General features: G+C 39.4%; 3 protein-coding genes across 4 annotated transcripts in view; 1 reads left to right on the forward strand and 2 right to left on the reverse strand.

Annotated features, from left to right (window-relative positions):
- Positions 1–1,741: 1,741 nt before the first annotated feature.
- psme1 (proteasome activator subunit 1) lies at positions 1,742–24,328 on the forward strand. The gene is made up of 12 exons (XM_033985734.2): positions 1,742–1,831; positions 1,954–1,999; positions 2,261–2,293; positions 3,735–3,797; positions 4,367–4,465; positions 9,545–9,617; positions 12,331–12,428; positions 16,354–16,422; positions 16,537–16,604; positions 17,783–17,837; positions 17,940–18,026; positions 24,104–24,328. The coding sequence occupies exons 2-12, from the start codon at positions 1,961–1,963 to the stop codon at positions 24,182–24,184; spliced, it is 765 nt and encodes a 254-aa protein (XP_033841625.1). The 5' UTR covers positions 1,742–1,831; positions 1,954–1,960; the 3' UTR covers positions 24,185–24,328.
- On the reverse strand, positions 24,090–29,169 carry LOC117388135 (fat storage-inducing transmembrane protein 1). The gene is made up of 2 exons (XM_033985609.2): positions 28,674–29,169; positions 24,090–26,950 (listed from the first exon to the last, which is right to left on the reverse strand). The coding sequence occupies exons 1-2, from the start codon at positions 28,940–28,942 to the stop codon at positions 26,290–26,292; spliced, it is 930 nt and encodes a 309-aa protein (XP_033841500.1). The 5' UTR covers positions 28,943–29,169; the 3' UTR covers positions 24,090–26,289.
- Positions 29,170–34,156: 4,987 nt separating this feature from the next.
- The window catches only part of dcaf11 (ddb1 and cul4 associated factor 11), a 39,470-nt gene continuing 1,537 nt past the window's right edge, over positions 34,157–72,089 (reverse strand). The window contains exons 2-15 of one of the 2 annotated variants that reach the window (XM_033985723.2): positions 70,770–70,962; positions 62,807–62,934; positions 60,147–60,265; positions 58,780–58,844; positions 54,362–54,462; positions 53,207–53,353; positions 52,388–52,442; positions 50,383–50,451; positions 49,020–49,077; positions 42,855–43,040; positions 42,045–42,198; positions 40,082–40,234; positions 38,172–38,278; positions 34,157–36,407 (exon numbers count right to left, since the gene is read on the reverse strand). In XM_033985723.2, the coding sequence (XP_033841614.1) occupies positions 36,297–36,407; positions 38,172–38,278; positions 40,082–40,234; positions 42,045–42,198; positions 42,855–43,040; positions 49,020–49,077; positions 50,383–50,451; positions 52,388–52,442; positions 53,207–53,353; positions 54,362–54,462; positions 58,780–58,844; positions 60,147–60,265; positions 62,807–62,934; positions 70,770–70,948 (1,632 nt within the window). In that variant the 5' untranslated portion in view covers positions 70,949–70,962 and the 3' untranslated portion in view covers positions 34,157–36,296. Of the gene's footprint in view, positions 36,408–38,171; positions 38,279–40,081; positions 40,235–42,044; positions 42,199–42,854; positions 43,041–49,019; positions 49,078–50,382; positions 50,452–52,387; positions 52,443–53,206; positions 53,354–54,361; positions 54,463–58,779; positions 58,845–60,146; positions 60,266–62,806; positions 62,950–70,769; positions 70,963–72,089 lie in introns of both variants that reach the window. The other variant, XM_033985722.2, reaches the window with a different exon arrangement.

Consider the following 72,089-nt stretch of genomic DNA (forward strand, 5'->3'; position numbering starts at 1 on the left):
GCTTTGAAATCTTTGAAACTCATGACCCTTTAGGTTTGTAGCATCCAAAGTTCAACCCGACTGCCCCATTTTGTTTCAGGCTAAAGTTCACGTGGCTGTTTATTTACCGCGGGTCTGACGTCTTTTCTGTTCTTTTTGACCCCACTGTTGGTCCAGTCTCTCGGGTCGACTCTGACACACAGCTCTTACATCATCGTGAGATAACGGCAGCAGAAACCCCCGATACCAGACACACGCTTTGACCTGAGCATTATCGGCGGACCAGTCAACGACAAGATAAAAGCTACTCATCACACGACTTAAAATGGAGGAAAATGTCAAGAAAATCTGGCAACTTTTTACACAGATTCTCCATAACCTGCTCTACATGATCCTGGGGTTTTTATTTCACTATTGTGTCTGTAAATCAAGATATGAACATTAATAACAGACAAATCAGGCGACGTCTTTCCCCGAGGTCGCTCCTGCTAGCGTTAGCAACAGGTTTGATTGACAGCGTTGCTAAGCCCCCGCTCTCTGCTAAACCAACGGTGCAGACAGGAAGAGGCGTTACCTTCAACAGCCTCGGTCCTGATTGGCTCTTTGGTTGCTATGATACTCTTGGTTGGAATTACAAGTATGTGACTCGGCACCAAATTAGCCGCTATAACCGCTAGCCTCGATGAGCTTAATTTGGAGCTGAACGCTGTGGGTTACGTCACATTCACTTCTCCACTTTTTTCTGTAAATAATCCATTTATCTTTCCCATAGAGATTTGGAAAAATTCAAATATTAAAAGTTCAAAGGCATCGCAGAGTCTAACTAGCTGCCTGCTACCCAGCTACATGCTAACTAATATTTTTATTTGTATATTTTTGTTTTGCTCAAATTATGAATGTGTTAAAAATAAATCCACAGCCTTTTCAGCAGCTCTCACACAATAATAAAAATGTAGTGGAGTAGAAAGTTCAAATACTGCTCTCAAATGTACTGTAAAAGTCAAAAGTACACACAGTAAAATGTACTTAAGTACAGATGCCTCAAATGTATACTTAAGTACAGTATCTGCACATGTAACATAGATGTGCTAAAGTGACTGTACTGTTCATAAGGTCTGTATAAAATAACATTGTTGAGGTTAGTAGTACAAAAAATTGTGCCTGTGAATTAAGACGAGACCTGAGGGACAACATAAAATTGGTCTGAACTGGCTCTGGGAGTATGACATCATCACATTCTAGGATCTGAAAAACATAAATATATAGAATAGATAATAAAGATAAAGAATAGGTCAGGAAATAAAAATCTAGCCAAAATAAATTCAAAAGACTGTGTGAGTGACCAGTGGACTTCATTATACCACAGTAACACTGCACCACACGAAGAGGAACAGCGCCATCTCGTGGACAAAATTGATAAAAGCGGCGGAACTTTGATAATGGGAGTTTTGAATAGGAAAAGTGAACATTAAATATACACTGAACAAATAGTGAAGCAATAATAGACCTACGTACAACAACGCCCGCATATAAGCAGGCTATAGTCAAAATGAGAACAAAAATATCATTAGATAGTATTAGATTATTGAATTCACTCATCTCTATTTATTTATTTATATATTTATTTTATTTCATGTTTTTATTTTTTACTAAATATAATAAATCAACTCTATAAAAAACAAACACACGTCTAATTGTTATTTAATAAAAAATTAAATTAAATAAAATAATAAAAAACACGCGTCTTTCTAAAACTACACCTCCCATGATGCACCACGGCGCAAAATTCCAAACAGGAAAGTACGGAACTGATGCGTTTACTTTCATTTTCTGTATGTTTTGCTGACTAACAGTGAGTACATTTCTTTCGCACTTTCTGAGCGTTGAATTACAAGCTTGAGTTACAAATCTCACAAATATTTTCTTTAGTTGTTGCATTTTAACTCTTAATCTTTGGTTTATTTCGTTTCGCAGATTCGTCATGACGTCTCTAAACATTCGTCCCGAGACAAAGCAACAGGTGAGAGATATTTATGCAGCTAATGCGCAAAATAAACATAATAAATCGTGTGTTTTTCTGAGGATTTCTTACGTTAATTGTGTCAGTGGTTTAGTAGTTAGCTTAGAGGGGAGTTAGCTGAGTCACAGAGTCAAGCACGAGATGGGGCTGTCAATCAAACTCCCCTGGCCCCTCTCTTATCAATACTATTTGTTTTCTTGACTTTTGTGCACAAAGCTTTGAGTATTCTTGTAAATAAACGTGTGTATTTCTGTGTTTCAGGTGGATAGCTTCTGCCAAAATCTTAATAAGGAGGTATTTGCACAGTTTCCCTTTCACTTCCTTGTTTTTGACTGGTATAGTATGTTTTTGTATAAGAATCAGAATCAAAATCAGACTTTTATTGCCGTTGTCAGTGAGCAAAACTCACAAACTAGGAACTTTCTTCAGTGATAAAGTGCAACATAAAGCACTGAATGATAATGATATTAAAAAAGTAGAAATATAGCTATTATAAATACAAATAAGGGCATGCATAAAGTTAAAAAAGATTTTAAAAAGATATAAAAGAGATATACATGTCTGTGTGATCCTGCAGTCCTCCAGGCCTGATCCATAGTAAAAGCTGAAGGTAAATCTATCAACTCGAGCTCCTCTGGACCCCAGTCTTCTGTTCATCTCCATCTCAAAGACACTAACCACTCATTTGAAGATAGTGAGGTTCAGATCTGAGCCAGAGAAAATAAACTGTTTGAGAGGAGGAGTTAAAGAAGCATTTTTGTTTGGAAAGACAATCCTTCCTTTAACAGAAATGGGGGCCTGAGACATCATTTCTCCCCCATCTATGACCCCATCCTCAGACCCAAAGCAAACAAAAGGAACAAAAGGGTAGGTTGAATAGGGGCGATTAAGACTGAAACTGGAGACAAAAGCTGTTTACAGTTTCAGTTTCAGCCCTTCCTTTGAGACAGATATAAAGCAGTGTCCAGCAGTAATCTGACCAGAACTGAAGAAGCAGTTAGGGCGAGCAGCAAAACGTCTTCACTCCTACAACGTTTTGTCCAGTTGATAGATTTAACTTCGGCTTCTGCTTTGGTATAACATCTGTAATTACATCTGAAATCAAATCTAGTTTTTAAAGTTCATATTTCAAGTTTATTTTCTTGAATTTTTACCATTATGCATGTTATAAATGTTCTCTTGTTTCCTGTGGTTGATGGTAACACAGTACAGTAGTAAAGTACTGTACTTAAGTGGAATTTTTAGGTATCTGTACTTTTACTTAAGTACATTTTACAGTGTGTACGTTTTACGCTTTGAGAACAATATCTGTACTTTCTACTCCACTACATTTTTGAACAGGACTAAAAACTAAAAAGTACTTTTTATATGATTTGAGGTTTTTTTTTGCCGTGTTTGTGGAAACATCCTGACTAAAGTTTTTGAGTTTAAGCTTCGGCTTCAAGCAAAAACAAAAATAAATACATAAAATTCATAAGAAACATTAAGAAACTGATTTGTATTGTTACTGTTAAACAAAATATGTGTAATTTTGAATCTATATCACTACATTTACACTTAAACAAATCAATAACACAACTTTTAAAGCGCATTTTTAAGCAGGTACTTTACTTTAATACTTTTGCTTAAGTCGTTTTTTTCCTGTGATACTTTTACTTTTACATGAGTAACCGTTTACCTCTGTATTTGTACTTTTACTTCAGTAACAAACCCACCTCTGCTTGTGTCTCTTTAGGCTGAGGAGTTGGTGAAAACATTTTTTCCACAGAAGATTGAGGAGATGCAGCTGATGTTAACGGTAAGAACGACGTTTTGATCCATTTGACTCATAAGTGAATAATATTTTGTATATTAGTTTAAAGCCGAGACACTGACAAACTGTGGTACTCAATGCAGTCAAATGCCACCTCCATAAAGACAAAAATCACCTTTAATATTTGATTTATTGAGACCAGATCCAGGCGTAGCAGTGATGGGAAGAATACTTTTATGTATTTATAACATATTTGGATACATGGGCCAATCAGAGTACTGTATTCTGAATACTTGGCCATACTTTTATTTGGATTCTCACATAAATTATAGTGTAAAGGCGCAACACAGGATTAAAAACAGCTTTATGTTTGTTTCACTGTTTGTTCTGCGGTCTCTATCATTAATTATAAAAGTTAAACTCTCACCTGCCTCACCACAAAAGCAGAGTTTTATATTTTTCTGAATAATATCGTGCAGTGAGTATTGTCCATTGAGGCTTAAGATACAAACGTTATGATTTTCTGCCATGTTTCCCTACACAAACCTGTTTATTTGTTGGTTATTTCTGATGTTTTCTGCAGTATTTAATTCCATGTTTTGTATATTCTTCAGACCTCATTCATTTGCAAAGACCTGGAGACTCTGAAGGTGCTGCTGGACATCCCGATGCCTGATCCCGCCAAAGAGGAGGCCAAACGCAAAAAGAAAGAGGTGAGTTTCAGCAACATGAGGCCTGCCGTTTTTAATGAAGCGGAGGACAAAGTTATAATCTGACACTGTGGATCATTCTGTTATAATTTACACATTTTAAATCACAATATTTATCTAAAACCACTTAATAAAAAAAACACACCAGCTGATTTCAAGTTAGAAAACTGTAGTGTCCAATGGAGCTGACGTCGCCGTAAATGTCGTCACAACAAAGCTCCGTTTAGCCGTCGGCGCCCCCTATGGACAGATGCACATCACACTAGAGCAGCACTTTTTAAAAACATTGTACTAAAATGACGACGCGACGCTGCAGAATCCTACGAGTATCAACGATTAAGAAAATGAAACTGGAGAAGGAAGTGCGGACGTCACAGTGGGCGTGTCATGGTGGAGGTTAAACGGGGGCAGATCGATTAAAAAGGTCGTCTAAAGATTAAACTCAAACATGAATCACTCCAAATACAACTTCAGAGGCTCAACGAGAAGAAACGACTAGAACATGGAGAAACATCTGAACAGAACAGTTTACAGAACAGGTCTGATTTAACCTCCCAGGACGTGACGTCAACACATTTTGGGTTGACGAGACCACAGTGCAAATATTTAGAAGAAGAAGCATACAAGAACAGCAACAATGCAAAAATGTTCAGTTTAGAATATTTGTAAGAGTTTAGAATGTTCAGAATTTTTTTTTATAAAATTTTTTTTGTAAGTGCCCATGTCTCCTGCTCCTGTCTGCAGCTCTTCACATGAGCCACATTGTTCCAAGAGGCACAATTGTTGTTTCTCATTTTGTTTTTACTCAGGAGAAATGTTGCTGTTTCGGGCACTTAATTAATAGTTTTTGCAAATCATTATTCAAATTTCCAAACGTCCACATATGAGGACAAGCGTTTTACATCACTTTTCTCAGAAACTACATAATGTAAAAAAAAAAATTCTGTGTTTTTACATCATCAGGCCCAATCAGCCCAAATAACAAAGAGAAATTAATAAAACATGTCATGCAAGAGCTCGGGTCTGAGGAGGTTAAGATCTGAAAAGTCCAGTTTGCAGAATAGGTCTGATTTAAATATGTCACAGCAGGACGATGGCCCGTGTTCAAGTTCAATACTTGTGGATATTTCTTCTTGTAAATCCCATTCTGTCGAACACTGGACTTCTGTCTCTCATCTGATACGACGAGTGATTTGATAATGTTGAATACTTCAGTCACAAGGAACAGTGCAGGTTTTCACAAAGATAGTCAAAGAAAAAATTAAATTCTGTCACTGGACAAAAAGTTTTAGAGTGAAGACATTTGTCCGCTTCTTCAGTTCTGGTCAGATTTCTGCTGGACACTGCCTTATATCTGTCTGAAGGAGGCGCTAACAACACTGAAACTCAAAACACCTATTGTTTACTGTTTCTGTTTGTGCTCTGTGCCTGAGTCCTACTTAGCAGAGTCATTCAAGCCCCTAGTGAGCGATTTCACACCTGTTAGCGTCCTGGCTAGCCCTTTACTTTTACACACCTGTTTATTAGCTATGGACGTGTTTAGATCGAACCTGAACGACTGAGGGATTACACAAACATCTTCAAAAGTACTATACACTCTGATGGAGGGTCAGCCACCTGCTCGTCTCCATGGCGATATTATTTTCACCTGGATTGTTCAAACAGTACGGCATTAATTTTATCTCTTGCTACGGAAACCAGAAGATAAAAGTACCGTAAATTTTGGACCATAGAGCGCACCTGAATATAAGCCGCAGGTTTTCATATTGTAACATGAGATATTTACACAGAAAGACGCTACACGGAGACGCTTTTTGTTAAACTGTGCCTGAAAATTGGCCTTCAACACGGGATGGTTTAGAAAATAAAGCTGTACCAACACGTGCCGTCTGCTTTTATTTCCTTTTATCGTCTTTTTACATTGACAAAGTTGGATTCATTGATGCCGAGCTCTCGTGCAGTGGCTCTATTTCCTTCTTTATCTTAAAAACTGCGTCATATCCATTTCTTTGTTTTCGTGTCTTCGTGTTTTCCATGATGCGCAAAATGACTATTCAAAATCAACTAGTGAATTCTTCAGAGCATAATCTCCCCCCGCGTCTGTCTCACTTTTATGTTTTACAGCTAGAGAGCGCCCCCCGGTGGCTGTTATCCTGTAAAATTCTATAAATAAGCCGCAGTGTTGTACAGGCCGCAGGGTTCAAAGCGTGGGAAAAATAGTCCGAAATTTACGGTACATGTTTTTCAAGGTAGTTTCATCTGTATTTCGAGGCGCCGTTTGTTCTAAGCTCTGACAGATACTCAAACTATATATATATATTCCGTGTATGCAGTACCGGATGTACATTTAACTCTTATGTGAATCACTGCGTCACTTTGATTTGCCTCTAAAGTACAAGAAAATACAGTTCTGTTTGAAATGCCAATTATATAACTGGGTTTGTAGTGACATAGATCTGCGCGCTCTTTGTTCATTTGATATAACAGACTAATTAGGTAATATTCACCAAGTGCCAATTATGAAAATAAAGAGTAGAGCAGCTTAAGAGGTTGGGGGCAAAATAAACATACTTGTTCTTGATTATATTATAAATGTGAAAGGGCTCATTAAAAGAAGTGCCTGTCGTTCAGCTATGGCGCGCCTCTTAGTGTGTGTTCCAAGGGTTTAATTTAACTGCGTTTCATAAAAAGACTGCGAGAGGAAAAATCTGGGGTTGCCGTGGAAACTGATCGCTCTGTAAATTGCCAAGGTCTGGGTTTTTATAAATTGGCAATGAGTGGCCTTTTATTTTTGTCTGATTTGACATCTCGAGCTGCTGTCAGTTATGTGTGCAGTTGGCGTCGGATTCTTTTTTTTTTTTTTTCGCCCGCTTATGTTACTTGTTCAGACGGAGATGCTCAGATGCCCTGGTCTGTCCGTGTTTTATTTCACAAAGGAGCTATGGTTTATTTTTATATTCCCTTTTGCGTAATTATGTTGTTTGTAAAGTTGTTTATAAGACGTTTCTATCGTTGGGCGTCACACAGCAGAACGATTTGTAAGTGTAAAGTGTTTAACTGAGACTAAGACAGGCTAATTATTAAAAATCGTTAAAGCTGCTGTTGTTAAATCAGCCCTGTTAGCTTGTGTCTCTATGGTTCTCGTCTCTGTGGATCATTTTGTTATAATTTGCACATTTTGAATCACAATATTCATCTAAAACGACTTAATAAAAGAAGCACGCGAGCTGATTTCAATTTCGAAAACTTCGGTGTGTCCAGTGGGAGCTGACGTCGAAGTAAATGTCGTCACAATAAAGAGTCGTGTAGCTGCGGCGCCCCCTATGGACAGATGCACGTCACACTAGAGCAGCACGTTTTTAAAAATTTGGACCAAAATGACGACGCGACGCTGCAGAATCCTACGAGTATCAATGATTAAGAAGATAAAACTGGAGAAAGAAAGTGCGCAGAGAAGTGGGCGTGTACAGGAGGAGGTGAAAACGGCGGTGGATCGGCAAAATGGCGTCTTAAAAATAAGCGATTAAAGTTTGCTTAAAGATGCACGAATCTCTCCAAACACAACTTCAGCGGCTCAGTGAGAAGGAAACAACTAGACCATGAAAAGTCCATTTTGCCTGATCGGTCTGCTTTAAAGTTGCACAATGTTTTCCACGGAGATGTTGTTTCTTTACCTGGAATGTTCCACAGTTTGACTTTAAACTTTTATATCTCCACGGAGACGAGAAAGTGACACACCAGGGCGAGTTACGGGTCAAATCTGTGAAGAAGTGACCCCGTTCAGAGACGTCAAAATGTTTTGTCATAGGATTTTGAGCGATAAAGACGCCTGTAATGGAATCATTGATAGATTCATTCATGGATACATTTAATGCCATACCGTGGGACATTCCAGGTGGAGCAAATGCGTTTCTATGGAGACAAGCAGGTGGTCAGACCCTCCACCAAAAAAAGTCCAGTGAGGTTCATCTGGTCCTCGGATTATTTATTTCAATAGATTTTTTTTTTCCAGACCAAGGTTTCGTTTGTTTTCATCCCTGACAGTTTGTTCTGCTCAGTAGCGCCTCACAGTGGTCACGTGATGTTACTGCGACGTGTCCGTTCAGCTGATTTAAACCGGTTTTGGCGCCGTTTTCCTACTGGTGCAGGCAGGACGACGGCGCCATCTGCATTCCAACTTCAGGACAGTATCGCAGGCGTGTCAGAGTAAAAGTCACTGAAACTGATTTACGGCACCGACACGAAAACCCGAGAGCAGATTTAAACCACAGGAACTATTCTAAATCAACAAGAAATAAACAGCAGAATGAAACACTTAAGTCATTATTTTGCATCTGTAATGAGTCATTGCAGTTATAAATTCAACCCTTTACAGCTTAAATCTTATTAAACAGCCAAAAAATAACCAAAAAACTCCCAGTAATGCAAAGAAAAGTACAGTCTATAAATAATAAACCCAATATTAGAGTCAGGACACCTTTAATTATTCAGATTCTGGGTGTGGCTGCATCAACATAATGGGATAATTAAATACAGGACACTCCCCTTTTTGAAAAGATGACATCACCAGTTCAAAACGAGTGTAAGCTAAAATATAACGAGCAATAATTATATTCATTAACTTTTTATAGTCCGTAAAATGTCCTTTTAGATGTTGACCTGGACTCGCCCGATCAAAAGCACAATCTGTAACGTAATGCGACTTTTATTTAACTTACAAGAAGGCAAAATAATAGACATGACCTTTGAATTAGTCTTATACATTTCACTGTGTTTATATCCGTTTGATACAAGTGGATTTACTGAAGGAAAAAGAGTCGGTCCTGCCAAAGCCTTTATGAGGGGAAAATGGGTTGGGAGGACGCTCATTTGAGACTTAAGACCGTGGGTTTTATGTTAAAGGCCTTGAGCGAAAAGCAGAAACTAGGTTGGATTTCATATGCATAAAAATGAAGAAAAAAAAAAGAACGAGCTCTTGAAGCGTTCGTTTTGGGCAGTAGTGAAGCACGTGGGCGAGCTGTCGTAGAGATTAATCGTCAGAGAAAAGCGCGTGACCCGGTGCCGTCTGCTCTTTTGTTTTAGGAGGAGAAGAAGAAAGCGGGAAAAGACAAGGACGACAAGGGCGACAAGGACTCGGACAAAGAGGACGACGCAGGTACTGTATCCGTAACGCTTCAGTTTACAGTTACAGGGGAGCCATTTTGAGGACTTTTGACCATTCAGAAGATGTAATGTTTAGGTTCGGATTGTTAATCGCTACTCTCTGTGTCCGAGTGTCCACGCTATTCCCTGCAGAGGGCGCTGTTTTAGGTTAGAGATCACGCTATTTTTAGTTGCGTCCCAGTGTGTGTAGTGCGCTCAAAGTTTCCCACAATGCACCTTGAAAAGTAGCGAGCCTCAGTGGTCACTAGAGCGGTCAAAAGCGGGAAAACAACAGCGCGGCGACAGGTGTTTAACTGGACACAACACGACTGAAAGAAGCAGATAAAACGTTTGTTATGGTGTAAAGGTGCTAGCGTTAGCCGTTAGCCTTAGCTCCAGCTGATAATTTCCACATTTCAGATAAAAACGTGAATAATCCAGTCGAAAAATGTGTGAATTATGTGAAAAAACCTGTATGATTATTATTATTATTATTCTATAAAGACTTCAGTCCAGTCTGATTATCATTTATGAGCCGTTAGCATTTACACTTTTTACGATCTGTGAGTCTGAATCTATAGCACGTGTCAAACTCAAGGCCCCGGGGTCCAAATGTAGCCCGCCACGTCATCTTATGTGGCCCGCGACAAGGTAAATTCAAATGTGTAACAGTCTTAAAATGTCAGTTTATCAGGAGAGACGCAGTTACAGTCATATTTTTTTACATTTATCCAAATTTGAGGGCAACCATTTTGCTGATGTGGCCCTCGGTGAGATTGAGTTTGACGCCCGCGCTCTAGAGGCTTTGTAGTGAGTGAGGGGTCAGGGGCGAGGGTGGACATTCGGACACAGCATGTTTAAATTAGCATTAGCGCAAAAACTTTAGCTGTGAATGCTAATAATATGGAGAATCTTACGCACACACAATCAGACACTACAGTGGGTGACGTGTCTTGCTCAAGTGCACAACTCTATCCCGCACGATAGCCTCGCGGTCGTGGACTTTCCATTACCGTAACTCCGCAACCGATTGTGCTTCATGTAAATTCAAACGGCGTCGCAAAGCAGAGGCATCTTTAATTATGTTGCTGTCATTACGGTCATGCGCTTATGATGTCACTCGAAGACGACCAATCAGAGCGCAGAGGAGTCTCCCAGTCAGTTATTTGATGCGTTTAAAGGGAAAATAAGGATGGATAGAGGTGTAAAATAGAGGAAGTTGTGTGAAAAGGCAAAAGTACATGCTGATAATGATCTGCACATTTTTAAACGAGTATTTAAGCGCTCGTTTAAAAATGTACTGTACAAAATCTGTGTGAAATACTTTTACTTTTTACTCTTAAAGTGTTGAATGTAGTTATATAGATTAAAAATGACACATATTTTGGTCACAGGAGCAAACAAATCTGAGCAAAACAAAAATAAATACACAAAATTCATGAGAAAAGTTCAAAGTCGAAGCTCAAACTCGAAAACTTTAGTCAGGATTTTTCCACAAACATGGTAAAAATAATCCCTCAAATCAGATGAAAAGTACTTTTTACTTTTCAGACCTGTTTAAAAATATAGTGGAGTAGAAAGTACAGATACTGCTCTCAAATGTACGCAGGTAAAAGTAAAAAGTACACACTAAAAATGTACTAGAATTTAGAATTTTTGTAGAATTTTTAAAGTATCTGTACTTCACTGAACTGCATATGTCGTAATTACACAAATATTCTTGAATCAATAACAAAAACAAATGGATTGACTTGATTTTTAAATATATTTTTTTGTGTTTTTTTAATAAAATAACTAGTAATTTAGCAGCGTCTCTACCCCGTACCACATTAATCTATATTTGACAGGATTTAAAGAAACAGTTCGCAACATTTACCACATGTTTGTCTCTATAAAGATGGAACTACTTTGCTCACTCAGTCCTGGGATCAATTGCTGTTGTTGTGTCCTTAGGCGAGACACTTGGTTTGAATGTGGCGTGTGAGTGAGGGGAGGTGTCAGAGGGGCTAACGGGGCAGCTAGCGTGGCACCACCAAGTCGAAGTGCAGTCGTTGAGTCCTTGAGCAAGACACTTTACCTGCGTCGTGTCTCCAATTCTACGTAACATCTCATCTCCTTTTTTCTGGTTTAGATTAAAGTTCCCACATGACGCTGTTTTCTGATCTGTTTCTTTGTCCCAAACAGACCTGGAGTTGTGTTTTTTTGTTTCACTCACACACGTTTAACACACCAACCCTGCAGAAAACACTCCGTTCCACCTTGTGATGTCATCGTGTGGCGATACAGGAAGTGCTCCGCTGTGTTTTTAAACTCCACACGCCTTCATTTATAGAATCATTTGGATCATTTCAGCTCCTGGAGTTGCCACTTATCTCGACTGAACTAAAGGTAAAAAAAAAGGAGCTGTTAACGTAACTAAACTACCACTTGATGACATCACGAGGTGGAACGGAGCATTTTGAGCTTTGGAGACGCTCAGACATGTGTGAATGAGACAAAATACAACTCCAGGTCTGTTTTTTGTGTAATTTGGACCATTAATATGTAGATTTGTTCGTTCTGTTCAGATAATTCTTTTCTTTTTGTACACGCCGCACATCTGCAGTACAATCCCTCCCTTTACGCCGTGACTTTAACTTAACTTCTCTAAAGACGCTTCATGTTTTTGCTGCGGGGCTACTCTTGTGATGTATTGTGATAAATGGGAGTCGTGCGGTGTCCTTCAGGGCCCCCGTGCGGTCCCATCTGCGTGAACGAGACCGTGGACGCTCTGCTAAAAGACACCAAGAGGCAGATCAGCACTCTGAAGGAGAAGCTCAACACGGTGAGTCCACACACCCACAACAACAACGCACAATTTATACAACTCTACAACAACGACAACCAGAAGAAGTACTCAGGTTTGGTACTAGGGCTGTCATGATAATCACTATATCAACTCCAATATAAGATGGAACTAGAACTGTAAATACAACTTTTTGGGGCTCAGTTTTTATCATTTGCACAGTTTCGTTATTATTTTATCTGTAATATTTTCAGATTTGAGCTGCAGACGGTAGAATAAGTCACGTCTTTGCCTAATTACTGATTGTGTCTAGTTTAAAATATTTCCCTGGGATTATCTTGCGTTATTTCTTTTGTGTCAGCGCCAAAAATAGTTTAAATATTATCATTTATTGTCACGATATACATGTGACAGATTTATTTGTTTCTTAAGTAAAAGTACAGATACTGGAGCAAAACAAATATTCAAGTAAAAGTATCACATGAAAAAAAATAAGTAAAAGTATTAAAGTACCTGTTTAAAATGTGCTTAAAGAGTCAAAAGTAAAAGTATTTCTCACAGATTTTATAAGTTAAAGTATTGGAGAAAAAGTAAAAGCAAAAAAAATAAAAAATAAAAATATTTAAGTAAAAGTAAAAGAAAAATCTCCTTAAATAAAAGTATTGGAAAAGTAAAAGCAAAAAACGTTTACTTTTACTTAAGTAGATTTTTCATGTGATAATACTTAAGTAAAAGTATTAAAGTACCTGTTTAAAAATGTACTTAAAGAGTAAAAAGTAAAAGTATTTCTCACAGATTTTGAGTCTTTAAATCTTCAAATGTGGTGATTTTGATAAAGATTTGAGCTGAATTTTGTTCAACAGAAACAAATGAATCGCTTGTTTTTTTAAAATCTTTTTTTATTTGTATATTTTTGTTTTGTAGTGGAGTAGAAAGTACAGATTCTGCTCTCAAATGTACTCGAGTAAAAGTAAAAAGTGCACACTGTAAAACGTACTTAAGTAAAGTACAGATACCTAAGATTTTTATTAAGTGCAGTACTTTTACTTCGTTACGTTCCATTATTTAACCATGTCAGGCTGGACAATGTTTCCCTTGTGTGAAAAACAAACTTTGAAGCTTTTATTTTAATGATTTTTATAAAAACCTCAGCTGATTGTGTCTAGTAAAAATATTTCCCTGGGATTATGTTGCGTTATTGCTTTTGTGTCAGTGCCAAAAATAGTTTAAATATTATCATTTATTGTCACGATATACATGTTATCGTGACAGATTTATTTGTTTCTTAAGTAAAAGGACAGAAACAGAGGTAAAAAGTTGCTAAAGTAAAAGTATCACATTTTTAAACGAGTATTCAAGCGCTCATTTAAAAATGTACTGTACAAAATCTGTGTGAAATACTTTTACTTTTTACTCTTAAAGTGTTAAATGTAGTTATATAGATTAAAAATGACACATATTTTGGTCACAGGAGCAAACAAATCTGAGCAAAACAAAATAAATACACAAAATTCATAAGAAAAGTTCAAAGTCGAAGCTCAAACTCGAAAACTTTAGTCAGGATTTTTCCACAAACATGGTAAAAATAATCCCTCAAATCAGATGAAAAGTACTTTTTACTTTTCAGACCTGTTTAAAAATGTAGTGGAGTAGAAAGTACAGATACTGCTCTCAAATGTACTCAAGTAAAAGTAAAAAGTACACACTAAAAATGTACTAGAATTTAGAATTTTTGTAGAATTTTTAAAGTATCTGTACTTCACTGAACTGCATATGTCGTAATTACACAAATATTCTTGAATCAATAACAAAAACAAATGGATTGACTTGTTTTTTTAATTTTTTTTGTGTTTTTTAAATAAAATAACTAGTAATTTAGCAGCGTCTCCACCCCGTACCACATTAATCTATTTGACAGGATTTAAAGAAACAGTTCGCAACCTTTCTGGAGGAGGATTTACCACATGTTTGTCTCTATAAAGATGATACTACTTTGCCTGGAATGTCCCATAATATGGCATTAAACATTCCTATTTTGTTTTTATTCAATTACACATGTTTTACTGAAAAAACAAAAACAAAAAACACTTTTGAAACAACACAAAAGACAAAGACAAATCCACCCTGAAAAACATGCACTCCCCTCTCCACAGATCTGACCTGTAACTTAGTCTGATACCGTGACCACGCTTATGTTTTTAATGCCACACTGCGGAACATTTTAGACAAACCGATAACGTGTGTGTGAGTAAAAGTCGGTGACAGGGCTTCCACCAGAACCGTTAGCATTATTAGCGTTTGCGATGCTACATGCTCGAACGGCGCCGCTAATTTTATAAAAACATCTACGTTAAAGCGTTTAAATTTGAGGTTAGCATTTAGCTGACGTGGCTAAAGCTAAACCTCGTGTCCAGATAAAAAACAGTGACAGTTAAACCAAAACTAGCGAGGTCAACGACGCTCCTCCTCCTTATCGTCTGCACACAGCGTCCCACCTCCCCCCGCGCAGGGCCCCACGCGGATATTTATAGAATTAAGGGAAATTAACTTTGAAATCTACACAAAAAAAAACTAAATCCCTCCCAACACTCATTAGCAAAATGTGTAACTCTGGTGAAAAACGGCGACGATTCACCCAGAAATGACCCGCCTTCATATGGACGAGGCCTAAATCCTATAAATCTGAGAATATAAGCTCTTTATGAGGCAGATGTCGACGTTAACCTCATTATGACCAGCAGAAAACCAAGGACGCCATTTTGTCACTTAAGTAAAAGGAGCAATAAAACACTTAAATAAAAGTATCACATGAAAAAAAACTACTTAAGTGAAAATATTAAAAGGTTCCTGTTTAAAAATGTACTTAAAGAGTAAAAAGTAAGTGTAAGAAGTAAAAACAGCATTAGTAAAAGTAGTTGATGTATTCATTTTGTTGCTTAAGTAAAAGTACAGATACTGGAGCAAAACAAATATTCAAGTACAAGTATCACATGAAAAAAACTAAAAGTTTTAAAGTACCTGTTTAAAAATGTGCTTAAAGAGTAAAAAGTAAGTAAGTATTTCTCACAGATTTTGTAAGTAAAAGTATTGGAGAAAAAATAAAAGCAAAAAAAAAAAAAAAAAAAAAAAAAACCTAAGTAAAAGTATCACTTGAAAAATTCTACTTAAGTAAAAGTATTGAAGAAAAAGTAGAACCAAAAAAAAATACTTCAGTAAAAGTATCATAAGGAAAAATCGCCTTAAATAAAAGTATTGAAAAAAAAAAGTAAAGGTAAAAAACTTTTACTTTTACTTAAGTATTATCACATGAAAAATCTACTTAAGTAAAAGTATTAAAGTACCAGTTTAAAAATGTACTTAAAGAATAAAAAGTAAAAGTATTTCACAGATTTTGAGTCTTTAAATCTTCAAATGTGGTGATTTTGATAAAGATTTGACCTGAATTTTGTTCAACAGAAACAAAAAAAACCCCAACCGATTCAGTTATCTGTTTTTATTTGTATATTTTTGTTTTGTAGTGGAGTAGAAAGTACAGACTCTGCTCTCAAATGTACTCGAGTAAAAGTAAAAAGTGCACACTGTAAAACATACTTAATAAACATCTTGGGTATCTGTACTTTACTTAAGTGCAGTACTTTTACTTCGTTACGTTCCATTATTTAACCATGTCGGGCTGGACAGTGTTTCCCTTGTGTGAAAAACAAACTTTGAAGCTTTTATTTTAATGATTTTTATAAAAACCTCAGTGTTTTTCAACCCAAAAACAAGTCAAATGCCTCTGAACTGCTCCAAACGACGTGCCGTTACTTTGAAAGAATCATCTGTCGTCCTGTTTATTACACACAACCCGAGCTAATAATTTGAGACGACAGGATCTTGATTTTGTTATTAAATTAGATTATTAAATGAGCTTATAACCATCGTCATAATCCTCCTAAAATGTCCTCCCTCTGTTATGTTTCAGGTGTCTTTGTGGATGCAGCTGCAAGTCCCAAAAGTGGAAGACGGGAACAACTTTGGCGTCGCCGTTCAGGTCCGTCGCCATCTTAAGTCCAGCCATTGGTCCCAGTAGCATCAGTATTTCAAAATGCCAGATTGAATTAGTTGAATCAAACATTTTTAAAGTATTTTTGTTTTTATCCAACAGGAAAAAGTGTTTGAACTTCTGACCAACACACGCACCAAGATCGAGGCTTTCCAAACGCTCCTGGGAAAGTAAGGAACGGCACAAAGACACTTAAATACATTCTAGTTTTGATTTATTCCAAAAAAAAAAGCCCATGTCTTAAGTCGAAAGTGCACAAACATGATTCTTTCAGGTCTTATCTTAAAGCTGCAGTCGTCCAGTTGTGGGTTTAGAAATTTGCGGACGTCATCTCAACTGTAAGAAGTTACGCAACTGAAAACATTAGTGTCATGTGCGGAGAGTAGACTGTTTATATAAATGGACATAGCTAACATGCTAGCCGCCGCTGCGCTCCGAATGGGAAGTGATCATGGATGTGCTTCCAGCTTCATCGACTCTGGCGCCAATTCACTTTACGTTGAAAAATTGTCACCCACTCTCTCTGTACCTGCTCACTCGTCATTTTGGTCTTAAATGTGCGTATTAAACCGCTCTACATGATCCCGGCCTTCATTATTTTGAATTATTTTGAGTTTATTTTTCATTTTTTATTTATGTTTATTTATTTAGATTTTTTGTGTTTTTTGTTTTTTAATTTTGAGTTTTGTTTTTTTTGTTATTTTGAGGGGTTTTTTTTGTTTATTTTCTTTATTTTTGTAGTTATTTTGAGTTTTTTTTAAATATATTTTTTATTTTTAATTATAATTTTTTTGTTATTATTTTGAGGGTTTTTTTTTCTTATTTTATTTATTGTTTTTTTTTTTAAACATGTCCCCTCTCTCTCTGTACCTGCTGTTTTTTGTTTGTTTTGTTTTTTTATTTCACTATTGTGTCTGTAAATCAAGATCTGAACATTAATAACAGACAAATCAGGTCCTTCTTTACCCGAGGTCGCTCCTGTTAGCGTTAGCAACAGGTTTGATTGACAGCGTTGCTAAGCAGCCACTCTCTGCTAAACCAGCGGTGTGGGCGGGAAAGGGGCGTTACTTTCATCAGCCTCGCTCTGGATTGGCTCTTTGGTTGCTATGATACTCGCGGTTGAAATTCGCGCTCAAATTAGCCACTATATGTGCTTTAGCCTCAATGAGCTTCATTTTGATCCAAACGCTGTGGGTGACATCACACTCACAAGCCATGATTCCGAGATAGAAAAAAAAAAAAAATGCATTTTGTAATTTTTTCTGATAATGATTGTAATATTTTAACTCTTAATGATTATAATAAAAATACATGTGTTTTTTTTAATCTTGCATTTGTGATTTCTTAGGTATTCTAATGAAAGAGGCGACGCTGTGGCCAAAGCCGCCAAAAGCCCTCACGTGGTAAGTTCATCGAGTTATATCTTAATTATGTCACATTTCTATGGTTACTGCAAACTGTTTCTTTAAATATAATTGTTTAACTCTGATTTTTGTGACATTCAGGGCGACTACAGAGCGTTAGTGCATCAGCTGGACCAGTTTCTTTACTGTGAACTACGCCTCATAGTCCTGGAGATACGCAACATCTATGTAAGAAACTAAATGGCATTATGTTTTTATAATCAGAGCGAGGATGGGCATCTGACAGGACTGGCACCTTGTTTTTTTGAGTCTGTAGAAAACGCAGGGTTCCTCAGAGTTACGCCGTTTTAACCCTTTAGCGCCCTCTTGATGTGGTCCTCATGTTTTCGCTGTGTCTTCCCAACTGCAGGCTGTTTTTTTTTTTTTTTTTTTTTTCCTGATATTAACTGATCTGTTTCAACAAATCTCTGCACACCAAAGCAGGACATAACCAAGGATCAACTTTAAGCTTAAGGACAAAAAAGGGCTCTTAAAGTTGAGTTAATGAAATGCAAAAAATCCATGTCATACTGTCAAAACGTGATATTTTTGGTCATGATTAGTCCCACCGTCCCATTCCTAATCATATCTTAAAGTTGCACTATGCCACTTTTCTAGTACACGGTCCTCCACCTGCTTGTCTCCATGGAGATGTTATTGCAATGCCTAGAACGTTACACCGTATGGCTTTAAACGTATCCGTCTCGCATTTATTAAACTGCAACTGTTTTAACTGCTAAATTATACCTTGAAACCTTTTTTATCTTATTTTATTTTACTTAATTTTACTTTATTTTATTTTACTTAATTTTATTTTACTTTATTCTATTTTATTTTACTTTATTTTATTTTATTTTTCTTTTCTTTATTTTATTTTATTTTAATTAATTTTATTTTTACTTTATTTTATTTTACTTTTCTTTATTTTATTTTAATTAATTTTATTTTATTTTATTTTACTTCACTTTATTTTATTTTACTTTATTTTTATTTTACTTTATTTTTACTTTATTTTACTTTATTTTATTTTATTTTACTTTATTTTACTTTTTTATTTTATTTTACTTTATTTTATTTTGTTTTACTTTATTTTATTTTACTTTACTTTATTTTACTTTATTTTATTTTACTTTATTTTTTTATTTTTATTTATTTTATTTCATACAGACAGCACCCAGACTCTTTTTCACGTGCGCCTTGTTTAAAATACAATACAAACAAAAAAACAAACAAAACTAACATTAAAAACCATGCGTTCTTACTGTGACCTGGGCTGCCTCCACAGAAACTGTCACCTGCTCGTCTTCATGTTTTATGTCAAAGGTCACCTGTCTGTGGATCTTCTATTCTCCTGTACAAAGCCTAACTCTTTTGAGTATCTGTCTGTGTTAGTTACACAAATGATCCTGATAAAAAACTGTCTATTTCTGGTATTTATCGTGCCCCTTCAGCCCCTATAAATGCTCTTAATGATCTGTTCAAGATGCTTTCTAAACTGGAAAATTATGAGGCCCTGATAATGGGTGATATAAATATTAACTGGCTGGAGAAAGAGGCCGAAACTTTGTGTAAGATTTAGGCCATTGCATAGGTCTTTTAGTTAATTTCTAATCCAACTAGACCTGACCCTACAAATCTGAATAAAGGCTCACTGATGTAATCTTAACAAACAAACCCCATAATTATGAGGCAAATGGTGTTTTTCCACTTGATTTTAGTGACCATTGTCCAATTGGATGTATCTGAAATACAAAAATGAAAAAGACGCATCCATGTGTAAAGGTCAGAAGGTCATATAAACATTTCAATGAGCTCCTTCACCTTTGACCTTTATTACAGTGAGATCGGGTTAACATCAGCATCATGACCCTTATATGACCTTGAACTTTTTTATTAATACATTTAATGAAATTGTCGACCGACATGCGCCTAAAAGAAAAATTAGAATGAAAAATTGTAATAATCCCTGGTTCAATTCAGAAACTGCACATTTAATTAGAGAAAGAAATGCAGCCTGGGAAACCGCTCACACAACGAGGTCTGAGTTGGACTGGGCGAGTTTTCGTCACAAGAGAAATAAATGTGTATCAGCAATTAGAAAAAATAAAAACATCCTACTTCATGTCTGCGTTTGATAAAGAGCCACGGAAATCCAACTAAGTTCTGGAGGACAATCAGATCCCTCTATGAACCAAACAATTATACCTCACCAACTGATATTTTATTAGATTCCGGTTTTATAAATTCTAAAGAGGAAATATGTGATGATTTCAATAGACATTTTATCTCATGTGTTGAACAATGATGCTCCTTCTGATGTTGATTATGTTGAATCTGAACCTCGGACAGACAACCACATTTTTTCTTTAAGACCTTTCAGTTACATGGAGGTCTTAAATGCTCTCCTCTCCATAGACCTTTCAGTCACATGGAGGTCTTAAATGCTCTCCTCTCCATAGACCTTTCAGTTACATGGAGGTCTTAAATGCTCTCCTCTCCATAGACCTTTCAGTTACATGCAGGTCTTAAATGCTCTCCTCTCCATAGACCTTTCAGTCACATGGAGGTCTTAAATGCTCTCCTCTCCATAGACCTTTCAGTTACATGGAGGTCTTAAATGCTCTCCTCTCCATAGACCTTTCAGTTACATGGAGGTCTTAAATGCTCTCCTCTCCATAGACCTTTCAGTTACATGGAGGTCTTAAATGCTCTCCTCTCCATAGACCTAAACAAGTCCACGGGAGCTGACGATCTCGATCCAAAACTTCTTTTATTAGCCCCATATTTAATTCAACCTCTTTTACATATTTTTAATTTGTCAATTCAAATGGAAATTATACCGGAATTATGGAAAACAGCTCATGTTTTGCCTTTACATAAAGGTGGGATGACTAAAAATGTAAATAATTTCCGGCCAATATCTAAATGACCTTGTCTTGCAAAAGTTTTAGAAAAGTTAGTCTCAAATCAAGTTACAGGTTATTTAAATAATTTCTCCATTTTGAATCGTATCAGTCGAGTTTCAGAAAAGGGCATAGTCCTGTCACGGCAACCACAAAAGATTTAAATGACATTTTCTCTTGATGATAAACACGATCGTGTGTCTCTGTTTATTGATTTAACTGAAGCTTCGATTCAGTGGATCATGGAGTCGTCCTGAAGCGTCTGAAGCAGATTGGACTTGACTGTGCCACATGTAACTGGTTCCAAAATGATCTTTAAACAGAACCCAGGCAGTAGGAGCCGATGGTTTTAAATCAGATTTTTTAACTTTAAGTAAAGGAGTGCCCCAAGGCTCAATTTTGGGCCCCCTACTTTTTACTATTTTTATTAATTCTATCGGTCACAATTTAAAAGAAAGCCTCATACATTTATATGCAGATGATGCTGTTTGTGTGCACGTGCTCCCTCTGCTGGTCAGGCACTTTTAAAACTGCAGCAAGATTTTAATGAAATCCAAAACTCCCTCATAAATCTTAAGCTGTTTTTGAATGCAAATAAAACTAAGAATATGATTTTTTATAAAAAACATTTCAGTAACATGTAAGACACAAACCTTTACACACTAAATGAAAGAGTCGACACTTATAAATATCTTGGGTTTTGGCTTGATGAAAACTTATCCTTTAAAAAACATATCTCAGAATTATGTAACAGTTTAAAATCTAAATTATCATTTTATTACAGAAACAAATATTGTGTCCCAATGAGTTACAGAAAAGAAACAGTGCACTAACCTTCCTGTCTGTACTGGATCATGTGGATGTGGTGTATGTGACTTCAGCCTCTGCTTTGAAACCACAGGATCCTCTGTTTCACTCGGCCCTTCGTTTTGTTACAGGTGATGGATTTAAACTCATCTCTGTGTCTCTATGAAAAAGTGTGTTGTCCATCACTGTCTGTTAGAAGAGAACAGCACTGCATTAAGTTTATCTATAAGGGACGACTTCAAAAACTGCCAGAAAACCTCACCTGTTTAAGTATTGATACTGGAACTTTTAACCCCAGATCACATGATGCATAAAACTAAAGACGAGCCAGAACTGAGACGGGAAAGAGGCTTTTGGCTGTTTTGCGTCACAAAAATGGAATATGCTCCAAGGAAAAGCAAAACTGGACACGTTGGTGACACAATTGCAATTTAATAATCTGATAACAAACTTTTATACACACACCTGCACTTGGTATTGACGTTTTTTATGGATTTGTTTGTTTTGATTTTTTTTTTCGGTTTGTGTCTCATTGGGTCCCCCTGTATAAATAAAGATAAATAAATAAATAAAAAAGGTGACTTAAAGATGCCACACTGTGCAAAGATCCAGGCAAAGCAATGAAATCTCTATGGAGACGAGCAGGTGGTGGACCCTCTACCAGAAAAGTTACATCGTGCTGCTTTAAATAGTGTAAACAATCCCTGTGACTGTTTGAGTGTTTCCTGTCACGTCTCTCACATCTGTAGCTTGTCCCAGCAGATGAATCAAATCCATTTCTCTCTAATGGGACAGTAATTAGACTAATTGCTTTGCTTGTGTTAAATGGATTAGTGGCCTATATTCTGCTCATTAATCACCGTTTATCCGCGTCGTGTTGTGACGCTGTTAACGAACGAGTCCAGGACAATTAGTGACAGTAGAAGCCATTTAACACCGTAATGACCCTGTTTCACCAAGCAGCTTCAGTCCAAACTCAGGGTCAACCCGGAGTTTTCAGTTTCACAGAGAGACTGAGCCTAAACCCCGAGTCTGTGAGCCTAAACCCCCGAGTCTGTGAGCCTAAACCCCCGAGTCTGTGAGCCTAAACCCCGAGTCTGTGAGCCCAAACCCCGAGTCTGCGAGCCCAAACCCCGAGTCTGCGAGCCCAAACCCCGAGTCTGTCACCGTGGTAACCATCTGTGAGCTTAAACCCCGAGTCTGTGAGCCTAAACCCCCGAGTCTGTGAGCCTAAACCCCCGAGTCTGTGAGCCTAAACCCCCGAGTCTGTGAGCCCAAACCCCGAGTCTGTGAGCCCAAACCCCGAGTCTGTGAGCCCAAACCCCGAGTCTGCGAGCCCAAACCCCGAGTCTGCGAGCCCAAACCCCGAGTCTGCGAGCCCAAACCCCGAGTCTGCGAGCCCAAACCCCGAGTCTGCGAGCCCAAACCCCGAGTCTGTCACCGTGGTAACCATCTGTGAGCCTAAACCCCGAGTCTGTGAGCCTAAACCCCGAGTCTGTGAGCCTAAACTCCGAGTCTGTGAGCCCAAACCCCGAGTCTGTCACTGTGGTAACCATCTGTGACCCTAAACCCCGAGTCTGTGAGCTTAAACTCCGAGTCTGTGAGCCCAAACCCCGAGTCTGTGAGCCCAAACCCCGAGTCTGTGAGCCCAAACCCCGAGTCTGTGAGCCCAAACCCCGAGTCTGTCACCGCGGTAACTCACTCTGAGAACTTAACCTAGTCCAGAGCAGGCTTTATTCTAATCCCGAGTTTAACCAGAGTCCTGAAGGAGAGCTCTGATTGGACAGTTCACTTCCTCGTTCACAGAGGCAGAGGTTAAAGTTAAATCCTCATCTTTAAAAGTTTAAGTGAATTTATTTCCGTCTTTCATACATTTTATTTCACTTTTAATTTTTAACACAATTTCTGCTCATGATAAACGTCTTAAATGTGTTCGGTTTTTCAGCTTCAGACAAACAGATCAGTTCTTTGTGTCGTGGCCTGAATTGTCGCAGTTTTTTCCTAAACATTAAACTGAACTTTTATATGTGACGTTAATGTTTCTGCTGCAGATACTCACATGTGCATCTGACCTTTATGTGTGAAATGATTTTAAAGTCGTAAAACAGAATTTAATGAACTACAAAAGTGTAAAAACATCACACTATTTTCATTAAAGTAGTTAGTAGTTCGAGGCAACGCATCCAGTCACATCCTGGAGATGAGCTGATGGCAGAAAAGTTGCACAGTACAGCTTTTTAGAATACAAAAAAATATATATATGCTAGATTTTTTGTAAAGACAATTATTTTTATTTCTAGGCAGTTCCCAACTTAAGATATGTTCAGTCTTTATGTCAAATTGGTTTATTGTTGACAGTTCTTCAGCCAATAATGTGATTTCCATTGCGTTCTTTTGTTTTGGTCAATTTTGTGTAAGATTTCAGAGTTTTGTTCGTGCATTTACCTCTAAACATACATATCAGCGCCGTACCTTTATCATTGTCAGATAGGGCCAGTGCTTCAGAGTTTTCCACGTTCGTTTTTCCGTTGACTGTTAAACGTTTGTTCTCCTCAGGCCGTGCTGTTCGACATCATCACCAAAAACTACGTGAAGATCAAGAAACCGAAGGGCGACGGGAAAGCTCCCATCTACTAAAACTCATTTACTGCTCCTGTTTCCATAGCAACCAACGCAACCGTAGTGTTTTGATACAGATTTAACCATTAACATTACAGTCGGCAACAGCATGTTCTGATCGGGTTCTGTCTCAGATTCATACAATTAAATAAAACAATCTTCTTCTAACGCCACGTCTCATTTCACTCGTGAATAAACTCCACACACCTTCACTAGAATTGACACTTATCTCGACTGAACTAAAGGTAAAAGGAGCTGTTAACTTGAAAACTACCACTTGATGACATCACAAGGTGGAACAGAGCATTTTGAGCTTTGGAGATGTAACAGACGAATAATAAAGTGTGACTCAAACATGTGTGAATGAAAAAAAACACAACTCCAGCTCTGTTTTTGAGGCGTTAGAACATGGAATAAAGCTACAACAGTCATTTTTGTGTGATACAGGAGCTTTAAATGTGCAAGAAATAAAAAAAAACATTACGGTAATTGTGGTTATAGCAGTGTAAAAAGTAGCAGTTTATACATTTGAATCTCGTATAGACAATAGACTGTAAAGACGTGGACAGAGTGAGTGTGGGTGACGCTCATCGAGGCTCAAGTATCATAGCAACCGAAGAGCCAATCCAGAGCGAGGCTGTTGAAGGCTCGCACCACTGGTTTAACAGGGAGCGGGCGCTTAGCAACGCTGTCAATCAAACCTGTTGCTAACGCTAACAGGAGCGACCTCGGGGAAAGAAGGACCTGATTTGTCTGTTATTAATGTTCAGATCTTGATTTACAGACACAATAGTGAAATAAAAACCCCAGGATCATGTAGAGGGTTAATACGAACATTTAAGACCAGAATGAAGAGTCAAAGAAAGACAATAAGCTAAAAAAAACAACCTCAAAACAAAAAATAAATTAATTATAATAAAAATAACAATACAAAAAAAATCCCAACTCAAAATAACTAAAAAAAAACAAAAAAACAAATAAAGATAAAACAATAAAGACAAATAAAAAATAAACAAAATAAACAAAAAAAATAAACCCTCAAAATAACAAAAAAAAATCATAATAAAAATAACAACCAAAAACCTCTCAAAAAAACAAAAAAAACAAACAAACTCAAAATAACACAAAAAAAAGAAAAAAAGAAAAACCCCCTCAAAATAAAATAAAAAATGAACCCCAGGATCATGTAGAGGGTTAATACGAACATTTAAGAACAAAATGACGAGTCAAAGAAAGACAGTAAGCTAAAAAAAACAAAACTCAAAACAAAAAATAAATAAATTATAATAATAATTAAAAAAAAAAATATTCCTACTCAAAATAACTAAAAAAAATAAAAAGATAAAAAAACAAATAAAGATAAAACAATAAAGACAAAGAAAAAAATAAAGAAAAGAAACTAAAAAAAGAAACCCTCAAAATAACAAAAAATTATAATAAAAATAACAAACAAAAACCCCGCAAAAAACCCCCCCAAAAAAAAACAAAAAAAACAAAAACCTCAAAATAACAAAAATAAATAAAGATTAAAAAATAAACTCAAAATAAAATTAAATAAAAAATGAATCCCAGGATCATGTAGAGGGTTAATACAAACATTCAAGAACAAAATGACGAGTCGATGGAGCTGGAATTGCGCCCATGATCTGATCACTTCCTGTTTGTAACGCCGCGGCGGCGGCGAGCACGTTAGCTCTGTCCATTTACATAAACAGTCTATGGTCTAAACTCATACATTCATTCTGACTTTGAGGCGATCATTTAAAGTAGTTAAAACTTAAAAGTGCACTGCGTAACTTTTCTGGCGGAGGGTAGGCGGCGCCACATGTCTACGCTATTGCTTTACCTGAAATGTCCCGCAGTACGGCATTAAATGTATCTTAACTAGTGTTTATTTGTGCTCGCAGTAAGAAGACGATTAAAATACACAATTGCCTTTCCACAGATCTGACTTGTTACTCCACCTGTTCGCTTTAATGCCATACTGCGGAACATCCTAAGAAAAAGTTACACAGTGCAGCTTTAAAAAACATTCATGGTGACATCCTCAACAGATCAAAACCGTTGTAGTTCTTGATAAAATACAAAACGTAATAAAATTGAGTGTTTCGGATCATCTTTTGTCAGAGGTCAGAGGTCAGCAGTCCCTCCCCAGGCATCCCGGGACAAAACCTGCTCCCCTTGAGCTTGTACCAGCCCTGATACAGCCCCCTCCACGTCAGGTACCCCAGAGCGCCCCCTAGCTGCTGGGCTGGGAACTGGGGAAAGTGTGCGAGCAAACAAAGCAGCAAAAACATCCACAGGACAAGCAGCAGCGTACACAGCAGGAATATGAGTCGTAAGGGGGCTCCGGGGGGCTTCTGCGGGGGTCCGGCGGGCGCTACGTGGTCCCTAAAGACGCTCAGCTCCTCGAGAATGAGCAGGCAGCACAGGCACAGGATGAGCACGTCCTGGGATACTTCATACCCCCTCCACTGCATGTGCGCTCGGAGGCACAGGGCTTTGGTTTTGTCCTGGTGCAGCAGCAGTAAAGGCGAAGAGGAGGAAGAGGAAGAGGAGGAGGAGGGGTCGACTTCCGGGGGCATCGGTTCATAACAGGCGCCCGCAGCGTCTTCTAAAACGGCGAGAAGACGCTTTAAGGCGAACCAGAGCAGCCCCGCGACCAGCAGACGGGACAGGTGACGCAGGCAGAGCGACAGGGAGCGTTTGGCGGAGAGAGACAGGACCAGGACGAAAGAACCGGACAAGATGCAGGTCCAGCCCCAAGACGAACGCAGGAACTTCCTACGAGACAAAGTTCAGCAAGACGTGAATAAAACTGGTAAAGAAATACACTTTTTACATCTGTTAAAATGGCCCAAATGTTGTTTTCTCATCACAAGACAAAATAATAACATCTCCAAGGAAACAACAAGTTACACATTTCGGCTTTAAAAGTTTTAAATTACGCAAAATGAGTTTCTAATGTTGTTTTTAGCCTCAAAAACAGACCTGGAGTTGTGTTTTGTTTCGTTCACACGTGTTTAACACGCAAACCCTGCAGATTTAGACTTTTAGTAGTTACATTTCGTTCATCTCTCAAACTGAAAACACTCTGTTCCACCTTGTGATGTCATCATGTGGTGATACAGGAAGTGCTCCACTGTGTTTTTAAACTCCACACACCTTCATTTCTAGAATCGTTTGGATCATTTCAGCTCTGGAATTGTCACTTATCTCGACTGAACTGAAGGTAAAAGGAGCTGTTCACTTGAAAACGACCACTTGATGACATCACAAGGTGGAACAGAGCGTTTTGAGCTTTGGAGATTTAGACAGATGAATAATAAAGTGTCAAAACACAACTCCAGGTCTGGTGGAAACAGCATCAGAACATGACTAGAAACTCCTAAGAGTCAATTTTGAGTAATATGGTCGATGATCCGTTGCTGTTTCCTTGGAGATGTTATCACTTTGTCTGGAATGTTCCACAGTGGGACATTAAACAAAACATGAGAGGCGACTGCGCTCACGGCACATAACTGAATAAGAGTGAGATTTAAAGCCAAACTGTGGAACATTTCAGGCCAAGCAATAAGACGTAACCACTGAGACGGTCACGTGACAGATCCCACACACCAGAAAAAGCCCCGTAGTGCTGCTTTAAAGGACAAAGATGGTTTATTAAAAGAAACAACAGTAACAGTTACAGTGAGGTCGTTTATAATTAAAATAGAAAAAAGTGACCTCTAAAGACGCAGGATTAAAATAGGCAGGTAGACGAGTGTGTTTTACGTGAAGAAACCACACACACATTCACACACCGGTGTACGCACACACTGGGGCAAGGGGGGGAAGTGTTTTGCTCAAGGACACAACAATTGGGTTGGGTTAATTTAGTTTTTGTTTGTTTTTTTACTTTACGTTCTTTACACCATCATTAGACTCTCCCAGAGCTCTGTCCAGGGCCGGTTCAGACTATAAGCAGACTGAGCAGCTGCTGAGGGCCCCGAGGCCAGCAGGGGGCCCCAAGAGCTCATACATTTACATTGAAAATACTGTAATATATCAAGTTTTATTGGACACAGGGCTGATTCGTAAATATACCTCTAAAATGATTTGTTTTACATCTAAATTAGCTAAATCTTTGCTGCTGCTACGTTTGTTTTTGAGTCGGGCAGAGGTGAGGGCAGCTCTGTGTTTACACCGGAGCAAGGACCCGACAAAATGTAAATGTAAGAAACTGGAACACATTAAAATCCACTAGAAACGTGTCTAGAATGTCAAAAATCTGAGCCCCCCTTTATACGTTCGTGTTCTGCTCTCGTGGCTTTAGTCGTCGTGACAGATTTAATGTTTTCAGTCCGATGTTGGTCATAAAAACACAAATATAATTGGTCAACGTGATGAGAGCAGAGTCAGAATGTTGTGAAATAAGGGGGCCCCCAGAGACAAATTCAGCTCAGGGGCCCCCTCAAAGCTGGGACCGGGCCCCGTCTCCGTCCACACACAGGTACGTCGCTCTCACCTGTACAGGAAGTGGTTAGTGTTGGCGAAGACGTTGTACTTCGACACCCAGAGACTGAGCAACGGCCCGAACAAAACCATCGCAGACAGGAGCAGGTGGAAGTGACGACGGACCGGCGCGCTCCCCAAAACCCTCGCCACGAAGCTCGACGCGAAATCCAAAATGGCGCTGAAGATTTTAACCGCAAACCTCGCCGGTAAAATCAGATCTTTGGACATTTGCTGTAACTTCCCCAGGCTGACGTCAAAGTTTAAAGTTTTGAGATCCATGTTTGTTTCGTCCTGTTGTGAGTCCGGGAGCGTTTCGTCTTTATCTCAGGAGGGCAGATGCCACATGGTTTTTAAAAATACACACCCCCTCGTGCTCCGCTTGGCCCGAGTGCGAGGCCCCTCCCCCTCGCATAGCACAGACGCCGCTGCTGCTTCTGTCGTTGTAACTCTACCCATTATCTCCAACACAATTACACAGGTCTTATACGGGATCCAGTGGAATTACAGCGGCCTAACCAAGTCTGATCTAATAAGAATCCACATGAGCGTCATAACGACCACGATTCACAGATTACATCATTTACGAGTTTGAAACCGTCTCTCGTACAAGAATGTGACGGTTATTTTTAAAGTTCCCGTATTAAACTATGTCCTGATCTGTTCTACTGTTGTTTCTTCATCACAAACAGACCTGGAGATGTGTTTTTTTGTTTCATTCACACACGTTTAACGCACAAACCCTGCAGAAAACGCTCTGTTCCACCTTGTGATGTCATCGAGTGGTGATACAGGAAGTGCTCCACTGTGTTTTTAAACTCCACACACCTTCATTTAAAGAATCATTTGGATCATTTCTGCCTCTGGAGTTTCCACTTATCTCGACTGAACTGAAGGTAAAAGGAGGAGTTAACCTGAAAACTACCACTTGATGACATCACAAGGTGGAACGTCGCAATTTTGAGCTTTGGAGATGTAACAGACGAATAATAAGTGTGAGTCAAACATGTGTGAATGAAACAAAACACAACTCCAGGTCTGTTTTTGAGGGAACAGCATCAGAACATGGATTAAACCTCATAAGAGTAAAGTTTGTGTGATATAGAAACTTTAAAGCCGAAATGTGTAACTGTTTGTTTGTTTCTTTATCTGTTTCTTTCTTTCCTTCCCTTTTCTGTCTTAATCTGTATTTCTTTCATTCTTTCTTTCTTCCTTTTTCTTTCTTAATCTGTTTCTTTCCTTCCTTTCTTCCTTCTTTCTTAATCTGTTTCTTTTATTCTTTCTTTCTTAATCTGTCTTTCTTTCTTTCCTTCCTTCCTTTTTCTTTGTTTCTTTCATTCTTTCTTTATCTGTTTCTTTCCTTCCTTCCATCCTTCCTTTTTCTTTCTTAATCTGTATTTCTTTCATTCTTTCTTTCTTCCTTCCCTTTTCTTTCTTAATCTGTTTCTTTCTTTCCTTCCTTCTTCTTTTTCAGTCTGTTTTTCATTCTTTTTTTCTTAATCTGTTTCTTTCCTTCCTTCCTTCCTTCCTTTTTCTTTCTTAATCTGTTTTTTTCCTTCCTTCCTTCCTTCTTCTTTTTCAATCTGTTTTTCATTCTTTTTTTCTTAATCTGTTTCCTTCCTTCCTTCCTTCTTTTCTTTCTCAGGGACCATGTACAAATTCATGAACAAAGAAAAGATGACTTGTCCCAGATTAATCCTTCTACATCTGATTTCCATGTTGATGTTATTGCTTTTCCAGAAATGTCCCACATTATGGCTTTAAACGTATCATCCTCCATGTCCAGGTGAGCCGTGGAGGTGACGAAGAACAAAGTCGCACTCGCTCTGTCCACGTCTTCACACTCTATATTCATTTATTCATTTTATCGTGACTCAGTAAAATCCTCAAACGTGGACAGGAAGTAGCGACGCTCACAGTGAGGTAGAGGGCGCTGTTGAGCAAAGAGCCGATTCCTGCACTAATTATACACAAAAATAAATGATTAGACACAGAAACACATCTACATCCATTTAAGACGTTGTACTGAGGCTCATTTCTGCGTCGCTTAAACAGGATAATTAAATCTCCACAGAACAAAGTCATTCTGAGTCTGTTAATGTCGTCAGCTCGTCGCCCCCGTCTGCGTCTCTCTTTAGTCGTCCATTATTAGCCTCAGCTGTCCAGGCCAACACTAATTTGAGTTATAAACTGTTGCCAGTCTGAATTTGGCTCCACTAACAGCTGCGAGACTTTTATTTCCAACGCGGCGGCCTCCGGGCAGGCTCCCAGCGCCCGGGCGCTCCGCAGAGGAGGGCGGCGTTTACTCTGGGTCGGTTTGACCCCAGACAAGGCACCGAAATGTGGCCGTTCAAGTCGTGATACGATCACGAAGGAGCTGTGTGGAAACGGATCTGAAAATGACGACTGAACTGGTCCCAGCGCCTAAAGCTGCAGAAGTACAGACTTAAGTAAAAGTACAGATACCAGAGCCAAAGATACTCAAGTAAAAGCATCACATGAAAAAATCCACTGAAGTAAAAGTATTAAAGTACCTGCTTAAAAATGGACCTAAAGAGTAAAAAGTAAAAGTATTTCTCACAGATTCTGAGTCTTATAAAACTTCAAATGTGGTGATTTTGATAAAGATTTGAGCTGAATTTTGAGTTGAATCGATCGTTGTTCTGTTGTTGCTGTTTCTATATTTGCTCAAATTATGAATGAGTTAAAAATAAACTCTCAGACAATAATAAAAAATACTTTAACTTTTCGCCCAGTCACTGTGGAGGAAACCCGATTCGTTTGCTTGTATCCGTGATCTTGTCCTTTCGGTCTTTACCCAGAGCTCATGACCATAGGTGAGGTCCTCCACCCACCTGCAGGGGGCTCCACCTTTTTCCACTCGAGAACCATGACCTCAGATTTGGAGGATCTGATTCTCATCCCAGACACTTCACACTCGGCTCCAAATCGCCCCAGAGCTCGAAGAAGCATCAGGACGACATCATCTGGAACAGCAGAGATGAGATCCTGAACCAGACCCCCTCCGGCCCCTGAACCGGACCCCTCTGGCCCCTGAACCGGACCCCTCTGGCCCCTGAACCGGACCCCTCTGGCCCGTGGCTGCACCTAGAAATTCTGTCCATAAATATAATGAACAGAACCGGTGACAAAGGGCAGCCCTGAGTCCAACATGCACCGGGAAAAGGTCTGACTTACTGCAGATACACAGCTCCTGCTCTGGTCATACAGGGACCGGACAGCCCTTAGCAAAGAGCCCCGGACCCCAGGGCACCCCCCAAAGGACATCACGAGGGACACGGTCGAATGCCTTCTCCAGATCCACAAAACACATGTGGACTGTGGCAAACTCCCATGAGCCTCGAGGACCCGATGGAGAGTGTAGAGTGTAGAAGAAGAGCGCCATCTTTTAAGAACTAAAAATAACAACAATCGCTCAGTTCACTCTGTTCAAACCCAGAGGGAAAGATCCACTTTGGACGTTTGAGCTCAGGACGTTGGTCACAGGAGGAGGATTAAGACTGTGACTGTTGTTTGGTCAATGATCGTAAACTATCATTATGTAATTACATGTCCTCACGGTAATCGCAGCCCAAAAAGGTCACACTATTTACAGGCTTAAAAGTGAATTCATACTGAACAAATGGTTTAATAAGAATGATTCACGCTCAGTAACGACTTAATTAGGATGTTCGTGGGTGTCAGTTTCCTGTTACATGACGTCATTTTGAGGACAGTCGACCTTCAAAAAATGTAATATTTCGTTTAGATTTGTTGATTCTTAAAGTTAGGAACATGGAAATATAAGATCTGGAGGATGAATCAAAGATGGCGGCGTGTTGTTTTCATCGGCCCGAGCTCACTGGAACGAACAAAATTACTATTATTACCGCATTACTTCCTGAACACTGACCTAGCGCCGCCCGACGTGTGACACAAACATGCACCACGTGATCAGTTCTAACCAATCAGAGCGATATCTGCTAGAGCGGAGTTAGCGCGGGCTACGCTAAATCTTACAACGCTAATTTTTTTACGATTTTTTGAGGACTTAAAAACATAAAAAGTTCATGTTGTGAAAATAAAGAATCCAAACAAAACCTGACCTTTGTGAAACGTGGATTCCCCTGTCAGAACACGAGCAGTTTGAAGTCACAAAATAAATAAAATAAATAAATGAATAAATAATAAAAAGCATTGTGCTGCAGTACCTGGAGCGGCCACTAGTCGATCTCACACTGGGACGGAGGACGGATCGTTTTATCCAGTTCTTTTTATAGATCCGAGGAACAAGGTATTCGTGGTTTCAGTTTCCTGTTGGACGGCGTCTTTCTGGGCATTCAAAGGACATGATATTTACTTTTGAATCGTTAATCGCCATGGTAACAGCCCTGACGTCTCACCATCCGTCCTCATTGAGTCTTTTTTCCTTCATGCTAATAAAGGTGTAGTTATTGTTTCTCTCCAGGACCGTGACTTCTGCACTATCAGCGTTTTCAGTTTGAGATAAAGTGCAGACTATGTTTAGACTCCACCGCGCTGTTATCACCACGACGACCTCCGGGGGGCATCGTACTTCCTGTAAAAAAAGTGTCCTCTGTGTTTGTCCCACTGTTTTACAAGGTGCTCTTTTGTATTTTAGAGTTATGTTTTTCCCTTGACCTGCACGACGGGTCAGAAGTTTGGACACGCCCCTCTCATTCAAATCTTTTTTCTTTATTTTTACTACTTTCTGTATTTTATTTACATTATTCTGTGTGTAAATAAAATATAGAAAGTAGTAAAATTAAAGAAAAACACACTGAATAAGAGGGTGTGTCCAAACTTTTGGCTGGTAGTGAAGGTTTACCACATTATTCCATTTATGTTTAAAGAAAAAAGTAAAACAAAAAAACAAAAAACAAAAAAAAAACTACTAAATATTTTTCGACAAAGCAAAGGGTGGATACTTTGAGCATTTGAAAATAAAATATAAATTAAAAATAGTGCTGTTATTTACCAAAGAAAAAAATGGAAAAAACAAACAAAAACTACTAAATATTTTTTAATTTATATTTTCTATTTGTACTGAAAAATATATAAAGTTGTAATAATAAATAAATAAAAAGCAAAGTGTGAATACTTTGAGGATTTAAATATAAAATATATTCTAAAAAATTGTAGTTATTTACCAAAGAAAACTCTACTCAGTATTTTTGTCTGTATTTTATTGTCAAATCCTCAAAGTTTCCACAGTTTTTTTTGTCGAAAAATATTTTGTAGCTTTATTTGTTTGGTTTTTTAAACTTTTTTTCTTTGCTACATAATTCCAAATATCTTGCTTCATTTATTTGTCTCCTGTGTGTATTTAAAACATAGAACATAGTAAAAATAAAAAATGAGAGGGAGTGTTTAGGGTGGATACTTTGAGGATTTGAATAAAAAATAAATAAAAAAGAGATGCTTTATCCAAACTTCCATTAACGCTTCTACAAATCAGTGTGTGACAAGTTGGACAAAGTCGTCTATATTTAATTTACAACAAAAGAAACACAATCCAAACAAGATCGTAACAAAACTTTAAAAATACTTAGGATCAAACAGTGACACGCGGGACTTTTAACACCAGCTCGATGTTAAAGAATTTCATTGTTTTGTGAGTAAAAAAAGTACCTTGAAATTCGACTTTTCCTCTCAGAGTTAATTTGCTTAAACACAAACTTAAAGATTATAAACACTAAAATGAATCAAACGGTCTAAACATTTTACACTGATCTTCGTCCTAGATGGTAATATCAGACCTATGAAATCTGCAAAACCTTTAGATAATTTTCTTAACGTTTGTTTCAACACAAACTGAAATATTCAAATTTGAAGTCTTTTTATTTCTTATTGTAAAGTGTGAATCTGTGGTGAACTTACCCGAAACCTACAATTACAATTCATTCACATACATTTCCCCAGTTTGTCTTTGAGATGATTCCAACTCTGTACAACAACTATTTTATAAGAGCAAAAGTAGATATTAAAGACCCAGTATTACACAAAATGGACTCTTGAAAACTAACACTTCATGACATCACAAGGTGGAACCGCAGACTGAGTAAAGACGTGACTGAGCGAGTTCGACGTCGCCACAGCTTCAGCTCCAAATGAAGCTCACCTTTATTTTCCGACCGTGAGTATCATCAGCAACCGAAGAGCCAATCTGGAGCGAAGCTGTTGAAGGTCACGCCCCTTAGCAACGCTGTCAATCAAACCTGTTGCTAACGCTAATGGGAGAGACCTCACGGAAAGAAGGCGCCTGATTTGTCTGTTATTAATGTTCATATGTTATTTACAGACACAATAGTGAAATAAAACAAGTTAAACAAGTCCCTCATTGTCATTATAGTCACACGCTAGCTAGCTTTAGCATTAGCCAACAGTATTTCAGTTCACTCAACACATAAACTGGACCATGAACACTTGTATTGATTATAGGCTCCATAAAAATGATGTTTAAAAGCAATTTTCTTGAGTTTTCATCAAAAAAAAAACAAAAACAACTGTCTGACTGTGTTTCCAAACTTGTGCATTGTGTTAATTTTCACCCATAATTTTTGTTTGTGAACCCTGATGAATACGACGACGATAATTAGAGAAATATTAACCATACGACAGGTTAAGACCACAGACTGTGTAAAGAAGTGGACTAAGTGAGTGTGACAAGTATCATAGCAACCAAAGAGCCAATCCAGAGCGAGGCTGTTGAAGGTAACGCCCCTTTCCCGCCCACACCGAGTGAGCGCTTAGCAACGCTGTCAATCAACCTGCTGCTAACGCTAACAGAGAGCGACCTCGGGGAAAGGACGTCGCCTGATGTGTCTGTAAATCAAGATATGAACATTAAAAACAGACAAAATAGTGAAATAAAAACCCCAGGATCATGTAGAGGGTTAATATGAACATTTAAGACCAAAATGAGTCTGACAGCAGCAGTTATAGAGAGAGGAAGTGCGCCCATGATCACTTCCTGTTTGGAACGCGGTGGCTAGCAGGTTAGCTATATCCATTTATACACAGACTATGGGTATAACAGACTATTTCGCGTTTTGTAGATTTTACAGACTAATAATAAAGTGTTACTCAAACATGTGTGAATGAAACGAAACACAACTCCAGGTGAAAACATCATAACGCGACTCAGCGCTCACAAGAGTCCATTTTGCGTAACGTAGAACCTTTAAACTTCATCGAAAAGTCAAAGCTGATGCCGAGTTAGCGCATACACAGACAGATGCACTCACTGAATGCACTCGTCATTAAAATACTTTACATTTATACACAATTCCCATCATGGCTTCCTTCAGCAACTGCATTAAGATTAACTACATACATTAACAGCAGATTAAGTGCGTGTGGTGTCGATAGCTCTTAGCTTTAGCACTTAAGTACAAATTTTCCTACACCATTTTCATCTCCAGACAAAAAAAAAAAAGTCCCTGTGCCCCATGCGCACTTCAGAAATTCACCCCCACGAGATTTGTAATAATTCATTTCCAGCGATTAAGTGAAAGTATTAAGTCCCGCCTTCTTTTTTTATTTTATTTTTTTGAATGAGCTCGTTTTATGGGATAGCCCCGCCCCGGTCCGTAGTGATGTAATTTCCTGTAGTTCAGCAGTCGCACGGTTTGTCCGGGCTGGCGGTTTTGGTCGGCGCCCTCTCTCGCTCCTCGTCCATGGGGTGGGTCTGTCTGTGCTCCCACATCCGCACCGCTCCGTCCCACTGCGGGAAAAAAAAAACACATTTTCAGCGTCAAACTTCGACTGAGCGAAACGGGAGATGTAACGACCAAACCTCTTGATATTTTTATGGTCAAAGTACAATTTTTACTTCCATATTTTGTGACTATGCAACGTTTTCCTTTAAAATCGTAATTCTTTGGATTATGCCAGAAATAAACTCCTGTCAAGACATTTTAAAAGTGCTTCAATCAGCTCCATTCTGCTTGTGTCTGCTCTATAGTTATAATCTCATTTTAAATCACAATATTCATCTAAAATGACTTGATAAAAGAAACAAGTCACGGCCAGTAAAACGTTTGGACAGACCCTCTCACTCTCCTGAATAACTACATTTAATAAAATATATTTTATTTTCAAATCCACAAAGTATAAAAAATATTTAGTAGTAGTTATTTAACTTTTTTTCTTTACTACATAGTTCCATGTGTCTTACTTCATATATATGAAGGTTTAGTCCTGGTCTAGTCCTGGTTCAGTCCTGGTTTAGTCCTGGTTCAGTCCTGGTTCAGTCCTGGTTCAGTCCTGGTTCAGTCCTGGTTCAGTCCTGGTTCAGTCCTGGTTCAGTCCTGGTTCAGACCTGGTTCAGACCTGGTTTAGTCCTGGTTTAGTCCTGGTTCAGTCCTGGTTCAGTCCTGGTTCAGTCCTGGTTCAGTCCTGGTTCAGTCCTGGTTCAGTCCTGGTTTAGTCCTGGTTCAGTCCTGGTTTAGTCCTGGTTCAGTCCTGGTTCAGTCCTGGTTCAGTCCTGGTTCAGTCCTGGTTCAGTCCTGGTTTAGACCTGGTTTAGACCTGGTTCAGTCCTGGTTCAGTCCTGGTTCAGTCCTGGTTCAGTCCTGGTTCAGTCCTGGTTCAGTTCTGGTTCAGTCCTGGTTCAGACCTGGTTCAGACCTGGTTCAGTCCTGGTTCAGTCCTGGTTTAGTCCTGGTTCAGTCCTGGTTCAGTCCTGGTTTAGTCCTGGTTTAGTCCTGGTTCAGTCCTGGTTCAGTCCTGGTTTAGACCTGGTTTAGACCTGGTTCAGTCCTGGTTCAGTCCTGGTTCAGTCCTGGTTCAGTCCTGGTTCAGTCCTGGTTTAGTCCTGGTTCAGTCCTGGTTCAGTCCTGGTTCAGTCCTGGTTTAGTCCTGGTTTAGTCCTGGTTCAGTCCTGGTTCAGTCCTGGTTCAGTCCTGGTTTAGTCCTTGTTCAGTCCTGGTTCAGTCCTGGTTCAGTCCTGGTTCAGTCCTGGTTTAGTCCTGGTTTAGTCCTGGTTTAGTCTTGGTTCAGTTCTGGTTCAGTTCTGGTTCAGTCCTGGTTCAGTCCTGGTTCAGTCCTGGTTCAGTCCTTGTTCAGTCCTTGTTCAGTCCTGGTTCAGTCCTGGTTCAGTCCTGGTTTAGTCCTGGTTTAGTCCTTGTTCAGTCCTGGTTTAGTCCTGGTTTAGTCTTGGTTCAGTCCTGGTTTAGGCCTGGTTCAGTCCTGGTTTAGGCCTGGTTCAGTCCATGATTTCTCCTTCACTGTGTTTTTTCTCAAAGTTTCCCTTATACGTATATTGTTTTTCCTTGTTTAAGTGTCTGAGGACAGGGGGCGCTCTGGGACACTTGTCTGTTTGTGTTTCATTGTTGATTTTCTAACTTTCTTTTGTTGGTTAAATCATTTCTCACGTTCAGGCCAAAGAGTCGACGCCGCTGTGACTTTGGTCTTTACAGAAATAAACTGAATTGAACTGAATTGGGGCCTGGTGTTGTAGTTTACAGACGGACAGTGAAGGCCTCACAGAGCTGCTGATGATGTTGTCTTCGTACGGATGCCAGCTCACGTCCCTCACGCACGCATCATGACCCGACAGTTTGGTCACCACGGCGCCGGTCAGAACGTCATAAACTACCAGACAAAAAAAACAAAAACAAAAAAACAACAAAAACTCAATTATAACAAGTATCAGTTAAGTGTAAAACAGCTGGAAACAGACCTGAAGCTATGTTTTTTTGTTTCATTCACACATGTTTAACCCACAAACCTGCAGATTTACGCTGAGTTCTTGTCTCAAACTGAAAACACTCTGTTCCACCTTGTGATGTCATCATGTGGTGATACAGGAAGTGCTCCGCTGTGTTTTTAAACTCCACACACCTTCATTTCTAAAATCATTTGCATCATTTCAGCTCTAGAATCGCCAATCTCGACTGAACTAAAGGTAAATGGAGCGGTTAACTTGAAAACTGCAACTTCATGACATCACAAGGTGGAACGGAGCATTTTGACGTTTGGAGATGGCGATGGGTGTCTTCTTGATCAGCGCAAACAAATTCATTTTTTCACAGCAGCATCGAAATTGGTAACAGTTTTCCCTTATACGGTGCAATAGTTATCATCAGAAAGAACTAAAGTGATGCTAACTGGAGGCACTGCTCCGTCTGAAGCTCTGTTACTCTTTGTTTTAACACAGTCGGATCATAGAGAACTGACTTAACTGGAACTACAACACTTGAGCTGATTTGTGCTGTTAAACAAGTTCCTCTCAAATCATATTATAGTCACAAGCTTGTTAGCATTAGCATTAGCCAACATTTTTTCAGTTCATTCAACACATAAACTGGACCATGAACACTTGTATTGATTATAGTCTCCACAAAAGCTGTTCTTTAAATAAATTTTGTTTTTTCTCTTGAGTTTTCATCTAAAAAACTGTCTGGCTGTGTTCCCAAATCTGTGCATTGTGTCAATTTTCAACCGTAATTTTTGTTTGTGAACCCTGAAAAATACGACGATGTTAATTAGAGAAGTATCAACAGTACGACAGGTCAAGGATGTTGAAGGTAACGCCCCTTGCCGCCCGCATCACTGGTTTAGCAGAGAGCGGACGCTTAGCAACGCTGTCAATCAAACCTGTTGCTAACGCTAGTGGGAGTGACCTCAGAGAAAGAAGGACCTGATTTGTCTGTTATTAATGTTCATATTTTGATTTACAGACACAATAGTGAAATAAAAACCCCAGGATCATGTAGAGGGTTAATACGAACATTTAAGACCAAAATGAGTCTGAAGCAGGAGGGACAGAGAGAGGACAGATAAAATAAATAATATAAATAAATAAATAAATAAAAAATAAATAACCCCCCCATCTCAAAATAAATAAAAAAATAAAGAAAATAAACTAAAAAAAAACTCAAAACAACAAAACAATTACAATAAAAATAACAACAAAAAACCCAACTCAAAATAACTAAAAAACAAACAAAAAAATCCTCAAAATAACTGAAAAAATTAGGAAAATAAACTAAAAAAAACAAAAAAAACCTCAAAATAATAAAAAATAAATAAATAAAAATAATAAAAATAACAAACAAAACCCCCTCAAAATAAAAATGAAAAACACACACAAAAAAAAACCCTCGAAATTACTAAAATAAAAATACAAAAATAAATAAATAAATGGAAAAAAATACTCAAAATAATTTAAAAAAATGAACCCCAGGATCATGTAGAGGGTTAATACGAACATTTAAGACCAAAATGAGTGACAGCAGCAGGTACAAACAGACGGGACACAGTTTTCCGGATTGGAGTCGGATTTGGAACGCGACGGCTAGCAGGTTAGCTATATCCACCATTCAGTACAATCCCATCCACCAGTTCGATTTTAAACTGTTATAAACTTGTTAAATCCGAGAGCCGGACACTCACTGAGGATTTTGCCCGTGGAGCAGCCTGAGTAAATGAATCTCTGGCCGGTGCTGAACTCAGGGGAGAATCTGCAGCGGATCAGAGTGTGCAGGACGCCGTGGCCACGATACGTCATCACTGAAGTGTCGCCCGTCAGCTTGTGCCTCTTCAGAGCTGCAGAGAAACACGTACTTTTAAAGGCAGGTTGTCAAGAGTGGGATCTGAACAACCGTCCTTCAGGTCAGAGGATGAACAAACAAACTCTATCTCTACAAATTCTACAAAAATATACATTATGTTGTGCCTGAAAAAAACTCTAATTGGACGTTCCATAAATACAGCTTAGTATCATATCAATAACCTCCAAAGGCTTTATCTTCGACACTGGGAGAGTCCGTCTGTCCTAAGTCCTGTTGTGTTACTTCCGGGGGGAATTTAATCCTGATTGAGACCTAAAATACCTCAAATACACCAAGGATTCTCCTGTGAACTTTTAACTTGGACTTGTAATGGCTCCTCCCTTGGCTCCGTCTTCTCTGGACTCTTATCCTTCGCCTCTCCTCCTGCCTGGCTCTAACTTAGGACCAATCACTCATCCCTCCATTCGAGGCCTTAGCACTGTCCTGTTCTTTAACTTTCACCTCCCGCTCTGCCACATGGCCTACTTTAAAAACATTTATTCATCGCCTCTTTTTTCTAAAAGTTCCACGTCTCCTGTTTAGTGATTGATGGTGTGCAGGGCCATCGGCAGAAATTTGTGGGGCCCTGGGGCAAGAAACCCCAGATGGGCCCCCCTTCTAATATGAATTAATAGGAAGAGGGTCCAATTCTAAGGATAATTTTATGAGGTTTATGATATAGATTTGTGATTTTAATGTCCTTCTTATTCTGTAAAGAGCTTTGAATTGTACTGAAATAACATTTTAACTAAAACTGAAAATTACACACATAAAAGTAAGTATACAGCCAAAAACGGCAAGGAACCACTCACACATTCACACACACATTTACACACACATTCATCTGACAGGTGGGTTAAGTGTCTTGCCCAAGGACACAACGACAACGTTCATTTATGGAGCTATAATCGCACCGCCAATGTCGTGACCAGTCAAACAAATAATTTTATGTCGGGATTTGAACCGCCAACCTTCGGATCAGTGGACAAACGCTCTACCAACTGAGCGACCCGCACCCAAAACATTATTTAAGAAGAACAATCAAAAACCAAAGAACCAATCAAAAATCAAGAATCAAAAACTACAAATGTTCTGAGCAGATCTGGTCACAGTAGCATGCTAGCTAGCTCACTGCATTTCAAAGCTTACAGTTACTTTGAATAAAATCAGAAAATATGTAATAAACAACCCATTAAAATTCAAATAAAATAAAATAAAGACTACCAAGTCATTTTTATACGTAGAATACTTTAGTTTGTGGTGTTTTAATATATATTATGTCTTAAAATTAGCATTAGCTTTAGCATCGAGAGCCAAACATCTCTCTGACTCGGCAAAAACCTCATAGTGACACAACTGGACAGGAAGTAGTGACCCTAACAGTGAGTTTGGGGGCGCTGGTGTGCACAGAGCCAATTGGTAAAGTTTAATTTCTGATTTGATTTGACCGAAAAAATAAAATGATCCATGGACTGGGAGTTTTCCAAACAAAATCACGATACAAACTAAAAAACAGTTACATCAGGTCATTATAAGTTATGCAAGTACCGCATTGTACTGGAGTATAAGTCGCACCAGCCAAAAATGTATAATAATGAAGAAAAACAAACTATATACTTCACATATAAATCGCATGAGTAAAAAAAAAAAAGAAAGTGCGACTTATAGGCCAGAAAATACTGTAATATAAATGATGTATTTTCATTTTACAGACACAGATATGACTCAAGTGGTGAAATAAAATAAAAAACAAGAGTAAAAGTAAAAACTGCAGTGTTTCTTGTGTGTACTGTGAATACTCGTACCTCTTTGGGGAACCTGCTGCCAGCGGTAGTCCCAGTTCTGTTGGGTCACAGCCAAACGAGACGCAGCCAAACCCTCTTTAGGAGAGAACTTTCGGACGTCCCAGAGCTTGATAGACTGGTCTTTTGAGTTACTAATTAAGTAACGAGCGTCTCCCTACAACACACAAAAGAAAGTAATGTCTTTGTGAAGGAGAGCTGCCAAGAAAGTTTGTCAGTTTGATCTGGAGCTGAACTTGGTCTGTCAACAACAACATTAGTGCAGAGAAATACTGCGATAATATTGAAATTACTTAAACGTATTAAGATTTAAAGGGCCCGTATTCTGCTATTTTCTGATCTGAACGTTGTTTCCTTTTCAAAAACAGACGTGGAGTTGTGTTTTGTTTCATTCACACATGTTTGACTCACACTTTATTATTAGTCTGTTTCATCTCCAAAGCTCAAAACGCTCTGTTCCACCTTGTGATGTCATCAAGTGGTAGTTTTCCAGTTAACGGCTCATTTTACCTTTAGTTCAGTCGAGATACGTGGCAATTCCAGGTCTGAAATGATCCAAATAATTCCAAAAATGAAGGTGTGTGGAGTTTAAAAACACAGTGGAGCACTTCCTGTATCACCACTTGATGACATCACAAGGTGGAACAGAGCGTTTTCTGTATGAGGGAAGAACTCAGCCTAAATTTGCAGGTTTGTTTGTGTGTTAAACATGTGAGAATGAAACCTCCTTAATCATTAGCTAAAATCCCGACGCTTTAAAGCTAACGTTGCGAGTCTGTGCTGTTAATCGCTGAAAAGTGGCTCCGCCTTCACCTTGCTGTGTATGAAGGTGATCCCGTCTCTGTGTCCGGCCAGGTGTCCCACGGGCTGCGGCCTGTCCTCCCGGAGCGTGCGGCGGTCCCACACTTTACACAGAGCGTCGTCACTGCCCGAGAACAGCAGCTGTGACGAGCTGTCGGCGAACGCCACGGCATTCACGTCGTCCTCGTGAGCGTCGATCTGAAGGGAGGGGGGGGGCAGACACAAGAGGAGGGGGGAGGTACAGGTGTGAGATTACACAATAACTGAAATAAAGACAGGGAACGCGATCTGTTTATATCAAGTGTAATGTAATAAAGGCTTGTGCGGTGGTGTTTTTCTTCACTGTATTTGACAGCAGGATCTGTACTTTCTACACTACATTTTCAAACTGGACTGAAAAGTAAAAGTATTTTTTATTATAGTGTGAGTCCTGAAAAGTCTGAGGGTTTATTTATAACATGTTAAGAATATGAAAAAAAATATACAAATAACAGATAGAGAAAAACAGTTGATAAAATTTTTCTGATGAACAAAACTCAGCTCAAATCTTTATCAAAATCATCACATTTGAAGCTTTATAAGACTCAAAATTTTACTTTTTACTCTTTAAGTACATTTTTACTTTTTTTACAGGTACTTCTATAGTTTTACTTAAGTAGATTTTTTTTCATGTGATACTTTTACTTGAGTATTTCTTTGCTCTGGTATCTGTACTTTTACTGAACTAACAAAATGGAGTCCTTCTTCCTCCGCTGCTAATAATAATAATAATAATAATACATTTTGAGTAGGGTCCCAAAATATATATTGCGATAAAATCAAACTCTATTATTATCAAAACATCAGCTGTTTTTTTTAGACTGTCCTTTACAAACAACAAAATATCCACTTTTTACATGTACGTTAAAGGATTCTTGTATTAGCTTGGACGTTAACATATAAATCATTGCGCCGCAGAGCATTTGTTTACCCGTTGCTATGGTGATGTCATGGCGACAGCAGCAGAGCGGTGATACGGAACGTGATTTAACTTTTGCCGGAACTACTTGTGCGTTGTGTAGAATTAACGCACGCCAGCTAGTTCAGACGCACAGCAGTTAGTTTAGACGTTTGTGTTTAAATCGTTGAGCCGTTGAGCGTTTGTTTACCCGTTGCTATGGTGACGTCAAGGCCATGGCCGCCGAGCAGTGATACAGGATGTGATTTAACTGTTGCCGGAACTACTTGTGCATTATGCAGAATTAACGCACAGCAGCTGGAACAGGCTCTGTGCGCAGTAAGCTAACAGCAAAGGTAACAGCAACTTTTATTAAAACTGGAAAAACGTAAAACAAACAACCTATTGAAATGCAACTGAATTAAAATAAATGCTCAACAATTATTTTTTATATGTAGAATAGTTCAGTTTGTGGTGTTGTTTTAATATTTATTATGCCTCAAAAGTAGCATTAGCATTAGCGTTAGCATTGAGACACAAACATGTCTCTTTCTGGACAACAAAGTGCCCTCAGGTGAAGTTTTTATTTTATTTGTGTCGTGTTTAATATCCACCTGCAGCTCCCTGTCCACTGTCTGACCCGAACTTCTGACCCCTAACTTAAAATATTGATTCATTTTAGCGTGACTCTGTAAAGACCTCAGACATACAATCGGACAGGAAGTATTGACGCTAACAGTGAAGTTGCTCTGTATTAAACTAGACTAACACTACAGCCTTTTCTCACTGTTGATATTTCAGCTGCTACAACAGGTGTGGGTAGTTAACAGAACAATGGCTCTTCTCCAACAAGTGAGTCCAACACAGGGCTGTGAAACTGATACATCGACAAGAAAACAAGAACGCAGCTATTATCAACAAGGACAATCACGAATCTGCTCTCACATTCAAACAGGCCACAGGGAAGAAACGAGAGAGACTCCGTTTACGATCGTATTACAGGCAAAAAGCAGCAAAGACCAGGTTAACGCTGGTTTTGTAAGTGGATTTTTGGGTTATAGCTACAACTCATAGACTGTATGTGTAAATGGACATAGCTAACCCGCTAGCAGCACTGAAAATCCATCACACTTCTCTCTGTAATGCTCATCATTTTGGTCTTAAATGTTCGTATTAACCCTCTACATGATCCTGGGGTTTTTATTTCACTATTGTGTCTGTAAATCAAGATATGAACTTTAAAAACAGATAAATCAGGCGGCTTCTTTCCTCAAGATCACTCCTGTTAGCGTTAGCAACAGGTTTGATTGACAGCATTGCTAAGCGCTCACTCTCCGCTAAACCATTGGTGTGGATGAGAAGGGGCGTTACCCTCAACAACCTCGCTCCTGATTGGCTCTTTGGCCGCTATGATACTCGTGGTCGGAATTCAAAATATGAAACTCAGCTCCAAATTAGCCACTATAACTGCTAGCCTCGATGAGCTTCATTTGACTGGAGCTGAACGCTGTGGTGACGTCACACTCACTTATCCGCTTCTTTACACAGACCATGCTACGGTTATGTGTAAAACGTAAAATAGAAAGACATACATAAACAAATAAGAGAATTAAAAGTAACCAAACCAACTCCAATGCAGTTTTTCTCTGCTCCATTTGTATAAACCTTTATCAACTTGTTTGGCCTTGTACCAACTTATCCCAAGGTCTTGAAATTGAAAATAACCCAAATACTTTTAATTGCGACTGGAGAGGTTTTAATATATAGCTTAAGAATGTTAGCTAATTAAATCAGGCTCTTTGTTTCACATTTATTAAAAGGGCACAGTTTGAAAGAGGAGATTTAAAGAGGGGTATTTTACTTCTATGGGGTGTTCCAGAGGGGTATTTCACTTCTATAGGGTATTCAAGAGGGGTATTTCACTTCTATGGGGTATTCAAGAGGGGTATTTTACGTCTATGGAGTATTCAAGAGGGGTATTTTACTTCTATGGAGTATTCCAGAGGGGTATTTTACTTCTATGGGGTATTCAAGAGGGGTATTTTACTTCTATGGAGTATTCAAGAGGGGTATTTTACTTCTATGGGGTATTCAAGAGGGGTAATTTTACTTCTATGTGGTATTCAAGAGGGGTATTTTACTTCTATGGGGTATTCAAGAGGGGTATTTTACTTCTATGGGGTATTCCAGAGGGGTATTTTACTTCTATGTGGTATTCAAGAGGGGTATTTTACTTCTATGGGGTATTCCAGAGGGGTATTTTAATTCTATGGGGTATTCAAGAGGGGTATTTCACTTCTATGGGGTATTCAAGAGGGGTATTTTACTTCTATGGAGTATTCAAGAGGGGTATTTTACTTCTATGGAGTATTCAAGAGGGGTATTTTACTTCTATGGGGTATTCAAGAGGGGTATTTTACTTCTATGGGGTATTCAAGAGGGGTATTTTACATTTCTATGGGGTATTCCAGAGGGGTATTTTACTTCTATGGGGTATTCAAGAGGGGTATTTTTCTTCTATGGGGTATTAACTGTAACACACAACATATTCAGATCACCATGTTTCCTTTCATTGTTTTTAAAATGTTATATTCGCTCAGAACGTGTGAACATGTTTTATAAGTTTCATTTTTCAAGTATCCAGTCGTTCTTTCAGTATCAGAATCTCTGTGTCATTTCTGTCATTTCTGTTTAACGCTGATTTTCTGGTTGGTTCGAAAGTGAAACACATAAAAATATTGGACAAGAGCAGTTAAAGAACAGACGTGGGCAGATGGCTCAGGGTCATCCACACAGAGGGAGGCTTTAGGAGGGGCACTGGACCTCCCCCCTCCCCTCTCTCTCCTTTCCCTCTCTTCTTTTCCTCTCTCTCTGTCCCCTGTCTCCCCCCCGCCCCTCTCACCCCCCTCACTCCCATCCCTGTCCTCTCTGGCAACGCGCTCTCTCCTCTCTGTTCATTCTTGTTCTTTTCTCCTTTCTCCCCTCTCTCTCATCTCTCTACCTTCCCTCTCTCTCTCTCTACTCTCTCCCCCCTCTCTCCCTTCTGTTCCATCTTTCTCCCCTCTCTTTCACTCCTCTGTCTCTTCTCTTTCCCTCCCTCTCTCTCCATCCCCCCCTCTGTTCTCTCTCTCTGTCTCCTCCCTCTCTCCTCTCCCCTCTCCCTCTCCTCTCCTCTCCCTCCCTCTCCGTCCCACTCTCTTGTTGTCCTACATCACTTCAAATGAGAGAAAAAAAGAGGAGTGGAGGAGTTCAAATGGGAGTGGTCCAGACGCAGCCACCTCACCTTGACCGAGGACAGGACTCAGAGCAGCAGAGAGAGAGGCACAGAGAGAGAGGCACAGAGAGTGGCACAGAGAGTGGCAAAGAGAAAGTGGCACAGAGAGAGTGGCACAAAGAGAGAGGCACAGAGAGAGTGGCACAGAGAGAGAGGCACAGAGAGAGCGGTACAGAGAGAGAGGCACAGAGAGTGGCACAAAGACAGAGGCACAGAGAGAGGCACAGAGAGTGGCACAGAGAGAGAGGCACAGAGAGAGAGGCACAGAGAGAGGCACAGAGAGTGGCACAGAGAGAGTGGCACAGAGAGAGTGGCACAGAGAGAGTGGCACAGAGAGAGGCACAGAGAGAGGCACAGAGAGAGAGGCACAGAGAGAGAGGCACAGAGAGAGAGGTACAGAGAGAGGCACAGAGAGAGAGGCACAGAGACAGAGGCACAGAGAGTGGCACAGAGAGAGAGGCACAGAGAGAGGCACAGAGAGAGGCACAGAGAGAGAGGCACAGAGAGAGAGGCACAGAGAGAGAGGTACAGAGAGAGGCACAGAGAGAGAGGCACAGAGACAGAGGCACAGAGAGAGGCACAGAGAGAATGGCACAGAGAGAGTGGCACAGAGAGAGAGGCACAGAGAGAGGTACAGAGAGAGGCACAGAAAGAGGCACAGAGAGAGAGGCACAGAGAGAGGCACAGAGAGAGGTACAGAGAGAGGCACAGAGAGAGAGGCACAGAGAGAGTGGCACAGAGAGAGAGGCACAAAGAGAGTGGCACAGAGAGAGAGGCACAGAGAGAGGCACAGAGAGAGGCACAGAGTGAGCGGCACAGAGAGAGGCACAGAGAGAGCGGCACAGAGAGAGAGGCACAAAGAGAGTGGCACAGAGAGAGAGGCACAGAGAGAGAGGTACAGAGAGAGGCACAGAGAGAGAGGCACAGAGACAGAGGCACAGAGAGTGGCACAGAGAGAGAGGCACAGAGAGAGGCACAGAGAGAGGCACAGAGAGAGAGGCACAGAGAGAGAGGCACAGAGAGAGAGAGGTACAGAGAGAGGCACAGAGACAGAGGCACAGAGAGAGGCACAGAGAGAATGGCACAGAGAGAGAGGCACAGAGAGAGGTACAGAGAGAGGCACAGAAAGAGGCACAGAGAGAGAGGCACAGAGAGAGGCACAGAGAGAGGTACAGAGAGAGGCACAGAGAGAGAGGCACAGAGAGAGTGGCACAGAGAGAGAGGCACAAAGAGAGTGGCACAGAGAGAGAGGCACAGAGAGAGGCACAGAGAGAGGCACAGAGTGAGCGGCACAGAGAGAGGCACAGAGAGAGCGGCACAGAGAGAGAGGCACAAAGAGAGTGGCACAGAGAGAGAGGCACAGAGAGAGGCACAGAGAGAGGCACAGAGTGAGCGGCACAGAGAGAGGCACAGAGAGAGGCACAGAGACAGAGGCACAGAGACAGAGGCACAGAGAGTGGCACAGAGAGAGGCACAGAGAGAGTGGCACAGAGAGAGAGGCACAGAGAGAGGTACAGAGAGAGGCACAGAAAGAGGCACAGAGAGAGAGGCACAGAGAGAGGCACAGAGAGAGGTACAGAGAGAGGCACAGAGAGAGGCACAGAGAGAGTGGCACAGAGAGAGAGGCACAAAGAGAGTGGCACAGAGAGAGAGGCACAGAGAGAGGCACAGAGAGAGGCACAGAGTGAGCGGCACAGAGAGAGGCACAGAGAGAGCGGCACAGAGAGAGAGGCACAAAGAGAGTGGCACAGAGAGAGAGGCACAGAGAGAGGCACAGAGAGAGGCACAGAGTGAGCGGCACAGAGAGAGGCACAGAGAGAGAGGCACAGAGAGAGAGGCACAGAGAGGCACAGAGTGAGGCACAGAGAGAGGCACAGAGAGAGGCAAAGAGAGAGGCACAGAGTGAGCGGCACAGAGAGAGGCACAGAGTGGCAGGACAACAACACTGACACAGATGCCCACTGACCTTCAGCGTGCGCTTGTTCTGATCCAGATCGAAAACATACAGACATCCATCGTTTGCACTGGAAGAAGAGACGACAGTTTTAATTAGATCAACTTCATTAATTTGTTTTGGTCCATTGTGAAATTAAAAAAAAAAGACATTAAAAAATCTACATAAACCTGTAACGATAAAGACTCTATCAACTTATGGTTCATGTGATAGATGGTACAATCATTTTTGGAGGTCAATATTTATCGCGATTCAAGCATAGACTGTTTATATAAATAGACGTAGCTAACCTGTTAGCCAGAGTATTGTAAACAGGAAGTGACCATGGGCGCACTTCCAGCTCCATCGACTCTGGCTCCAATTCGCTTTCTGCGTAAAAACTGTGTCCCCTCTCTCTGTACCTGCTGCTGTCAGACTCGTCATTTTAGTCTTAAACGTTCGTATTAACCCGCTCTACATGATCTTGGAATTTTTATTTGGATATTGTGTCCATAACTCAAGAAATGAACATGAAAAGACAAATCAGGCGCCTTCTTTCCGCATGGTCGCGCCCCTTAGCTACAGGTTTGACTGACGGTGTTGCTAAGCGCTTGCTCCCTGCTAAACCAGAGGTGCGGAAAGGGGCGTTACCTTCAACAGCCTTGGTTGCTATGATAATCCCAAATATGGAACTCCGCTCCTAATAAGACACTATAACTGCTCTAGCCTTGTGAGCTTCATTTGATTGGAGCAGCACACAAGTGGAAAATATTTTGCTTATTTTTGGGCTGTAGAATGTTACGAATTTTTATGACTCAGTAGAGACACTATCGAACTACCTAAGTGTTGCATTCTGCTGTTTATTTATGTATTTATTGTAATGCGTTATGAAAGAAGTGCTTTTTTTTTAACTATTTGAAATACTGCAGTTCACAATATGTTTTTGTTTGTACATCCATCACTTGTGACCGCAGCTCACGCTCACTTCCTATTTCAAATGCGGCAGCTAGCAAGTTAGCCATATTCATATCTATACAGCCTATGTTTGTGACTGACTTTGAATCATGCAATCTGCTACATAAAGTTTTAAATTCTTGTTAGATAAAACTGGGAAATACATGATACCAAAGTCTACGCTTCAAATCTGTGGGAATCTCATTCATTCACTCATCATTTTGACAAATTTAAAATACAGTTTAGGCTCATTACACTACGGATGTGTTGACTTTTTATATAATTATGATACTTTGAGAGTTGTGTTCCGTTATTTTTGCTGATTTACAATAGAACAAACAATAGGAATATAAGGAAGAGCCTTGTTTTGAACGTGACATCAGCTGTGGATCGGACAGTTCGAGTCTCGGAGCCTTGAAACATAAAAGTGAATTGTGCTCACCCTCCCAGGATCTCTTTGCCATCTGTGGACGCAGCCAGCGAGAACACACAGAAACGCCTCTCATCTGGACTACAAAGCACACACACACACAAGTTCACAACAAGGACACGCAGATCCAGATTTCACCAATTTCAATAATATGGATGTAAGTACAGTGACATTTATTTCCTAAAAAGACTAAAATGAGACATGACAAGATATGGGAGAAATGGAAATCTTATGTTCTGCTGAGAAGGACAGAATACGTCTGATCCTGTGACTGTTCGTTTTGTGTGACTGTAAATGCACACCTGCTGTTTGTTTATTGTTGGATGTTGTTGTGTTTGTGGCTTTCATGTATGTAAAGGAAAATTCTTGGAAAAATAAACTTTAAAATAAATACCATACTTTCCAAACTAAAGTCGCACTTTTTTTTGGCCGGAGGTGCGACTTATACTCAGATGTTGCTGTATGTATCTACCTCTAATTTTTTTTTTCTTAAGCATCTTTTTTAACTTTATGAATGCCCTTATTTGTACTTATTCAGTGTGTTTATGTTGCACTTTAATCACTAAAGAAAGTTCGTAATTTGTGAGCTGTGTTCACTGACAATGACAATAAAAGTCTTCTGATTCTGATTCTGAGATGTGCTTTATATGTGAAATATATCTTTTTGGCTGGTGCGACTTATACTCTGGAAAATACGGTAAATAAATAAATAAAATGGAACAGAACTAATCCGAATGCGTTAATGAGCTGTTATTTAAGGACTGGACAATTTTGTATAAATAAAAGAACATTATAAATAAATAAAAACCATGAGACTTTCTGCTCCGACGACAACCAGTGAATAGTCGTATTAATATAATTTCTCAATGCCCATCCAGGATATCGGCTGAATCGTTATTTAGAAGCCATTATCTGGTTCAGCAAAAATGTGACCAGACTCAAACTTAACACATAACTTAATAATTTCTCGGTGTAATGTGAACGTGCTGTTAGCCCCAAATCCACACGACACAAAATACATTTAAAGTAATATTTTGAGACTATTTGAATATATATTCCACTATGATTCTAACATTTCATTAAATTATTAGAATTAAGGAATGGAGAAAACAAGAATTACATCAAGATTATCAAATCAGATCAGTTTTATAAAGACATTTTTACATTGTGTGACCGTCTCCGTACATTAAAGGAGCCCGTATTACACTATTTTGTATTTATTTATTTGATCGGGACAATGCATGTTAATGGACAACACACGATACAACAGGAAGGAGTGTGTGAATGAGTTGTGTTTTTGTTTCATTCACACTATCAACCTGCATATTTAGGCTGAGTTCTTCCTCTCTACTGAAAACACTCTGTTCCACCTTGTGATGTCATCGTGTGGTGATACAGGAAGTGCTCCGCTGTGTTTTTAAACTCCACACACCTTCATGTCTAGAATCATTTGGATCATTTCAGCTCTGAATTGCCACTTAACTCTACTGAACTAAAGGTAAAGAGCTGTTAACTTGAAAACTACCACCATCATGACATCACCAGGTGGAACGGAGCCTTTTGAGCTTTGCAGATATAGACAGACTAATAAACAATGACTCAATGAAAACAAAACACAACTCCAGGTCTATGTTGAGGAGGTAACAGCATTAGAACGTGACTTAAAGCTCAATTTTGTGTAATCTAGGCCCTTTAACAGCAACTTGCGGGTGAATTAAAGCTTTTTAATTGCTCGCTTAGTGGTTTTTGTGAATTGTTTTGCATAGTATTCAATTATTCAAGGCATTAGCTGTAGGACACACGCATAAACGTTTGAAGTAATGCTTTTGTTAGAAGGACTGTGGTTTAACGCTGTCATAATGAGCTCACACACAGAGAGGAAATGGATGGGAAGGTGACAGGCGGTGACAGCATCATTCATCGCCATGGTAATGAAGGGAAAGGTGGGCAGCCTGGCGGGGAATGACAGATTACACTGGGTCCATAATTATAAGTTACTAAGAGGGTAGACACTAACTTAAGGTCCAGGGCCGTGTGGTTTTCACTGTCACCATCTATACTGCACAAATGAACTGCAAAAGATAAGAAACAAAGGAGAAACACGTGAGAAGAGATACAAAAAAAGACATTATATACAGTTTCCCATGGTTCTTTGCTCCAGAGAAGTTACTTTTAAAGGGCCCATATTGTTATAATGTCGTTTCCTCATCACAAACAGACCTGGAGTTGTGTTTTTGTTTCATTCACATCATGTTAACAAACAAAAAAAAAACTGCATATTTAGGCGGAGTTCTTCTCGCAAACTGAAAACTAGTGAAGGTGTGTGGAGTTTAAAAACACAGTGGAGCACTTCCTGTATCACCACATGATGACATCACAAGGTGGAACAGTGTGTTTTTTTTTCTGCTTGAGAAAAAAAAGTCAGCCTAAATGTGCAGGGTTTGTGTGTTAAACATGTGTGAATGAAACAAAACACAACTCCAGGTCTGTTTGTGAGGGTTGGAACGACATTAGAACATAGATCCGTAAATAAAGTAACATGGGCCCTTTAATAACCGTCTCTGTCTGTTATGAATCAGTGGAAATTGATTGAAAACCTTTGGATAGAACGAGTACTGAACAAAACATATAAAACACAAAATATATAGTTTCTTAACATTATCATGCGGTTTGGAATAGTTCTGATTTACTAGATGAAGCTAATTCTAAAAAATCAAATTCTAGAGAGCAGGATTGGAACCGGCAACCTTCAGATCAATGGGCAAACACTCTACCAACTGAGCCGCTGTCGCCCATAGGTTCATAAACCCTCTGTTCCCTGGTGCCAAAGCCTTACTGTAGTCAGACCAGCTCGAGTACAGCACGTGGTGAGCATCAGGGCTAAAGCACACGTCCAAAACGCTCCACCCCACGTCCCGGGCCTTGACTGTCCGCCGCAGGGTAAAGCGCCCCCTGGTGGTGTCGTACAAGCGGATATTCTGATCTGTGCAGAGATAAATGAGAGAAGATGTTACGCAAGAAAAAACATCTGGTATTCATGGGTTTTAGCTTCCTGTTTTATGCATTACTTTTCTTTTTGAGGAGGAGTTCTTCCCCCCCATTCGAAAGATATATTTGTTTTAAATGGTTGAGCGCTGCTATGGCAACGGTCCTAATTTTGCAACCCATGGAGAAAATCTTTGGCAGCGTAAATACAGGAAAATAAATGCAAATCTAATGGTACGTTTTCATCTGTTGCTGATAAACCTTTGCAAAAGTCATTTCTAAATTACAAATCTTTTATTAAATGTGTGCAAAAATAACAGTACGTAACTAGCATAGCAGTTTGTGTCAAATGAAGCTTATCGAGGCTAGCGGTTATAGCGGCCATTTTAGAGAGGAATTCTGACTTGGAATTCCGACCGCAAGTATCGTAGCAACCAAAGAGCCAATCCGGAGCGAGGATGTTGAAAATAACACCCCTTTCCCGCCCGCAATGCTGTTTTTTCTGGCTGTTTTTGTATCCATATATTTTTATTTGCTCAAATTATGAACATGTTAATGATAAACCCTCAGCTTTGCGTCGTTACATTGCACGACTGGCAGTTAGCATGCTAGTTGTTGCTATTCTTACCATAGCAGCAAATCTCTGGTCTTATAAAAGTGCTTATAAACTCATTGCTGTGAATAATTAGGATGAACACATAAGGTAAGTGAGTAGTAACACTGGACCTCTGCAAACAGTTTTCAATTAACTCGTTCTGTTTTTCATATTTTTAGACAGTAAAAATCATGTATAACGCCTTTAAATATACACGAGGGGGGATTACCAGGGCGATCATCGTGAGTGGACATGGAAAGGGAATTTATATGCAGCCTTATTCAAATAATTGGCTTTAGATTTCTTCCCCAAATTGAGTGACAGGCTCAGCTCAAATGAACCAGTGTTAGACAGAATTTCAGATAGACTTCATTTGCCTTGCGTTGTCCAGTTGGCTGCACTGTTATTTACCTTGGCAGGCAGAGAGGAACATGTTGCCATTCTCGCTGTAGACTCCACAGAAGGCTTTCTGCTGGTATGTATCCTTGTGGGACACGTAGTTTGGCAGGAAGCTGAGAGGAAGCATACGGGTCAATATCGTTTGACAGACAACAGCATGAGTCTCCTACAAACACCATGTTCGGGGTACTTCAGGTTCCTCCGAAATTTACAGAGCCGTCAGTCAGTAATGTGAAACTGGATAGGTATTTTAAATTTTTTATCATACTGAGCGCGGCAATTAATCAAATTTTAATTAAGATTAAGAGATTCAGTCATTTCAAATAGAGATTAGACTGGGTAAATGGTAAACAGTCACATTTTTACACAGGGATTTTCACCTTCAAGACACTCAAAGCGCTTTACATCAAGGAACCACTCACACATTCACGCACACATTCATACACCAGTGCACACGGACACTGAGGGCGAGGAGCATTCATCTGTGGGAGCTGGAATCGCACCGTCAGCCTGTGGGTCAGTGGATCTGATCGCTCTACCAGTGATGTCTATGTCAAGAGCAGGATTTGATCAGTGGACAAACAAACTGCCACTGAGCAACTGAGCTACAGCTGTTTAAATATGGAACCTGTTCATAATATTTCAAAATCATAATTATTCATATCCAGAACACGTTTAAACTGTCAGCAACTTTAAACATTATCACGATATAAGACTGTATAAAGAAGCATTCGGCTCCAAATGAAGCTCATCGAGGCTACCAGCTACAGCGGCCAATTTGGAGCAGAGTTCCATATTTAGAATTCCAACCGCGAGTATCATAGCAACCAAAGAGCAATCAGGAGCGAAGTTGTTGAACGGTAATGCCCCTTCCCGCCCACACCGCTAGTTTGGAGCTTAGCAACGCTGTCAATCAAACCTGTTGCTAATCAGAAGGACCTGATTTGTCTGTTTATTAATGTTCATATCTCAATTTACAGACACAATAGTGAAATAAAAACCCCAGGATCATGTAGAGGGTTAATACGAACATTTAAAACCAAAACGACGAGTCTGACAGCAGCAGTTACAGACAGACGGGACACAGTTTTCTAATGTAAAGTGAACTGGAGCCAGAGTCGATGGAGCCGGAAGTGCGTCCATGATCACTTCCTGTTTGGAACGCGGCGGCTAGCAGGTTAGCTATGTCCATTTATATAAACAGTCTATGATAATTTAAGGAAAATAATTAAAATCTGCCCTATATATCGGTTCCTCTGGATTCTAAACAATCAGTATCGGCATCAGCCATGAAAAAAAAAACATTGTTCTAATTTCAAATGATGGCTCTTTTTAATAAAGTCCCGCAGCCGATCATCTCTCAGTAAAACCACGTGTTTCCGAGTATAATTCAGACTTTGGAGCAGAGGTATGCAAAGTGGGGCCCGCGTGCCAAGCTGGGCCCTCCAGGGGGGTCTGATTTGGTCCGCGAGGGGGTTCTGAGATTTGTAAGAAATATTATCTATTTGGATTCAATTTTGCACTGAAAAGACAGTCAGGAGATGAAAGAGAGCGCGAGGCAGTTATTTATTCCCTCTGAGAAACACAATAATCGACACGTGAATCGTTTCCCAGTTTTGCTCCAGCACAGTTCTATTTTTTTGTTTTACTATTTAATATACTTATTATCATTTACAGCCTATTTTTGTTTGTTTATTTTGCTTTTGTTTTGTTGTTTTGCTGAGATCTACAGGAGTAAATGTCCGTTTCTCTGTTTATAATAGAAAATATAATAAGAAATCATAAAAAAGCAGCAGTGTTCACGTCAGACGTCTACTGCTTAAGAAAATAATCATAAATATGTTCACAGAGAGACTCTTTACATGGAAAACATTCAACGGTTTTGCACACGGCACGCTAAAACATATAAATTTCCCCCGCTGAGAAAAAGGTTTAGGCACCCTGCATGTGAGAAATTACTTTGACTGTATCTTTTCTGCTTAATGGTTAGGATTATTTAATACGGTTAATAGGAAAATGTATACAGAAAGTAATTTTATTTTTATTTTACTGATTTTCAACGAGAAAGAAATGGCCCAGCCCCAGTGTTATGGCTTCTCTCTTACGGGAAAAAATCTCATTATTTGGGTTATTGTCTGTGTAATCCCTCAGTTGTCCAGGTTTGATCCACAGTAAAAGAAATATTCAAACGTGTCAACGGGGCAAAACGTTGTAGGAGTGAACACATTTGGCTGCTCGTCCAATCCGCTCCTTCAGTTTTGGTCAGATTTCCGCTGGACGCTGCCTTATATCTGTCTGAAGGAGGAGCTAACGACACTGAAGCTAACACGTCCATTGTTTATAGTTTCTGTTTGTGGGCTCGGTCTAACGAGCTACACCAGTCTGGTATGGCATGGTATGTCTTTATTTGGACAGGGACGGTGCACGACAATACACTGACCTTAAAAAACAGGAAAGATGTTTGGTGCCAGGTTAGAACAAAAACACAAATGTCCACGTGTCGTCCATGGACAGGCGGATGTTAAGTAAGAAGAACAGTTTGGTGTAGGTGGATGAATGGTACATACATCTAATACAACACATCTCGCCCTCAAATACACCATTTCTAAAAACATTCAGTTCACATACACATACATATACAACCCTACAAAACACAATCACTCAATTTCAGATACACAAATCCTCTTTCTTTCACGTTCACTAACGGGTGCAAACTTGCTTTGATATTATCCATTTCTTTGTCACAATAAACTTAGTGAAACGTGTGAACTGTGCCTGAGTCATCCTTAGCATAATCATTCAGGCTCCTAATGAGTGATTTCACCCCTATTAGCATACTGGCTATTAGCATACTGGCTAGCCCTATTGTTTTGTTAGTTTAGATTTGGGTCTAAGGATGGAGTTATTAAGAGGAGATTGTTACTGTCTAAAGCCTCCATTCCTGTTCAAGAAAGGATTGTTTTGGGTTTGATTGGGTTTTTATTGAATCGTATTGAATTGTATTGACTTTACCGCTGAAAAGAACACAATGGTAACAAAATCGCAATGTAATAATCTGGTAACGAACTTTTATACACACACCTGTACCTGTGTTTTATTATTAATGTTGTATATGGACTTGTGTACTTGTTGTTTTGTTTGTTTGTTTGTCTGTTTGTATTGTATTTTAAACAGAAAGGCCAAGTGATCTCATTGGGTTCCTCTGATTAGATAAAGAAAAAGAAAGAAAAGTTTGGACCCACCCTCTCATTCAGTGTTTTATTTATTTTTTATTTATTTTCACTACTTCTTAGATTTATAAGACACAAAAGACATCAAATATATGAAGTAACATATCTGTGTAAACCCTCTATTGTCCAGGTCTGATCCGTTGCAAAAGAAAAATATAAAATCTGTCAACTGGACAAAAAGTTGGTTGAGTTAAGACGTTTTTTGGCTGCTCGTCCAAGCCGGTTCTTCAGTTCTGGTCAGATTTCTGCTGGACACTGCCTTATATCTGTCTGAAGGATTGTGCTAGACCCAGCGCCCAGCAGTGATCTCGCCAGAACTGAAGAAGCGGCTTGGACGAGCAGCCAAAAAACGTCTTAACTCAACCAACTTTTTGTCCAGTTGACAGATTTTATATTTTTCTTTTACTATAAATTATGTAGAAAAGAAAAAAGTGAAATAACTCTACTGAATTAAATATGTTTTTGACAAAGTAATGGGCTAGTCAGGATGCTAATAGGTGTGAAATCACTCATTAGGGGCTTGAATGACTCTGCTAAGTAGTACTCACAGTGCAGAAAACTGAAACAGAAACTGTAAACAAGAGGTGTTTCCAGTTTCAGTGTCATTAGCTCCGCCTTCAGACAGATGGGCAGTGTCCAGCAGTGATCTGACCAGAACTGAAGAAGCGGATTGGACGAGCAGCCAAACGTTTTCACTCCTACGACGTTTTGTCCAGTCACAGATTTTATTTTTCTTTCACAAAATAAAGAGCAGCTATTTTGAGGATTTGAATTGCTTCATAATTCCATATATCTTACTTCAAATACGTGATTTCTTGATGTAGAAAGTTGTAAAATAAAGAAAAAAAAGCACTGAATGAGAGTGGTGTGTCCAAACTTTTGTCTGGTCGTATTTATACAGTGAAAGGATAACCTATAGAGGAAATATTACTACACTTATTACTATAATTTATAACCCGTCTGTGTGATTCATATTTTAAAAGCCTCTGTAGATTCCATAAGTGGCTTTGCTCCAGGCTCTGAGGGGCAGAACACAGAGCCATATAAATCTATTCATTCTCTTTCCCCCCATGTTTTTGTAATCATTATGATCATTATTTCATTAATTACACACACTCCTAGATTATTATATTTATATTATTGTGGTTTTAGTAACACATATCCTCTTTATTAGTTTGGCTTGAGAAGCGTAGGACTTACTGTGTTCGAATACGGCTGCATTCTCCATGGGAAAAACTGGAGCCTCTACATCTGCCTTGTTCCCTCTAGAAAAACAAGATTTATTTGTATTGGGAGTTTGGGACAAGCCATGAAGCAAATTTTAGCACCATTTTAACAAAACATATAGAAATACCACAGCTATTCCACACAGGCAGTTACTTGATGTGAGTTACAGCAAAATCAGCTTTAAACGTGTTCTAGTCGTTTCTTCTCGTTGAACCTCTGAAGTTGCGTTTGGACTGATTCATGTTTGAGTTTAATCTTTAATCGACTATTTTCAATACGCCATTTTGTCGATCTACCCCCGTTTGACACGCCCACTGTGACGTCCGCACTTCCTCCTCCAATTTTCGGTGATACTCATAGGATTCGGCAGCGTCACGTTGTCATTTTCGGTACAAATGAAACAAAAGGGCTGCTCGCTAGTGTGATGTGCAGCTGTCCATAGGGGGCGCCAACAGCATGCGGCGCTTTGTTGTGATGACGTTTACGGCGACGTCAGCTCCCATTGGACACCACAGTTTTCTAACGCGGAAGTGAGTGAACTTGTTTATTTTATTAAGTTGTTTTAAATCAATATTGTGATTTTAAATGTGTAAATTACAACATAATGATCCACGAGTGTCAGAGATGAGAACCATAGAGACACAAGCTCAATAGGAGTCTGGACAAAACAATGATACGTAGATTAATATTCAGAATTCAAACTTTTTAAAGCTGCTCTACATAACTTTTCTGTTAACGGGTCCGCCATGTTCTTGTCTCCACAAAGATATTTATGTTTTGTGTATATGTACGCCTGAAATATTCCACAGTATGGCATTAAACTCATCTATCTCGATGGACAGGTCATGCAACCAGACGAAGCTGCAGGTCAGATCTGTGAAGAGGCCGCGTCATTCACAAGAAGAATACGTCACGATTTCACTACATTATTATTTTTTTTTTAGCAGCTGAAAACACCAGTAACTGAATATAAGAAAGACAAAGACGTGTAATGCCAGACTGTGGAATATTCCAGGCTAAGCAATATGTCCACGGAGACAAGAGTCAAAGAAAGTTACACAGTGCAAGTAATTACTGCGCTTTGCTATGAAGATGCTAGCTGGCTCTAACCCCTGCTAGTGTGTGGCTCTAACCCCTGCTAGCGTGTGGCTCTTACCCCGGCAAGCGTGTGGCTCTTACCCCGGCTAGCATGTGGCTCTTACCCCTGCTAGCTTGCGGCTCTTACCCCTGCTAGCGTGTGACTCTTACCCCGGCTAGCGTGCGGCTCTTACCCCTGCTAGTTTGCGGCTCTTACCCCTGCTAGCGTGTGACTCTTACCCCTGCTAGCGTGCGGCTCTTACCTCTGCTAACATGTGTGTGAAGCTGTGGCGGCCCTTCGGCGTGGACGAGGCAGTGGCGAGGAGGATCTGTGTTCGAATCTCACTGCGGTCCAGTTCATTGGTGTCAGGCTGGACGTCCACTGGTAAAATGAGACCACAACACATCAATGTAACTGCTTGTTATTGAAGATGCACCAGGGATCCAGCTTTTTCAGTTTAGATACCGATACTAATACTGATACTTTGACTTAAAACTACATTTACTTCTGCCAATCCCAGATATTAACAGATACCAGTGTAGGGATGGAAAATGGCACTTATTTCTTTAGTGCACGGTTAACTCATTACACAAGAGATCCAATTGTGTTACATAACGTATCTTCAAATAACTACTGAACCTCTTTGTATGAAGTAAAGGTCAAACATTATGAAACGTTCTACGACAAAATCAGCCTTATTATATCCAATTAAAGCAATATCGGCTTAATCGATATCCGACACAGCAAAGTTTTCAGAATCGGCACCGACTGTAAAATGTATAAAGAACTGGACTAAGTGAGTGTGACGTCACCCACAGTGTTCAGCTCCAGTCAAATGAAGCTCAGCGAGGCTAGCAGTTATAGCGGCTAATCCGGAGCCGAGTTTCATACGTGGAATCCCAATCCGAGTATCACAGCAACCAAAGAGCCAATCCAGAGCGAGGCCGTTGAAGGTAACGCCCCTTCCCGCCCACAACGCTAGTTTAACAGCGAGCAGGTGCTTAGCAATGCTGTCAATCAAACCTGTTGCTAACGCTAGCAGGAGTGACCTCGGGGAAAGACGGACCTGATTTGTCTGTTATTAATGTTCATATCTTGATTTACAGACACAATACTGAAATAAAAACCCCAGGATCATGTAGAGGGTTAATACGAACATTTAAGACCAAAAAACGAGTCTGAAGCAGCAGAGACAGAGAGAGAGGACACGAGTTTTTCAGTGTAAAGTGAATTGAGTCGATGGAGCTGAAAACGCGCGCAAGATCACTTCCTATTTGGCGGCTAGCAGATTAGCTACATCCATAACTGTAACGCATCTCTGTAACTCAAGCTATAAACATTAATAAGAAATAAATCAGCTGCTTTCTTTCCCGAGGTCACTCCCGCTAGCGTTAGCAATGAGTTTGATTGACAGCGTTGCTAAGCGAAGGGGCGTTCCCATCAACAGCTTTCTCCAGATTGGCTCTTTAGTTGCTATGATACTCGCAGTCGGAATTCCAAATATGGAACGCTGCTCCAAATTAGCCGCTGTAACCGCTCTAGCCTCGACGAGCTTCATTTGACTGGAGCTGAACGCTGTGGTGACGTCACACTCACTCAGTCCACTTCTTTACATCGTCTATGTTTATGCCACTATCACACAGTAACATTGAAGCAGGATAACCCCAATAAACCCTTTCATTTTTAATACAGTGTCATTAAAAGCTAACAAATAAATAGCAAAATAACAAATTACTGGTCCTGAACGTTACTTTTTCCTACTTTCCACAGCTCAAATCTTACCGTACTACATTCAACTCAGTCCAATTTTATTTATAATACAGCACATTTCAAATACAACTTAAGATAACAAAAGTGCTTCACATAAACAACAAACAAAAACAGATATATATATAAAAAGACACATAGGCAACCAACAATAAAAAAAAAAAAAAGAAAAAAAAAAAGAAAAGATATCTTGCCTAGCTACAATTAAATGCCAGGGAGAAGAGGTGGGTTTTTAGTCTTTAACTGCGCTACTCACAGAAAAAATAACTGAAAATAGACTACACACACAGTAAAAGAAACTGTACACATGATAAATATTGAGCCCCATCATATACATATGTTGTTCCAGCTAAAATACACTAAAAGTATGGATGAGACAGTAATTGCTGTAACAGGGTCGACTCATACAAGCCTGAAAAGTAAAGTCATAAAGTTGTGTCACATTTCCATAATATATTTGCCAATATAATGTTGAAACCAGGAAGTTTCAACCCTTCACTTTCCACCAGCATCAGTCCAAAGGTAGCAGGGTAATAAATGCAAATATTTTATCTTATGTTTTGAGTAAAGTAGCTTCTCCCCGTGAACGAAACAAGACGCTAATGTCGTTTCCTCGTCACAAACAGACCTGGAGTTGTGTTTTTTTTGTTTCATTCACACATGTTTAACACAAACAAACCTGCATATTTAGGCTGAGTTCTTCTCTCAACCTGAAAACGCTCTGCTCCACCTTGTGATGTCATCGTGTGGTAATACAGGAAGTGCTCCGCTGTGTTTTTAAACTCCACACACCTTCATTTCTAGAATCATTTGGATCATTTCAGGCCTGGAATTGCCATTTTCCACTGAACTAAAGGTAAAAAGGTAGCTGCTTCATGACATCACAAGGTGGAACAGAACATTTTGAGCTTTGGAGGTGTGACTCAAACATGTGTGAATGAAACAAACCACAACTCCAGGTCTGTTTTTGACAAGATAACAACATTATAACACGACTTAAAGCTCACTAGAATCCATTTTGTGTAATACAGGACCTTTAACAGCACGTTTGGCCGCTCTGGTTGTTATAAATGTTCTATCTAAAATACATTTGACCTTGACCCAATACAATAGCTCCATTATGGATCAGAGGCACCCCCTAGGTGAGCCCATTACCTGGCGGGTTGTAGCGGTCTCCCAGACGCCCCTCCCAGGCCCCATCGCTGTCCTCGTCTGAGTCGGAGTAAGACTGGACCAGCTGTAGCCCTGTGGCTCCGCTCCCGTGGACCAGCCGCACCTGGCCCCTGCAAACGCACACACTACATCACAATAGTGCACGGCCCGTACACAAGGGGAATGTAAACAGAGGGGACGGCAAGTTTATTTGTGTAGCGTAATCGGCACGCGGTAATTCAAAGTGCTTTACAGAATGAGAAACACGTTAAAAAATCGCAATACAACAAATCAAAACGTAAATAATCATCATAAAATTAACATTAAAAGAGAAAAGACAGATGAAAATAACAAAGTACAATGGATGAGCAGGGCCGTCGACAGAAATATGAGGGCCCGGGGCAAGAAGCCACACATGGGCCCCGCTCTAATACAAATGAATAGGAAGATGGTCCAATTCTGGCCCCTAAGAGGCTGGGGTCCGGGACAACAGACCGTCAAGACATTCGGTTTTTGTTCCACACTTTTATCACGATATTTTCCGGAGAATAGTCGCACCAACCAGACAAAAAAAAAAAGCATAATAAACGAAGAAAAAAACATATTTCACGTATAAATCGCACCCCCGGTCAAACTATGAAAAAAAAGTGCGACTTATAGCCCGGAAAAATACAGTAAACACAAAAAAAAACAAAATATATTCACACAGTACATATATGCGTCAGAAATCTCACATCTCGCTTAACAATTTACTTAAAGAGGCACTATGTAACTTTTCTGGTGCAGCTCATTCCATCCATGTTTTTGCTTTGCCAAGAATGTGTCAATAAAAAATCTATTTTATTGACTATGTTTTTAAGAGACGACAAGCAAAAAAAAAAACACAAAAAAAAAAAAAAACTAGGGATGCCCCGATAACGAAAATTTTGGTGTGTCAGGCATCAGGTCAAACGATATCGGTTCAGTCGATATCACATTTTGGTCGATATGTTGGTGTAATAAGACGATTTACTGGCCAATGTTGTCTCAAAATGTCTCATAATATTAAACTTGTATTTTTACAAAGCTGCTCTGTTACAAAACACATTCAGCTCAGTTTTTACCTTTAAAGGAAATTCATTATATTTTCAGTCCCTGCCCTGGTATCGTTTGGTTGATATCGGCATCGGTAAATACTTAAAGGTCCGATATTACGCTTTACACCGTGTTATAAATGCTGTTACCTCCCGCAAAAACAGACTTGGAGTTGTGTTTTGTTTCATTCACCACATGGTTGAGTCACACTTTATTATTAGTCTGTAACATCTCCAAAGCTCAAAAACACTCTGTTCCACCTTGTGATGTCATCAAGTGGTAGTTTTAAAGTTAACCACTCCTTTTACCTTTAATACACTAAGTGACAACTCCAGAGGCTGAAACGATCCAAATGATTCTATAAATGGAGGTGTGTGGAGTTTAAAAATACAGCGGAGCACTTCCTGTATCACCACTTGATGACATCACAAGGTGGAACAGAGCGTTTTCAGTTTGCGAGAAGAAAACATGTGCGAAAGAAACAAAAAAAAAACACAAAAAAAACACAAATCCAGATCTGTTTGTGACAAGGAAACAACATTAGAACATATCAGAAAATAGCGTAATATGGGTCATTTAAAGTAAAAGTATCGGTATCGAAAGAGAAAAAACAGGATCGGCGTATCCCTAGAAAAACCACATCTAAAACCTGTTCACATTGTATTTTGAAAAATAGGAAGTCATGAGTAACTTGAGGTTTTTATTACATCCTGCAGCTTTAGGCGTGACAGGTCGGCGGTCGTAAACGCGCTTTATGAACATGAAGAAGAAGAAGAAGAGAACATGGTGTACTGGAGGGAGCCCCGTTAGAGCAATACAGCGCTCATTGTGTTAAAATCAATCACTCCTTTAAAATGGTAAAAATGTGTTGTTGACGAGCGCTCGTACCCACACAGGCTCGGAGCAGATGTAGAGCAGCAGATGGAGGATCAGTGGAGACGCCGCAGTAGTTCAATGTTTAGTGAAGTGAGAGAAGATTCAACTCGTTCGTTTTGGGTTTTGTCTATTGATTTCCTGTTTGCTCGACATTCAAAGCTGCACTGTGGAACTTTTTTGTAAGGGGAAGGACGGCGGTCTGTCGCTCGCTCGTCTCCATGGAGATGATGTTGCCTGTATGTTTCACGGTGAGCATTAGGCATCTTTAATTCATTCACAGTTTGTATTGATTGAAGCTTTTTACCCTTTGACTTCAATGGCTCCAATTCACTTTCTATTGAAAAACTGTGTCCTCTCTCTGTCTCTGCTGCTTCAGACTCATTTTGGTCTTAAATGTTCCTGGGGTTCATTTTTTGAGTTATTATGAGTTTATTTATTCATTTCTTTGTTTTTTTTATTTATTTATTTATTTTTATTATTTTGGTTATTTTGAGGGTTTTTTGTTTGTTTGTTATTTTTTTAGTAATTTTGAGGTTTGGGTTTTGTTTTTGTTGTTATTTTTATTTTAGTTTTTTGTGTTATTTTGAGGGTTGTTTTTGTTTGTTCTTTTACTTATTTTGAGGTTTTTGGTTTTTGTTTTTTAAAATTTTTTTTTATTTGATTTATTTTCTCTTCATTTTGGTCTAAATGTTCGTATTAACCCGCTCTATATGATCCTGGGGTTCATTTTTTGAGTTATCATGAGTTTATTTATTCATTTCTTATATATGTTTTTTTATTTTATTTTATTTTAGTTATTTTGAGGGTTTTTTGTTTGTTTTTTGTTTTTTGTAGTTATTTTGAGTTGTTGTTTTTTTTTGTTATTTTTATTTTTTTATGTTATTTTGAGGGTTGTTTTTGTTTGTTCTTTTAGTTATTTTGAGGTTTTTGTTTTTTTGTTTTAGTTTTAGTTTGTTTTGTTTTTTTATTTGATTTATTTTTTGTTTTTTGAAAAACTGTGTCATCCTCTTCATTTTGGTCTTAAATGTTCGTATTAACCCTCTACATGATCCTGGGGTTTTTATTTCACTATTGTGTCTGTAAATCAAGATCTGAACATTAATAACAGACAAATCAGGTCCGTCCTTCCCCGAGGTCACTCCTGTTAGCGTTAGCAACAGGTTTGATTGACAGCGTTGCTAAGCGCCCTCTCCCTGTTAAACCAGTCGTGCGGGCGGGAAGGGACTTTAGCTTCAACAGCCTCGCTCCTGATTGGCTCTTTGGTTGCTATGATACTCAGTCGGAATTTCAAATATGGAACTCAGCTCTAAACCGGCCTCGATGAGCTTCATTTGGAGCCAAACGCACTCACTCAGTCCACTTCTTTACACAGTTGATGATTCTTACAGTGAATCAACTTGCCTCTCCATGGATATGACTTGTAACTTGGCCTTGATTGCATCTCAATAACATCTTTATGGAAATAAGCATGAGGCGCATCCACCACCAGCAAAGTTACGCAGTGTCTCTTTAATACAAAATTTACTAACCTATTCTTCAAACTGTTCTTTTCAGATGTTTCTCCGTGTTTCAGTCGTTTCTTCTCGTTGAGCCTCTGAAGTTGTATTTGGAGTGGCTCATGTTTGAGTAATCGTTAATCAATTACTTTCAAGACACCATTTTGATGATAAATCCCCGTTTAACCTCCACCGGGACACGCCCACTGTGACGTCCGCACTTCCTTCTCCAGTTTTATTTTCTTAACTGTTGACACTCGTAGGATTTGGCAGCGTCGTGTCGTCATTTTGGTACAAATGAACAAAAAAAAAAATCCACCGCTCACTAGTGTGATGTGCAGCTGTCCATAGGGGGCGCTCACAGCATTATTGTGTTCATTTATGTTGATATTTTAGTTCTAGTCAATTGTGGTAAATTGATCCCTGGCCCAAAAAGAGAAAGAACTTTTCCAAGGCATCTGTTCAAAGATCCGCTCTGTGAAACACTCAAAATGAAGCGATTTGGAGCTGGAAATCCCCGGCCTCCTCCGAGCGAAATGTCTGAATGTAATTTAATGTTTCAATTATGTTCTCTGTTGTAAAATACTGAAGCGGTCTTGTTCTTCTAGTTCCTGTATTTCAAATAGAGGATCTGATTAATGATACTGTTCCCTTGTGAATGGTGGTGTAGTGATGAGATTTAAATACAAATACTCGTTTAAAGTACTTCTCCACAGCCAGTGTTTTAATGACTGCGTTTAACTGAGGCCTGACGTGTTATGTTCTGCAAACCGGACTTTTCACAGCTTTTGAACACGTTACGACTGTTTCTTCTCATTGACCCTCTGAAGTTGTATCTGTAGTGACTCATGTTTGAGTTTAATCTTTAATCCTTTATTTTCAAGACGCCATTTTGACGATCGGCCCCCGTTAAACCTCCACTGTGACGTCCGCACTTCCTTCTCCAGTTTTATTTCCTTAATCTTTGTCGTTCTCTAAGTCGTTTTAGATGAATATTGTGATTTAAAACGTGTAAATTAAAACATAATGATCCACAGTGAAGAGAACTGTAGAGACACAAGCACAACACGGCTGATTTAATGAAAATTCATCCTTTCATTTCAAAGAAACTACACCACAAGGAAATGTTACGACCCAGAAAAGTGTTTAAATATATACTCCCATAAATATGAAACAGCCTAAACGCAGAACAGGTGATTTTAAACGGTAAATAATCACATTTTTATACAGCTCAAAGCACTTTACATCAATGAAACGGTCACACATTTACACGCACAATCATACACCAGTGTACACAGATACGGGTGGGGTGGGTTAAGTGTCTTGCCCAAGGACACAACAACAACAATGTTCAACCTGTGGGTCAGTGGACAAGCGCTCTACCAACTGAGCCGCTGTCATCCACGTCCAAACAAAGGGTTAAGTGTTGTAGAACAGAACGGGATGACAAAGTGTTCTAGGTTAAAGGTGAAGGGTTTGAACACATTCTGACTCATACTTGTCCATACTTGACATTTCCACTGAAGCACAAATCATTATCATCATATTGTTCCCGTCACAACAATGAACGTAAAAACTGATTCAGCCGTGTCCGTCACCAGATATCGAGCTCCGGGTTCAATAGGATTCGGCTTATTGTGCAAGTCTAACCCATAGACTGTTTATATAAATGGACAGAGCTAACCTGCTAGCGGCCGTGTTACAAATAGGAAGCAATTATGGGCGCACCTTCGATTTCATCAACTGTACCTCCAGTTCACTTTACATTGCAAAACCGTGTCCCCTCTCTCTGTAACTGCTGCTGTCAGAACCGTCATTTTGGTCTTAAATGTTCGTATTAACCCTCTACATGATCCTGGGGTTTTTATTTCACTATTGTGTCTGTAAATCAAGACATGAACATTAATAACAGACAAATCAGGCGCCTTCTTTCCCCGAGATCCTGCTAGTGTTAGCAATGGGTATAATTGATGGTGTTGCTAAGCGCTCGCTTCCTGCTAAACCAGCGTGAGGTCGGGAAGGGGCGTTACCTTCAACAGCCTCGCTCCTGATTACTCGCTCTTGATACTCATGGTCGGGACTCGGCTCCAAATTAGCCACTATAACTGCTAGCCTCGATGAGCTTCATTCGACTGGAGCCAAACGGAGTCAAATGGACGTCACACTCACTTAGTCCACTTCTTTACACAGTCTATGGTCTGACTCTCTACTGAACACCGGCCTCCAGGATGAGAGAGGGAGGAGGAGACAGGGAGAGGGGAAAGAGAGAAAGGAGGAGGGAGAGTTTTCTTTTTTTTTTTTTTTTACAAGCATTGCAATTACAATTTGATTTGCGATTCATCTTTTAACAACTTGATTCTATTCAAAGTTCACGTTTTTAACATTCACAAAAAGGCTGAAATATGAACAAAATTTACATTTACAGTGATGAAAGAAGCACTCAATTTTGTTAAAAGTACAGATAATGCAGCAAAAAATATTCAAATGAAAGTATCACATGTAAGTATAAAAGTATAAAGTATAAAAAGTCTTTCGTGTAGATTTTGAGTCTTATAAAGCTTTAAAATGTGGTGATTTTGATAAAGATTTGAGCTGATTCAGTTTTTGTTCAACAGAAACAACTGAATCCATCATTTTTAGTTTTTATTTGTATGTTTTTGTTTTGCTCAAATTCTGACTGTGTTAAAAAATAAACCCTCAGCCTTTTCAGCAGGTCTCACATAATAAGGAAAATACTTTTACTTTTCAGTCCAGTTCAAAAACGTAGTGGAGTAGAAAGTACAAATACTGCTCTCAAATATAGTGAAATAAAAGTAAAAATAGCCACAGTGTAAAGAAGTGGACAAAGTGAGTGTGACGTCACCCACAGCGATCAGCTCCAAATGAAGCTCATCGAGGCTACAGCAGTTATAGCGGTGAATTTGGAGCAGGGTTCTATATTTGGATTTCTGACCGCATGTATCATAGCAACCAAAGAGCCAATCCAGAGTGAGGCTATTGAAGTTAACCTCATCTCTTCTCTGGGCCCTGGGCTGGTGTCCTGTGGCTGCGGGTGACCCTGCTCCTGGTGCAGATGGTTCCTCTGGTGGCGCTCTCTCTCTCATCTGGTTCATCTTTATCCAGCCTATTGCATTAAACATATTTTAATGAAACCAAAGGTATTTTAACATGTGTTGGGGTGGGGGGTGGGAGTGTGCGTTGGGGTGGGGGGTTGTCTGGTTGTGTTTATTGATGTGTTGGGGTTGGGTTGTTTGGCTGTGGGGTGATTGGGTGGGTTTGGTGGGTGGGACTGTTTTTAATGTGCTGTAACGCACTTTGTGTTATATTTTCTGTATGAAAAGCGCTTTATAAATAAAGTTTGTTGTTGTTTGTTGTTTGTTGTAACACCCCTTCCTGCACCGCTGGTTTAGCAGGGAGCGGGCGCTTAGCAACACTGTTAATCAAACCTGTCGCTAACGCTAACAGGAGCGACCTCGATGAAAGAAGGCTGATTTGTCTGTCATTAATGTTCATATCTTGATTTACAGACACAATAGTGAAATAAAAACCCCAGGATCATGTAGAGGGTTAATACGAACATTTAAGACCAAAATGAGTCTGAAGCAGCAGAGAGTCGATGGAACCGGAATCACGCACGTGCTCACTTCCAATTTGGAACACAGCGGCTAGCAAGTTGTCTATGTCCATTTATATATACAGTCCAGTGGTTCTTAACCTGGGTTTGATCAAACCCTAGGGGATCGGCGGAGGTCAAGACACACACCCGACTCATATGATTCGCAGACTGCGAGCGTCTTCAGACGTTGGCCCAATTCAACAAATGCACCCTTTGATGTGTCTATCGAAGTACCTGCCCAAAAATGAGCCGTTTGAACGGCATAAAAACATAAAACGACATAAAAACGAAGAAAAGGAACAGACTTTCCTGTGAAAATGACATGAGAGTGGCACTTGCCAAAGTGAAGCCACGCGTTTCTGAACTCATCTCTCAAAGGCAACAGCAGAAGTCACACTGATTTGCAGTAAATATTCATTATTATTCTAGTGTGATGGAAATTAGGTGATGGGTGTGTGTTAAAATGTTAAAAATAATAAATAGCATAAATACAATAAGTTCATTATTGAAATACATAAGGTTAAAAAATTTAAATAATTTCAGCGTGGTAGAATTGAAAAGGTCATGTCTTTGTTAAAAGGTATGTGTGTAATTTGTTGTGAGTATATATATATATATATATATATATATATATATATATATATATATATATATATATATATATATATATATATATATTTATTTATTTTTTTTTTCAATAAAGAAGGGTTCAGTGAATGTGCAGATGAAACTGGTGGGGTTCACTACCTCCAACAAGGTTAAGAACCACTGATACAGTCTATGGTTTGTACAGATCTAAACTAATTGCATTTTGTTTCGATTGCAATTAACCTCACGCCCTACATCAATGAAATAAATAATTTACACATGAGACAGCTGATTGTGAGTATAGGATTGTGTTTACCTCCTCAGTAAGTACGCCAGCACTTCAGCGAGGTCCACGTCCTCCTCTGATGACTGACTCTCTCCCTGCTGTCGGCCCGAGCGGCGCCCGTGGCCTTGGTTGTCTCCGTCAGATTCTGCTGGGGTGCCACTGGAGGATCCCCTTCCACCAGACATCCCAGAACTGGACTGGGAGCCCATAGACCGGAGTTAGACTGGACACAGTAACACAAGGAAATCAGATCAATCAGTACATTTGAATAATTTTACTAGAAATTAGAAAAAGTACATTTTAGATAGTCAAATGTGTTTTATATTGGTTTGGACTCTAGGAAACATCATGGACATGGGGACATTTTATTGCATTTTACTGCTAATGTTAATGATGAACTGTTAGTCTTATAATGAAATTGTTATGAAATGTGTATTTTTAATGAGTGTTCACCTGCCCAGGGACTGAACCTGTCCAGGGACTGCACATGGAAAGGAGCAGTAGCTACAAATCCTCTTTTCTTTTGTAAGATTAATGAATTTGTACATTTTCTTGACACAAATAAAGAAAGAAAATCCTCACAAGACAAGTGTGAGGTAACAGGTTCACATGACTATTACCCTTCATTTTATAACAGTACTTTGTCACCTACCACCACTGCTTATAACAAAGTAAAACACTATAACAGCTGTTTAAATGTGGAACAACATTAAACATAATTATTCATATCCTGAATGTTTTTAAACTGTCAGCAGCTTTAATCATTATCCTGATGTTATCGTTAATTGCAATTATTTTGGCCATGATAATCGTGACACCACATTTCCACATCGTCCCATGTCCACAAGACACGTGAGGAAGATGTAATGTTTATAAATGTAACTACACTATTCACGCTGACAGTTCAGAGTATAAAGATGAGTTATTCTCAACGATTCATATCCTCTAGATCAGAAGTGTGCAAACTTTAACAGCAAAAGAGCCACATTGGCCCATTTCAGACCAAATAAAAGTCAAAAAGAGTCATAGGTTTTTGTTTTGTTTTTTACAAGTAACGAGACAAAGTGAAATGAATTTAACAGAAGTAATTCAACTATTTGCAGCTATTAAACAAGGAGAAGGAAAGGCAAGTTTATTTTTATAGCAAATAATCAGCAAAAAATTAACATTAAAAGAGAAGAGGCAGAATAAAACCCTTTCAGTCACATGCACAGCTAAACAGAACCATATGAGACTGGATTTAAACATTGTCAAAGTAGAGGCCTGTGTTACCTCTTCAGGCTTTAGCTGCACAAATCTGAAACACTGATTCTCCAGGTGTAGTCCTAGTTTAGTCCTGATGTTGTCCTA

This window comes from Periophthalmus magnuspinnatus, chromosome 20 (assembly GCF_009829125.3).
Source record: "Periophthalmus magnuspinnatus isolate fPerMag1 chromosome 20, fPerMag1.2.pri, whole genome shotgun sequence".
NCBI lineage: Eukaryota > Metazoa > Chordata > Actinopteri > Gobiiformes > Gobiidae > Periophthalmus > Periophthalmus magnuspinnatus.

Excerpts from the sequence above, each read along its gene's own strand:
- psme1 (XM_033985734.2), top strand. The coding sequence starts at position 1,961 with ATGACGTCTCTAAACATTCGTCCCGAGACAAAGCAACAG. Across the intron at positions 9,618-12,330 it reads GGACAAAGAGGACGACGCAG|GGCCCCCGTGCGGTCCCATC; the intron begins GTACTGTATCCG and ends GGTGTCCTTCAG. Across the intron at positions 17,838-17,939 it reads CCGCCAAAAGCCCTCACGTG|GGCGACTACAGAGCGTTAGT; the intron begins GTAAGTTCATCG and ends TGTGACATTCAG.
- LOC117388135 (XM_033985609.2), bottom strand. The coding sequence starts at position 28,942 with ATGGATCTCAAAACTTTAAACTTTGACGTCAGCCTGGGGAAGTTACAG. Across the intron at positions 26,951-28,673 it reads ACTAACCACTTCCTGTACAG|GAAGTTCCTGCGTTCGTCTT; the intron begins GTGAGAGCGACG and ends TTTGTCTCGTAG.